Source organism: Dermacentor andersoni, chromosome 10, assembly GCF_023375885.2.
Source record: "Dermacentor andersoni chromosome 10, qqDerAnde1_hic_scaffold, whole genome shotgun sequence".
In the NCBI taxonomy this organism is placed as follows: domain Eukaryota; kingdom Metazoa; phylum Arthropoda; class Arachnida; order Ixodida; family Ixodidae; genus Dermacentor; species Dermacentor andersoni.
In genome coordinates, this window is record NC_092823.1 from 96,059,078 (window position 1) to 96,130,459 (window position 71,382).

The 71,382-nt window shown below is 44.0% G+C and overlaps 1 protein-coding gene across 1 annotated transcript; it reads left to right on the forward strand.

Annotated features, from left to right (window-relative positions):
• Positions 1-5,428: 5,428 nt before the first annotated feature.
• LOC140213559 (uncharacterized) lies at positions 5,429-47,595 on the forward strand. The gene is made up of 7 exons (XM_072284789.1): positions 5,429-5,507; positions 21,303-21,439; positions 27,786-27,848; positions 34,381-34,433; positions 36,778-36,883; positions 44,132-44,194; positions 47,375-47,595. The coding sequence occupies exons 1-5, from the start codon at positions 5,438-5,440 to the stop codon at positions 36,848-36,850; spliced, it is 396 nt and encodes a 131-aa protein (XP_072140890.1). The 5' UTR covers positions 5,429-5,437; the 3' UTR covers positions 36,851-36,883; positions 44,132-44,194; positions 47,375-47,595.
• Positions 47,596-71,382: the final 23,787 nt, after the last annotated feature.

The window sequence follows — 71,382 nt, forward strand, 5'->3', positions numbered from 1 at the left end:
GTGCCTTGAGCACAGCATCAAGTTTGCGTGGAGCCGGGGCTAGGCCAGCCTAAGAAATGAAATGTCCCAAGTACTCAACACTGGCGGCCAGGAAAATGCACTTTTCCAGCTTGCGCTTAAGACCGGCGTCCTGCAGTTGCGCCGCGACGTTGTGCAGGTTCTGCAGGTGGTCCCCGTTGTCACTTGCAGTAAACACGGTGTCGACGAAGTACACCGTCACGTGCCTCATGTCCCTGAAGAGGTTGTCCATCTCCCTCTGAAATATGGCTGGGGCAGAGGCCACGCCAAAGGTAAGCGTGTGTACTGGAAGAGTCCCAAAGTTATCGATATTTTGACATACTTCCGTGAGGCATCCTGGAGCACCAGCTGCTGGTAAGTATCTCTGAGGTCGACCTTGGTGAACTTCGGTCGAACGGACATCGCAGACTAGAGATCTTCAATACGGGGCAACGGGTGCTTCTCGACAGTAGCAACGGGGTTGATGATAACCTCGAAATCCCCGCAGATCCATATACTGCCATCTGGCTTCAGGACTGGTACGATGAGAGCAGCCCATTCATACGTCTTGACGGGCACCAGGATGCCCTCTCGCTGTGACCGTTGCAGCTCCTGGGTGACCCTGTCCTTCACGGCAAACAGCAGTGGGCGAGGCTTGAAAAAACGTGGCCGGGCTCCCTCAGGTACATAGATGCCAGCCGTCGTGCCGGCGAATGCACCCACCCCTGGCTGGAACAGGGACTTGAACTTGGTCATGAGGCTAGGGACGTCTTTCGCTACATGCAGGCTGGCTTCTTGGCCTAGAAGCGTACGGTGAGGGGCTAGTTGGTATGACATTATGGGAACAACGAAAAACTGCGCAAAAAAGAACAAGACAGAGAAAGAACCACACGACACTGCGCCTGTGTCGTGTGGCTCTTTCTCTGTCTTGTTCTTTTTTGCGCAGTTTTTCATTGTTCACATAATGGCTTCTTGGTACTCTGGCAGACGAACGCCCCGTGCATGAATCCAGTTTCGGCCCGGCAGCTTAGGCGACTACCCCTTGGTTAAGTAAAGGGGAAGGGTTGCCTCCCTGTCGCCAGAGGAAACGCTGACCTGTGCCTGTCCCTGGACCTGGAAGAGCTGTCTGGAGTAGCTGTGCAGCATTACGCCCAAAGCCTCGACGCACACGCCGGGGAAAGTACGCCTGAAGAGTTTCCCGGCCATGACCCACACGCTGGCCCATGTGTCCAACTCCATGGAAATGGGGTGCACGCAGCTTTGACGGTCAGTATGTACGGCGGCACAGGCGACGGTACAAAGCTTGTGTGCCACAAGTCGAAAATCGGCGGGTCCTTTGCCACGACGTGGAGCCTGGCCGCGGAAATACTTGAGTCTGCTGCCGTACGCCCCCGCCACACACCCTTGCGACAGCTACCTCGGCCGCGGGCCTCTGTGGTACCTGGGCTTGAACCAGACTGCTGCTGCTATCCGTTGTTCGTACTCCCACTTCGGCATACCCATGCGAGGTGCCCAGTTTTTCCTCACGTGAAGCATTGTGCTTGGGTGAACTGACACTGAAGGGGATTCCGCACCACCACAGTGACCGCAGCTACTGCCCTTTGCCGCCAACTTGTTGACCGCCGCTTCCGCCGACGGTGAGCCAGTCGGACGGGCAATCTCGCTAGCGTCCTTGGCGGCAGCTTCCATTGCCAGCGCTTCCGTCACGGCGTCGTCCAGCGAGGGGTCGGGAAGCTCCAGGAGTCGCGTCTCCATGGCGGTGTTGTTCATGCTACCGACAAAACGGTCCCAGAGCAGCAAGTCCAGCAGGTGCCCGAAGGCGCAGGCACTCGCTAACCCTCGTAGCGCAGCAACTAAATGCCCGAGGGTCTCTCCTTCTCGGCGGCTCCGGTTGTTGAAGCCGAAATACTCCATTAGTGTGGACGGTACCGGGTTGAAATGCGAACACAGTATGGCGAGCAGCTCAGTCAGGGTCTTAACATGCGGCGTGGCTGGCTTGAGAGGGTCGAGCAGGAAGGCTGAATACGCGGGTCCCGCAGCTGGCAAGCAAGATATCCCGCTGTTTGGCCTCAGGTGTGTTGTTTGCCCTGAAGAACATGTGGACTTGTTCCTCGTAAATTGGCCAAGTGGACCCATCTCCCTCGAACGGCCATGACAGGTCTTCGCCAACCCGGGGTTGCCGGACGATATCGTGTCCGACAATAGTCCTGCTTTCGGCAACACTGGCTGACGAAGAACGGAATCCGCCAGATGATGGTTCCGGCGTGCCACCCTGCATCAAATGTGCAGCCGAGCGGGTGGTGCAAACCATCAAGGGCAAGCTCAAGAAGAGCCAGACTGGTGATTTCCGGACGCAGATTGCCTGGATACTGTTTCAGTACCGGACCACGCCCTACGATGTCACTGGCCGCGCCGCCTGTGAGCTCCTGCTGGGTCGGATAGTCAAGACACCCTTGGACGTCTTGCATCCGGACCTCCGATCTACAGTGGTTCAGAAACAGCTGAAGCAGAAGCTGGCTGCTTACCAAGGGTGCCGTCCCGGGCCTTGGTCGGAGTCGGGAGCTCTAGTTTTTGCTAGGAACTTCAGTACTGGCCCGCCCTGGTCCGCCGGACATGTGTTTTCCCCAGCTAGCACATCATCCCTGCTCATCCGCATGCGAGACGGGGCCATGTGGCACAGACACGCCTACCATGTCAGGCCTCACCTCGGCACCTGGCCAGCACCCTCGACTGCCACTTCCGAGTTCCAGCCTGCAGGAGGACTAACGGCAACACCAGTCGCTTCCAGCGGAGCACCGCCCACCTCAGAGTCGGCAAGCGTTGCCAGTGGTGCAGTGTCCATTGGGCCGGCGTCATGTCGGTCACCACTCACAAGGCCGACCACTGTTGACCCTCCAGATGGAGCGAGGCTGTCTCAGGCAGAACCCGGCGTTGCCACACTCAACCCGTTAACACCGGTGCCCAGGCGGAGTACTCGACGGCGTAGGCCACCGGACCCTTAATCGCCTGCGTAGCAGTCACAATCTACTTGTCTAGGACAGAGGCAGAGCCTTGTACTTTGACCTTGGACGTTTGTTTATTTTAGTTAACACACAAACTGTGGGTAAAGGGGTGTAGCAAGCATGTGACGCCCCTTCGGCCATAATCTTCGTTGGCCCGCCATGCTCGGGAGGAAACATTGGGCACCGCACCCAGCGAACACCGACGAGCACAGCTGCTCGGCGGTAAGTCATCGTTGAGCACCACCACGCTACGGAGCCTCCGTCTAACGGAGGGTGCCTCGAACACTCCCTTGTTCACGAACCGGGGCGGATCGTGACGAATACTATGTAGCCGAATTGCCCATGATGAGGCATTGCATTAACCACCATTGTTTCCTTCATAGCTGTAAGCAAAAGGCAAGCGGAAGTGACATACATGAGGGTTAACAGTAGAGTTCGGTATTTTCTTCTGCAGGGGTAACAGGAGAGGGGCAGATAGAGGGACGTAAATTGTGCAGAAATGTTTTGGTTTCCCACGTCTTCGAAATGGGCTATCATGCGAGAATAAAATTAATACCTTGAAAAGCGAACTACAGTAAAGTACGACCTTCTTTAGGTAGTAAAAGAAATGTTTCTTGGACTGTACCTCGAAGCGCCCGTCCTTGGTGCTGTAATAGCGTTGTTAGTGCTGCAGTTTTTCGTCTTACCCAGGTGACGTTATCTGATAGCAATCCATCTGATAGCAACTCACAGGAAAGTATTCACGCTGCATTGAACGCATGCTTTATTAGGGGTTATCTTGACTGACTTCATTATTAAACCTGTAGCAAAGTCGTAGGAGTGATGAATTATACCGCTAGGTGGAAATCGCATTGAGAAAACCTCATTAGGCTTAGCCCCATTACGACTTTTCTTTCGCTAACTATAAGAAACCTCCAAAAACTTGGTTTACCAAGTCTTAGCCCTGCATCTGTCTATTCTCCCTCCAGCCCGGGTGAAAGCGCTTGAGCCACCACGGGGTGTGATTTTAATGCTGATAGCTACAGATGGCTGCTCGGAAGAAGATACCACGCAGATAAAATTTGCAGTCTATTCGCCCTCTTGCATTGGCCGTTATAATTGTTTCAAATAAATTATATAACATTACATTTTTTTCTAATAATTACAATATGATTGAAGTCACACGTTTTAGGAGCGTTCAAAGTAGTGTAGATTTCTTAGAGATGGTGTCAGCATACAAAAACGGTACAAAGATATTGTGGTAGAAGAATCGATAGAACATGAAAACTAATTTGAAAGGATGGTCGGCATCAACAGAGGTTGAACATAAAAATGCTGCCTTGCGTTCTCTATTTCATCAACTACTTACCGTTTCGTTTACTGACCTACACTATTTGCATAAGGTGACAAAGTTTTCTTTATTTTATTCATTATTTCTTGGATGAGAAAAAAAACTTCAGACGTTATAATCCTCTCCAGTTCATGACAATTGCTTCTAACACGAAAGTTAAGAAGCACTAAAATATTCTGTCTGTATAAAAATTACGTAAATTTAAACTAAGGACTGCTCGTTTAAAAGAACTTCAGACATTATTGCACTTCCAGTTTTGTTTTTTCCTGTCCGGCAATGTTCCTCAAAAAACTTTGCTAAGGTATTCTTTGTTAGTGAACAAAACACCAATGTCAGCACACACCAACGCATTTGCCTCTAGTACTTGTGCTCAGAATTAAGATAGTCATACAATTCCCTGCTTACGGTATCAAAGAAGTATTCTTTGGGATACGGTCCCACCAGTTTTCTTTATTATCAAAATAGGGTCGTACTTTCCTGTAGTCTGATTTTAAAAGTCCTAATTTTATGTCCACAGAAGGATAGTTACGGAGATGTGTGAGAGAAGTACTTTTAGGCACAGTTTACTTTCTTCTATGTGACCCAGCCATCTTGTCCGTGCGGAACAGAAAACCATATCCTACTTTTAATAACCTTCTAGTCCGTGACTTTCGCTTGCCGCTTGCCTCGAGCGCTTAAGACGGGTATCGGAGACGAATATACAGCGAATAGCCGTTGTCTTTATGGTATGCCTCGGATGCTTTAGAACCAAGATTGGCCCAAGGGATGACCGTGAAATTATAGATCTCGCACTACCACTTGAACATACGCCAGAAATCTCCTTGTGAATGTCAAATGTAGGGGGCGATCATATTAATGAGGTGAGAGTGTCTTGGAGTGACATTTGTCGAGAATTACTCTTTGTCGCATGGTTTAGCAAAATGTCGTACTTCATTTTTTCTGACTCTAGAAAGTGCCGTGTGCAAATGTTTCAGTAGAAAATTCCGTGAGTTCATTGCTACCGACATTTTTATGAGCAATTCAATTTACCCGACATTTGCGGAGATACACTCAGAAGGCCCAATATATACCCCTGCTTCATCAAGCGCGATGCATAGAGTTGTGGACCATGCATGAGATTTCTCGCACTGCTTTATTGGCCTTTCTGCAGTGTGTGGTGGCACACATTGCAAGAGGGGGTAAGTTTTATATTTGTCTTTCTACTTCGGAATAAAATAGTGAGAGTGTCTCATCATATTGGTCCGTTGCTGCCGGAGTTACATGCATGAACTAAACTCGACCAGACAAGGGCACTTAGGTTTTCCTACGCGGATGAATGTGAAAGCATTGCGACCTCTTCCTGACGAAGACTCGCCTTAGGAAACGTAATGTCATTGCTTTCACATTGACTTGTATCGTTTCTCGCAACCTGCCCCTCGGCCTCGTTCGCGTACTTGCATTGACGTCTTAAGGAACCGAGCACTGCTACTGATAGAGACGTCGAAATCGAAAGTTTGTCCACCGGAGCGCACGGGAGAACTCTCAGAAATCATCGCACCGACCGGCAGTGGGCGCGTGCTTTCAGCGCCTTCGCAGAGGAAGAGGCCGTATAGGTATGCCGGCATGAGGAGAGGCATCAGAGCCAGGTGTGGAAGACGATGACGACAAGCGCGCCAGCACTTGCACGGTTTCGTCTCTGTGACCACGTGACATTTTGTACCACCCTCCGTGACTTTTTGTACATTTCGCACATAACGAGCCGTATTATGCTTTCCAAATAATGATCAAATGAATTTCACAATCGCGGTAATTTGGGCCTGATAGCGTTCCATACCACAGCGAAGATATTAAATAACGCGAAATCTTGGGAAGAAGAGAAACGCCAGAGCGCTGCGTCTTCCCCCCCCCCCATTATCCTCACTGTATTGCGCTATTCAAAACATTGAATAATCAAAATGTATGACATTTTCATCAACGTGCTCGCTTGAGATTCTGTGTACAGGTACATGTCGCAACTAAGAAACTGAGGCCTTCGACGTATACTCGCTTTGTATTTTCCCGAATATACTTGTCAAAACATTGCTTGACTCTTTCCAAATCCCATTTTCATCATAGAACCAGCTATTCAAGCCGAGCAACTAAAGGTTTCTTCCCAAATAAAATATTTTACATCGCAATCGAGACATTATTCTAAAGTACAAATTCGCTTGTACATAAAAGCAATCCTTCTTTGTTGTTTGTGTGTTGTTTAGAGTTTCCTGGTTTTTCTCTAAATCACTTTACGTACTGCTTTTATATTATACTGTTTGTGCATTTTTATGCAAACAGTTTTTTATGTATCATAACTGATACGGTGTCTCTACTATATCACGGTATCCAAAAATAAAACAAATATTTTCTTAGAATAATTCAAGCTTATAAAGAATACTTCATGCGTAGATCCCCGAAATCTGCGTATGCTATTAAATGCTAGGGGAATAGATTTGGTAGATTAAGGGGTAAATAAAGTTTTGGTCGCTCTTCGGCGGGGTGGAATAGGGAATGAAATGGATGAGGAATGAAATGGAAAGGAAAAGAGCCTAAGTAGCGGGAAGAAACTGGTTGGAAGCTGTAATGCAACACTGTGTCATCACAGATTCTATCACTCTGTCAGAAACGTGAGCACAGCCTGCGACTATGTTGCTAACATTCAGAGCTCGAAAGCTCGTAAGCCATGTCACAGCATGGCGAAATTACGAGCGACTCTGCAGTTGTAATGAGCCAGTATAAACGTACATGCACCTGTACATCCCTGCAAGGCTGTACATCCCAGCGACGGTGACCACCATGCCAACCATCATCAGTCCTGACAACCTTGACGCCGAAAATTGGCTCCTAGTGTACAAAGGCATCAATAAAAATAACAGGTGGGGAAACCCGCCGCGGTTGCTTAGTGGCTATGGTGTTGCGTTGTTAAGCACGAGGTCGCAGAATCGAATCCCGGTCACGCTGGCGGTATTTCGGTGGGGGTAAAATGCAATAACACACGTGTACTTAGACTTAGGTGCATCATAATGAAAACTAAGTGGTCCAAATTTCCGGAGTCTCCCACTAGGCGTGCCTCATAATCAGATTGTGGTTTTGGCACTTAAAACCCCAAAGTTTTCAACAGGTGGGATGAGAGCTTTATGCAGGTCGCCGTGATCTTGTATTGAAAGACACGGTAAGAGTCTGGTTTCGCACAGATGAAGAGAAGCTAGCAAGTTGGGAGCAATGCCACAAAAAGCTATATGACCTTTTTCGGAGTACAGGTAGACAAAAGGAGCCGCGAAGAACGTTCTTGGGATTCGCGCGAGACGTCAACCGAGTTATTCTATGAGGTACACTTAGAAGGTTCTTGCCCATTGCCGCAAGGTCGACGAACTAATGCCGAAAGAAAAGGTATACCATGTACTTAAGTGCATAGTAGATGGCGTCTTTAGCCGTCTTGTGTACAAGAACTTCCCCAAGTTCGACGACATCGTAAGTGTATGCCTGGGTTTGGAAGCCGAATGCGATCGCATTATGCATCAGTATACCTGTCTTCCAAATGCAGCTACTACATACTCGTGTGAAGACCTATCAGCGCCTAAGTTGACCAAGTCGAAGAGTCTTGTGCGCATCATTCACCAAAAGGATGAGACCGCATCGCTGGTTAGCTCCCAAACATACGTCACTAATGATTTCAGACCTAGGTGTCCCTTATCCAATTCATCGTTCGCGAAGAGCTGGTGAACCTTGGTGTTCTCTATGTTTGTTCCGTCAACTGATCCGGCGTCATTACTATTGTCCCTGCTCTGCGGAACCAGTACTGCTCAGACCAGTTTGGTAATCCAATGGAATAGCGAACGCCAGATGACAGGCTTATTTGCTTCAACTGCAGATGTGTTAGCCATTTCCTCGTCACTGCCACAACACGATTCGAAATGTATTATCGCAAATAATTTATTCTGTTGACCAATGTCTTGCGCGAGTTGATTTGAAGTTGTGCCTGCAAATTTCTTAGCATCTTTTAAACACCCAACTTTCTCCCGTCCCCTACTGTGGTTTTCTTCCTTTGGTACCTGTTCAGTAAATTTAACATCGGTTACCTATCTTTCGCTTTACATGCCATATCCAGTTCTGTTATTGCGTCCTGAGGTCAACTAGAATATGGGCTATCCCCATTTCTTCCACACTACACTTTTACAGTGCGTGAGCGGTATCCCAAACATATTTTGTTCCATCGCATGTTGCATGATCCTAGTTCGGTGGGCATTCCAGGGGGCACTCACAAATAACCGGAATTGTTTTTAAAAATGATAGATTTATTTATTGCTTACAAAGCAGCCTTATGCCCTTCAAATTACTGTCTCTTAGACTTAATGCATTTGTCCAAAGTGCGATTCCATTCTTCGAATCATTATTCAAACTCGTATGTTTATATGGCCTAAGAGATTCTCTCTCGTTTATCCCCCAACTCTTCTACGTCGGGAAATTGCACTCCTTTCATGTTCTTCATATGAGGAAAAAAAAGTCGCGTGAAGTGATGTCAAAGGCTGACGCCCCTTACTAACTTGACCTGGCTCCATGCGACCTTTCTTTGTTTCCTGGAATGATGAAGAATATGAACCCCGCAGGGGCGTCTGCGTAAGCAGGCGTTTGGTGTGTTGCGACACCACGTACCCGAGCACACGAGGGTTGGACCCTCCCGCGTGTAGCCGTGCGTGGCTTAGCCGTGTCTGGGGAAAAGGGGATCCTGGGGGTTGAGCCGATGCTGGGTGTCTGGACCTTTAAGGCCCCCCGGCGGAGGCAACACACCTCTTCGGCCTCGGCTTCACATAGACGGCACCTCCAGACTGACCCACCTGGAGGAAATCGGCAGTCGCCTTTTCCTGTTTCTCTCTTCCCACAACCTTCGTCTTTCCCTTACATTCCACCTTTCCTGTCTTCTTCTATTTTCTATTTACTTCCTTCTTGGCGGCAAGGGTTAAGCCTGTGTGGCTATCCAACCTTGGGTACACCATATTTGGTTATAGTAGCGGCGTACGACTGGCGTCGTGCAGACTTGTATGCAAGCTCTGCAGCGTCCCCTCGTTGGGCTCCGTGGTGGGTGGTCGGCGCTGTTGCCGAATTTTTGTATATTCTCATGGAAACTCCTTTCCCTAAACTTCCTGATCGCCCTCAGAAACGAGGGCGCACCGAAGATGTCTTTAAGTTTTTTGGCAACAGACTAGAAAGCTTTCCCCGATTCCACGTCATCCATTCCGACAAACCTGAAAAGACGATGAGAATGATTTCACCTTTCCTTGTGTCAAAATGTCTTACCGAAGCACTTGGTGCAGGTTACAAGGCATCAAAGATGGCTAGTGGAGATCTCCTTCTGGAACTCCGCGATGCGAAGCAACATGAAAGCCTTCCTAATCTAGTTAAATTTGGAGAAATTCCAGTCACTATATCCCCGCACCGAACTATGAATACGAGCCGCGGTGTTGTCTCTGATGATGATCTAATGGAGCTGACAGAAGCCGAATTGATGGAAGGCTGGACCGAACAGAATGTTATCAATGTCAAGCGAATTATGCTAAGGCGTGACGGTAAGGAAATCAAGACAAAGTATCTTATACTCACTTTTGGCTCAAGCATCCTGCCCGAGACAATCGAGGCAGGCTATGTAAAGCTACGTGTCAGACCCTATGTCCCAAATCCTCTTCGACGCTTTAAATGCCAGCGTTTCGGACACAGTTCCTAGAACTGCCGAGGCCGGCAGACATGTGCTAAATGTAGTGGCGGAGACCATACTTCTGAAAATTGCGAAAGCGCTCTACACTGTGTCAACTGTGATGGCGAGCACGCCGCATACTCACGCTCGTGCCCGTCATGGAAAAAAGAAAAAGAAATCGTGACGATAAAAGTTAAAGAGAATATTTCATTTAAAGAAGCGCGCAGGCGGGTTTCCTACCTGCCCAAGAGCAGCTTTGCCGATGTGGCGCGTCAGGGGGCAGCGCCACAACGGCCTCCGGCGACTGTCCGACCCACACCCAGTGAGGCGGCAGTGACGCCTCCCGCCCCCCCGGCGGCTGCAGCTAGCGCTGCTACGCCAACCCAGCAGAAGGGGCCATCTACCTTCGAGCAGGTGGCCTCAAAGGTCTCTTCCACAGGGGCGAGGCCTTCTCGAACGCAACGCTCGCAAGAGCGCCTGTCCAGCACCTCTCCGAGGTGATGGACACAACCAGCCAGACGGCGCCGCCAGTGCCTAAGGAGCGGCGAGATTCTCGCAATAGCTCCCAAAAAGAAAAGCACCGTATCTTGGCGCCCTCAAAGGGCTCCGTGAGGTAACTCGTCTTTCTTAAACACACAGCACATAAACCACATTCAATATGGATACGCAAATAATACACTGGAATGTCAGAGGTCTGCTGCACAATCTTGATGATATCAAAGAACTCCTATACAAGTATACTCCAAAAGTGCTGTGTGTTCAGGAAACACACCTCAAACATACGCAAACAAATTTCCTTCGACAATATGCTATATTTCGTAAAGACCGCGATGACACCCTCGTCTCATCCGGCGGTGTTGCAATCATTGTAGACAGAGGTGTTGCTTGCCGGGAAGTAGAACTTCGTACGCCCCTAGAGGCAGTTGCTATCCGAGGGGTGTTGTTTGATAAGCTGGTCACTATCAGCTCCGTATACATTCCTCCAAATTATCAACTTAATAAAAGCGAATTTCAAAACTACATAGATGAACTTCCCGAGCCGTACATAGTTGTCGGAGATTTAAACGCAGACAACAGTTTGTGGGGAGACTCTCGTTGCGATGCGAGAGGTCGTCTAATTGAAAACTTTGTTTTTTCCTCAGGAGCATGTATACTTAATAAAAAGGAGCCGACGTACCACAGTGTGGCACATAATACATACTCCTCGATAGATTTAAGCATAGTGTCGAGTACACTAATGCCGTACCTTGAGTGGTCCGTTTTGAAGAACCCCTTTGGAAGCGACCACTTTCCAGTTATATTAAACTTGACCAAACAAGATGAATCCTTGCCACATGCTCCCCGGTGGAAGATCGAGTCGGCTAACTGGGAACTTTTCCGCGAACTAACATATACAATCCGGGATGAAATCGATTCTTTCAATATAGACGATGCTGTGGTGTATATCACATGCCTTATAATTGAGGCTGCGAGAAAATGCATTCGCGAAACTAATGGAATGTCGAATAAGCGTCGTATTCCATGGTGGAACGAAGAATGTAAAAAAGCACGGAAAAACCAGAACAAAGCTTGGGGACGACTTCGCGACTTTCGAACCGCCGAAAACTTGATTAATTTTAAACAAATAAAGGCTCAGGGTAGAAGAACACGTCGACGTGCTAAAAGGGAGAGCTGGGAGAAATACATCTCTGGCATAAATTCCTACACGGACGAGGCGAAAGTCTGGACAAGAGTGAATAAATTAATAGGCCGGCAGGCGCATCCTCTACCCTTGGTTAGCACCCACGGTGATAGCCTGGAGGCTCAGGCGGATTGTCTAGGTGAACACTTTGAATATGTTTCAAGTGCATCGCACTACACAGAATCTTTCCTGAGGCTAAAAGAATGTGCAGAGAGACAGCCTCTTAATCACAAAGACTCCTCGAATGAAGCTTACAATCGTCCATTTAACTTAGCGGAACTAAAGGCGTCTCTCGCTTGTTGCAAAAACTCGGCGCCAGGCGGCGACCGCATTATGTATGAAATGATTAAATACCTCCACCCAGAAGCACTGAAAACACTCCTATCTCTTTTCAATGCCATGTGGGCGGCTGGGTGTATTCCGTCCTCATGGAAAGAAGCCATAGTCATCCCGATCCTTAAACAAGGCAAAGACCCGTCCTTAGCCAGCAGCTACAGGCCAATAGCGCTAACAAGCTGTCTGTGCAAGCTGTATGAAAAAATGATTAATCGGCGCTTAATCTCTTTCCTAGAAAATAACAAGACACTAGACCCCTTCCAGTGTGGGTTCCGAGAAGGTAGATCGACAACAGACCACCTCGTCCGCATCGAGGCGAACATCAGAGATGCGTTTATACATAAGCAGTTCTTACTCTCGGTATTCTTAGACTTAGAGAAAGCGTACGATACGACATGGCGCTTCGGTATATTGCGAGTTCTTTCCGCGATGGGGGTCCGAGGAAATATGTTAAACACAGTCAAAAGCTACTTATCCAACCGCACGTTTCGTGTGAGAGTGGGCAACGCTTTATCTAGAACATTCACTCAGGAGACTGGGGTGCCGCAAGGGGGTGTGCTTAGTTGCACACTGTTTATTGTAAAGATGAACTCCCTGTATACAGTCATACCACGCACAATGTTTTATTCTGTATATGTCGATGACATACAGATAGGTTTTAAATCATGTAACATTGCGATCTGCGAGCGACAGATACAGCTCACATTAAACAAATTATCTAAATGGGCGGATGCAAATGGCTTTAAAATAAATTGCCGCAAAAGTACGTGTATACTCTTTTCAAGCAGAAGAGGCATAACACTAGTGCCAAAACTCACCATCAATCAAGAGCAACTATCTGTTAGCACTGAACACAAATTCCTGGGAGTAATTCTAGATTCCAAGCTTACTTTCATTCCCCATCTCAAATATTTGAAGGCAAGATGTTTGAAAACGATGAATATTTTAAAAATTCTGTCTCGCACAACCTGGGGAAGTGATCGAAAATGTCTCCTAAACTTGTACAGGAGCTTTGTCCGTTCTCGTCTTGACTATGGTGCTATAATCTATCATTCTGCAACACCGAGCGCCCTAAAAATCCTAGACCCTGTGCACCACCTAGGTATCCGCCTAGCGACCGGTGCTTTCAGGACAAGCCCTGTAGAAAGTCTCTATGTAGAATCAAACGAGTGGTCACTTCGTCTACAGAGGTCATATTCCAGCTTTACGTATTTTCTCAAAGTAAACTCGAATCCTGAACACCCTTGTTACACAATTGTAAATGATGTTTCCTGTGCCACACTTTTTAATAATCGGCGTACAGTCAGGCAGCCCTTCTCGCTCCGTATAAGGAATCTTAGTGAAGAAATGTCTGTCCCACTTGTAGAACACCATCTAATGCATCCAGCGAAGCTGTCACCGCCGTGGCAGTGGCAGCTCCCGGAATGTGACATGTCATTTATTGAAGTCAGTAAGCATGCTTCTGAGATGCACATTCGAATGCACTTCCGTGAACTTCGGTCGAAGTATTGCTGCCCGGAGTATTACAGCGATGCATCTAAGTCACAAGCCGGCGTTTCTTATGCAGCAGTTGGTCCGTCCTTCTCCGACTCTGGCATCTTGCATGCGCAGACAAGTATCTTTACGGCGGAGGCCTATGCATTATTATCAGCTGTAAAACACATAAAACAACTAAAACTAGGAAAGTCAATTATATATACCGACTCTCTGAGCGTTGTTAAGGCGTTAGTATCGCTTAAAAAGCACAAGAACCCTGTAATTAATGACCTTTATACGCTCTTGTGTGCTGTATATGGGTGTAATCAACGTCTCATTATATGCTGGGTGCCAGGGCACAGAGGTATTGAGGGTAATGTGCTCGCTGACGAAATCGCCACATCCACAGCAAGAAAAGGTTTTAACTGTTCAATAGGTGTCCCCGCCATAGACTTAAGACCTTTTATTCGCAAAAAATTAAGAGATTATTGGCAACACTTGTGGGACTCGCAAACCTCGAATAAACTTCATTTAATCAGGCCACATTTAGGCACCGCCCCATATATATAGCAAAATTACGAGAGACTGATGTCGCGTTCTGTCGACTAAGAATAGGGCACACATACAGTACACACAACTTCTTGCTGACTGGTGAGGAACCTCCTACATGTGGTAGATGTGGTAAGAGACTAACGGTCATCCACGTCCTCGTGGAATGTAGGGAAACAAAATGCGAGAGAAAAAAGCACTTTCCCTTGCCGTATCAACACCATATCCCATTACATCCTGCACAATTTCTCGGCTCGAACCCGTTATTCAACACCACATCAGTTTTAAATTATTTAAATGACATTCAAACATTGCACATTATCAGACCAAGTGTTACGTAGTACGGCCTCTTAGCAGAGGCTCCTGCTGCGTTTGTTACATTAGCCTAGCACGTGTCTCCAAGCCCTTGCATTCAAGGGCCCTGGTGAGACATCAGTGCTGCGTTCACTACATGTTTTGTTTCATCATCCGCGTGTAACATGACAGTTCCATAGTTCACATCTCTGGTCATCGTCATTGTTTCAACACTTATTTATTTTACGCAATCCAGAGCGACTGATTTTAGGCCTATTTACAGCCATGCCACATCCAGCATTCGAAGTACATTTCTTCACTTCACGAACAATCCATGGAAAACCCATCACAATGTGTATGGCGCTCTTTGGTCATATCTGGCCCTTGTGCCAAAAAACCCCATACATCAATCAAGAATATGAAAGGAGTGCGATTTCGCGACGTTGAACAGTTAAGGCAAAAAAGGAGAGAGCAGTTATGATGCCATTAAAACAGACAAGTTTCAAAAATGTTTCGAAGGATGAAATCACCGAGTAGGCAAGTGTATGAAGTGTAATGGAGAGTACTTTGCAGGCGATACGGTTGCTTTGTAAAAAATAAATAAGTGGATAGCCTTTAAAAAAAATGTCGGTTTCTTAGCTGGACCCCGACGAATTTGTTAACCTCCATGTTTCGATCCCATGTGTGAGTACCGGTGGAATGCAAAATGACTATACATATTTCTTTTCATAGATGGTAGTAAAGTGGGGGCCCATCGAGATTTTGCAATCTCTGCCGAACGCTCTAAATTAGTGACCAAATCAGTAGATTGGTGGAATAATGGGGAGGGAGAACATTGCATTTCACAAATCGAGCTACTAAGTTAGAATGCTTTTCTAGGCAACTACATTTCCAGGCTTCAGATGGAACCTGAAATTCACAAGAAAAGTTACAGGGAACCGGCGACGCTACATTAGTGCAAGTTCAACCAAATTAAGAAGGCCCACATACCTCCAGCGAGACATTTCCTCAGCAGAACATGAATAGGCTTCACAGGTGCAGTATTTAGCCATTACCTCCGTCATGGCTCTTCGCAAAAAGAATATGTTGGGCAGTATAGAAGAACCACTGAAGAAAGCCTTCTATTTCACCTGTTAGATCTAGTGGAGAAATTCTGGCTTCGAACTGCAGCTTGTCTTCTCGTGCCAGTATTCTCGTGTCTCGTGTCTTCTCGTGCTGCCGGTGTCTTAGAAAGGTTTACTAGTGTATGGGAAGATAGTTTACACACGTACCCTACAGCAATAAGTTGTCCACCACCCTTGGAACACTGCAATGATACCACACTTTATCGGCTAGATTCATCATGGCACGCGCGACCGGATGTAAGGATGTTAAACGAGCGACAACCATGTTAGGCATAGGTCTTCCAGAGGTCTACAGGTTCTTAACCTAAGCATTTCCCTGGGCGCTTCGGCACTACCGTTGAGTGCTGCGAAAAGTGTACAAGCAGGCCAATCTGTCCCGAACCAAGCATTTACTGTGGCTTGTGCTGAGTTGCAGTGGATGCTCCACCACTTGGAAAGAGCGGCCACCAGCATTTGGTCTTCTCACTGAACCTTGCCTTGGGAATGCTGTTCATTTCTGTTACGAGTGCACAGGTGTTTTGTAGTAAACACTTAATCAGGCGTTTGGTTTCATGGCTTTGCCATCACTTCATGGGATTACTGCTCACAGTGGTACTCATCATGTTGGTTCAGACGCAGCACGTAGGCCTATGATTCTGTGTGGGAACATTTCGCCTCGAAACCGCCCATGTTCTCTGTGTTCCCTCCGGCAGTCGCCAAACGTAGTGGCTACCGCATTGACCTCGCTTCTCGAGCAGAGACCTTCATCTTGCATCTCATTGCATCTTGTTCTTCCTTTAGGCTTTTTATAGCGAAGCTTTCTTCATGAACCCCGCCTTCCCTACCGCGCGCTCCTCTTGCTGACAGTGGCTGCTTGCTGCTGCTGCTTCTCGTGCGTTGTCGTCTCATCATCATCATCATCATCATCATCATTGCCCGGGTTACGCCCACTGTAGGGCAAAGGCGTCTCCCATACTTCTCCAACTACCCCGGTCATGTACTAACTGTGGCCATGTTGTCCCTGCAAACTTCTTAATCTCATCCGCCCACCTAACTTTCTGCAATCCACTCCTACGCTTTTCTTCCCTTGGAATCCAGTTCGTAACCCTGAATGACCATCTGTTATCTTCCCTCCTTGTTATATGTCCTGCCCATGCCCATTTCGTTTTCTTGATTTCAACTAATGTCATTACTCGCGCTTGTTCCCTCACCCAATCTGCTTTTTTCTTATCCCTTAACGCTACACCCATCAATCTTCTTTTCATAGCTCGTTGCGTAGTCTTCAATTTACGAAGAACCCTTTTCGTAAGCCTCCAGGTTTCTGCCCCGTACGTGAGTACTGGTAAGACACAGCTGTTATACACTTTTCTCTTGAGGGATAATGGCAACCTGCTGACGTTGTCGTCTAATTGCTGCTAAAGCCCCTTAAACTTCGTAAAGTAGCGACACTCTCCTCCTCCGCCTTCACTCCTCCTCGTTTCTCCTCTCTTTCATGCTCCCTCTTCGACATTACGGCGCCAACACCGCTCGAGCGAAAATGGCGCTGAAGCACGACTGCAAACGAACGAAGCCGGCACGAGGGCCCACGTGAGGCTGTCAGGCGAATAGCGACGCGGCGTCGGCCTCGGTCACTGCGCACGAGGAGGAGGCGGCGTCCTTCAGGGTGTGTCGGTACTTTACAAAATTTAAGAGGTTTTGATTGATGCGGTGCGGTGGCGCAATCTAGGAGCGATAGCTCATGTTACTTCGTCCGTGACAGTGGGAGGTAGATGGTGGAGCCGGCGTGCGCAGGCAGGTCGTTGGCCGCTGGTGGAGAGGACGAGAAGGCCGCGATGCGTAGAGCCGCGATGAGACGGGATTGAGGACAATGTGTAGAGTAGCATCTGCGTCGGCAAGGAAGAGGTGGGTTGCCCCGAAGTAATGGCGCAGGAAGCAGACTCACCTCATTCACCCTGAATGCCGTTCCTTGTATTTAGAAGCGGATCGCATTCACCGCTGTTGTGAATAAAGCATTCCGTTTCACTCTGCACTCAGATTGGAATAACACAACCATGCGTTTGAGCGCTCCTTAAGAATATCGGAAGGCTTCGCTGCAGAAAGATTCCAACAGGGCACGTCGGCTCAGCTGCATTTTTTACTGTTTATGCTATTGATATGTAGGGCGGTAAAGTATACAGAGAAAAAGCTTGTTGCAAAACCGTTAGGAGCTCGTTGCTAAAGCTTTTATGTCTGTGGAACGCGGCGAAAGCACAACTTTGACGGTGTTACACTTGGGTGCTCTATCTTGCGCTCTCCACAATTTTCGTCCTAGAAAACTATTTCTAACTGTCTTTGTTTCAATAACGTTCATTTAACTTGATAAAAGGAACTCAAATATTTAAGGTTTAACACATTTCAAGTTAACTTGATTATACTTGAATTTATCGTGCTCGCTTGCTTTTCCTGGCCATATATAGAAGTGTGACTGAAAATCTGACTGTTGCGTTGTGTTTCTTGTATTTACTTCTCTATAGTGTTAGGCCTCAATGAACGAGCTGTACTTATGCTTCTACGACTACTCAGCACCAAATGAATTTCGAAAAGAAGGACAGGTAGAAATACAGCTTCTTTATTATCCCTAGAAAATGTTTGAGGGACTTGTAATAAGCCCCGATATATAAATGAGGAAATTAATATACTCAAGGAGAAAATTCTGAAGATAAGACTAGTACATAATATGTCTTGCTTGCAAGATACTTGAAGATAAAGATTACAAGAAAATAGAGTAAAACCTTGTGTAATAAAATCTCGATGTAATGAAACCCCTCAGTGGCTGAAATGTATTGGCTAAAAATATAAAAGGAGGGAAGCATTAGGCTGAAAATAGGGTGATAGTTGTTGCGTACATTTGAATTTACTATAAAAATTCAATACCTAGCCATATATACATGCACTATTATATACGTTCTCATTCATTTCTGAGGATACAGTTCGATATGGGTGATTGAACTCAAACCTACACTCTGACATCTACAAACAGCCGTCATTTCTATGAAAAGAATTGAAAAGAAAAACGAAACCAATTTTTTTATTGCATCGCTGTTGCCGTGAACTTTCCGTAATATACATATTACCATAGTGCATTGACAGCGTTTATCATTATTGCCAACGCAACAGAAAATAACCGCACAGGTATAAACAACAGATTGCGTCATCCATATATATGTATGACAAACAACAACACTAGAACAGTGCGGCTTGGCCAAACATATTCGCAAAGAATAAGCAGCAGGCTTGTTCAATCTTGAAGAATCCACCCAATTTCCAGCGAAGCTGTATCTTTACAGTAGTTGCAGCAATAAATTTGGTTGCCTCTAATTTATTCGCTCACTTGAAAGCGTTGCCCGTACATGAGTGTAAACTGCTGAATGCAAAAACACTCATGTCGCGTTCACGTTCCCCAATCTGTGTTTATCTTGAGATTGGTGCAATTATTTTTATACCGAGGGGTCGTGCTAAATTTTGCATAGCCCGAAAAACCGAATCATATATGCTCGGGAAAGCTGGAGTGCACAATCTATTGAGGAGGCCATAAATAATCCAAAATATTTCGAATTTCTCTGACCACAATGTATAACTTGTCCAATATTTTCACCAAATGTTAACCTTCTATACCTTAGGGTTCCATCAGGACACTGTAAAACATACCTTTACTGACCAGATATCGCTTCGAGCACTTGCTCTATTTTTTAAGGGGTTTCTTTGATCCCCATGAATTTGGGGTACATACAAGTCTTCTGTACTGTTTCTCCATATTTGCTGAATTCACTCTCGGTGACAAGCGTAGTTATCCCAGGGCAGGGGACTAATTTTTCGTCACCTGTAAAGTATACTCTTGACGCTATGGAATACTTGCGTAATTAATTTACTGCGAAGGCTATAACAACTCTGATTCATCAAAGTAGGGAAGTAAAAAGATTCAGTAAATATTTAGAAGCTTCTGCTAAAGACAAGAACATGATTGTTTCGACATATATTAAGCATGGCATTTCCACAATTTTCGCTGAATTTGAATTTACAGTTGGTTTAGTGCCTTGGCAAATAATGCGAAGAAATCAGTATAGTACATGAGAATTTTCAGCAAGTACATTCCTACAAAAGCTGTAATTAGCCTATACTTCAGGTTTATCGTTCGGCGCTCCTACAATGCTTCCAACTTAGGCGATATATAACCCTTGTTTCTCGCATAGCTCACCACGGAGACTAGGGAAATAGTACATGCTCCGTAAGTTGTGCAAAAACTGAAACGAGACGAGTGAGTATCCAGTAACTATTTTAAAGGACACCATTAAGAGACATACTTCAAATTTTTAACATGAGTCCCATGTGAAGTTTCTCCCAGTTCCTGTAAATGTGCATAATCTCCCATTGTTTGTTCACCGGTGAAAGTAGCAAAAGTTATTATAGTTACATACAATGCCTTCACCCACGCCGACAACAAAGCTTTAACGATATTAGTTAACCCCTAAACAACGCACACACACACTACAATTCTTGATTTCATATCACCTCAAACATTCCCCACATTTATGTAAATTGTAAACTTTGGGGGTGGCCTAGTATTTTTAGAAAATGATGAAAACTGACATGGTATTTTTGAGCTCCTGTAGTAGCCTCAATTAATGTGCTGTAAAATTATAATTGAGTAGCTCCCCAAAATTTTTTATGGCAGCCATCATCAATACAATTTTACTGATTTATGTGGACTTTATGCAACAATAAATCAGACGTGCATATAACATGCACTCTAAACTCGATCCATGAGAAGTTTAAGAACATGAAATAGAATATATTGGATAGCACACAGAATGTTTTTCCAGGTTGCACAAAGTAAAACCTAATGTGCCCGAAGATTGCTGATTCTGCAGACAGCAGTAAGCAACGTTTAAAGCTGACTGGTAAAACAGGGCCAGTAATAGAAGACGAAAGGAACTAGGGAAATATTCATGATAGGAAGGAACAATATACATGTATAGTACGAAGGATGGCAAATCCACTACGATCATGAGTAAGATGTCGCGTCCTCAATGAATAAATAAGAACTGTAGCGATGAACAACTAGTTTAAAGCATATCTTGCTGTACTCCTGAGCAACACGATAACAAGCTAAAAGCGGGAGCCAACGTTTCGACAGGTGGACTCCTCTTTTTCGTGGCAACGTATGCTTTCCTCGTGGTAGTATAAGTAGGTAGAATACTTCTAAAGTGGAGAAGGAGTAAGGCGGTTGGGCGAGGCAACTTCCGAGGGTGTGTTAGCGGTGAGGGTGTAGAATTGAAAAGAAAGGGGTGCAATTCAGCGTTAGTGATTGAATTTGCCGTGGTGCCATGTGTCAGCCAATCATGTGTTTTTTCGTGGTATGAGCCTGGACGGACAGGGAGGGGGGGGAGTAGATTATCTGCTCAGCTGGAGGCGAGTGAACTATCGTGTCCTTGAAAAAAAGAATGAAAGAAGTGGCTGAAAATGGTGCTCGTGAAAAAAAATACTAATATGCATGTAACATATAAGGAAAATATAAAATATTCGTGATGCCATTGTTTTCCTCTTAGGGGCTCTTTCTTGCTAGGTGGAGAGCCACGATTCTTCAAATCATGAAATGGCTTTCATACGTATCAAACGGCTGAGCAATTTAATCATAATTACAATATCTATGAAGTTCCAAAAATACCTACGTGATTGGTTTTTTCAACAATGACGTGTTTTTGCAGGCTGACGAAGTTAATTTAAAATCGTTTCTTTAGAACAGGTTGCGTAATAAGATTTAAACATTGTTGCTAACACTAAAATGGTTCTTTTTCAGATGATCAACCGGCGAAAATCGGAGAAGGGATTACAGTAAACGCCTCTATCTTCTACGACAGTCGGTACCTTAAGAAATTTGAGGAAAGAGTCAAGGGTACGAACATAACGGAGTACTTAACCAAGTTAGCCCATCAGGTACGATTACGACACTTTCCTTTTACAGCGTAAGCTGTTATGGGCTCATACCAACAGCCGCTTCGGTCTGCGATGGTGTCATCATCATCATTATCATCGCATCGTGCCACTTACGATGTGAGATGCGCGCCGCGTAGCATCTATACGTTAGCCCTTTGCATTGCAGTTGCATACAATTACACATAGCAATAGTCATTACATAGCAGTGTAGCAGTGCCATTGGAAGAATTATATTGCAGTAAATGGTATATAATAGGGCTCATTGAAGTTAGGAGGACAAAAGAAGCATATACAGTGCTAAAATACGGGCACGTCCTGTGCTACCGGGGCTTCGCGGAGAGACATGAACTAGGAGTCGGACTCCTGTTTAATAAGGACATAGCTGGTAACATTCATGAATCCTATAGCATTAACGAGAGGGTGGCAGGTCTTCTTGTGAAACTTCTTAAGAGGTACAAATTGTAGGTCGCACAGCTCTACGCCCCTACATCCAGTCATGATGACCAGGAAGTCGAAAGCTTCTATGAAGACGTGGAATCGGCGATGGGTAAAGTCAAAACAAAATACACTATACTGATACGCGACTTGAATGCCAGGGTAGGCAGGAAGCAGGCTGGAGATATGTGAGTGGGGGTATATGGCATAGGCTCTAGGAATAGCAGGGGAGAGTTATTAGTAGAGTTTGCCGAACAGAATAACAGGCGAATAGTGAGTACCTTCTTCCGGAAGCGGGATAGCCGAAAGTGGACGTGGAAGAGCCCGAATTGCGAGACTAGAAATGAAATAGACCATATACTCTGCGCTAACCCTGGCATCATACAAGATGTGGACATGCTCGGCAAGGTGCACTGCAGGGACCATAGGATGGTAAGAACTCGAATTAGCCTAGACCTAAGGAGGGAACGGAAGAAACTGGTACATAAGAAGCCGATCAATGAGTTAGCGGTAAGAGGAAAAATATAGGAATTCCGGATCAAGCTACAGAACAGGTATTCGGCTGTAACTCAGGAAGAGGACATTAGTATTGAAGATATGAACTACAATCTTATGGGCATCATTAAGGAGTGTGCAATAGAAGTCGATGGTAACTCCCTTAGACAGGATGCTAATAAGCTATCGTAGGAGACGAAAGATCTGATCAAGAAACGCAAATGTGTCAAAGCCTGTAACTCTACAGCTAGAATTGAACTGGCAGAACTGTCCAAGTTAATCACCAAGCGTAAGACAGCTGACACAAGAAAGTATAATATGGATTGAATTGAAGATGCTCTCAGGAACGGAGGAAGTTTAAAAGCAGTGAAGAAGAAACTAGGAATAAGTAAGAAGCAAATGTATGCGTTAAGAGGCAAACCCGGCAATATCGTTACTAATATGTATGAGATATAGTTCAAGTAGCTGAGGAGTTCTATAGAGATTTGTATGGTACCAGTGGCAGTCACAACGATAATGCAAGAGAGAATATTCTAGAAGAATTTGATGTCCCACAAGTAACGCCCGAAGAAGTAAAGAAAGCCGTGGGAGCTGTGTAAAGGGGAAGGCAGCTGGGGAGGATGAGGTAACAGCAGATTTGTTGAAGGATGGCGGGCAGATTGTTCTAGACAGTCCGGCCACCCTCTATACGCAATGGCTCATGACTTCGAGCGTTCCGGAATATTGGAAGAACGTTAACATAATCCTAATCCATAAGAAAGGTGACGCCAAAGACTTGAAAAGTTATGGACGGACCAGCTTACTGTCCATTGCCTACAAAGTATTTACTAAGGTAATCGGAAATAGAATCAGGAACACCTTAGATTTCTGTCAACCAAAGGACCAGGCAGGATTCCGTAAAGGCTACTCAATAATAAACCATATTCACACTATCAAACAGGTGATAGAGAAATGTGCGGAATATAACCAACCTATATATAAAGCTTTCATAGATTACGAGAAAGCGTTTGATTCAGTCGAAACCTCAGCAGTAATGGAGGCGTTACGGAATCAGGGTGTAGACGAGCCGTATGTAAAAATAATGCAAGATATCTATGGTGGCTCCACAGCCGCCGTTGTCCTCCACGAAGAGAGCAACAAAATCCCAATAAAGAAAGGCGTCAGGCAAGGAGATAAGTTCTCTCCAATGCTATTTACAGCGTGTTTACAGAAGGTATTCAGAGATTTGGATTGGGAAGAATTGGGGATAAAAGTTAATGGAGAATACCTTAGTAACTTGCCATTCGCTGATGATTTTACCTTGCATAGCAGAAGAGTGGGTTAAAATTAATCTGCAGAAAACTGAAGTAGTGCTTAACAGTCTCGGAAAAAAAAACAGCAGTTTACGATAGATAGCGAGGCACTGGAAATTGTAAGGGAACACATCTACGTAGGACAGGCAGTGACCGCAGATCCGTGTCATAAGACTGAAATAATCAGAAGAATAATAATGGGGTGGGGGGCGTTTAGCTGGAATTCTCAGATCATGAACAGCATGTTGCCATTATCCCTCAAGAGAAAAGTGTATAAGAGCTGTATAACCAGTACTCACGTACGGGGCAGGAACCTGGAGGCTTACGAAAAGGATTCTACTTAAATTGAGGACAACGCAATGAGATATGGAAAGAAGAATGGTAGGTGTAACGTTAAGGGATAATTAAAGAACAGATTGGGGAGGGAACAAACGCGAGGTAATGGCATCTTAGTTGATACCAAGAAAAAGAAATGGGCATGGGCCGGACATGTAATGAGGAGGGAAGAGAACCGATCGTCATGAAGGGTTATGAACTGGACTCCAAGGGAAGGGAAGCGTAAACACGGGACGGGAGAAAGTTAGGTGGGCGGATGAGACTAAGAAGTTTGCAGGGACAACATGGCCACAATTAGTACATGACCGGCGTAGTTGGAGGGAGAAGTATGGGAGAGGCCTTTACCCTGCAGTGGGCGTAACCAGGCTGAATATGATGATGATGATGATGATTACACCAGGAGGAACCTCATGTAGTATTTGCATACGTAGTGGTACAAGCCCGACAGGAATTTTTTGAGGAAGAAAAAGGCGATTATGGCGATTTATAAATATTGATGTAATTAAAAACATGTATGGTATACTAGATTAATTGAGGTAGGGTTGGTGACGGTTTTCCACCATCACGATCCAGAGGCAATATCATTAGATCATCATCATTAGTACCGTATCGTGCCGTTTCCCGGACGATGTGACGTGCGCGCCACGTAGCGTAGAAACGCACAAATTTTCCGCGAACCTACTGCACCAGGTTTCCCGACGTATAGCAATGTAATGCTGGGCGGAGCTGGACCTGATTAACTCAAGCAGGCTAAGAAGCTATCTGTCACCACCCCATTTCGAAGGGGATGCCAACACATCATTATTACCACCATCATTAACAGCAACGTACCATCGCACAGGTCAAGGGACATTGTGTTATGTGTGCCACTTAGTCAGCATACCTGTGTTTACTCTTTGCTGAATCTTATAGCGCCTCCTCACAAGGTACGAACCGCTGCTGAAGAAGCGAATCGCCGAGCTGCGCGAGCTTCTGCAACTAGAGAACATCGAGCCCAGCAGACCGCTGTGCAGAGAGCAGGACAAGCCGCCGCTTTGCGTCGACGCTGGGCGGACAGTTCAGATCCTTCTCGTGAATACGTCGTGAAGAGACTTCACCGCGAATACACATCACCGCGAAGACCGTGTAGCGCATGGTGCCGAAAATGGAGCTCCTACGGAGCTGCTCCTCCAGCCTACGCTGAGACTCTGCTGCGTGTAACGTGTAGCCCTCTGACTTTTTTTTCTTTCATTGCTGGCCGTTTTAAGAGACGCAGCCATTTGAGACTTGATGGCACAGCAGTGGAGTATGTGCCAGTGCCAGTGCCTATGTTAAGACGGCTGTCTACGATAATGTGTTTGGAAATAAATCGATATAGTGAGGCCATGCATTGACACTGTCGAAACGCGTTGTGTCTGGGGCATGTACGTCAGCCGGACTCCTTGTTCGCGTTTTCCTAAGCGCGCTGGGCGCCATCTAGCGGCACTGCCGCAAACCTCCTCACGGCCTTCTATATGCACGCCGCACCAGTTCGCGAAAGCGCTGAGAAACGCGTCATGCGGCAGCGGAACCCGTCTTTCACGCTTTTTTTCTCGACACGCTGCGCCATCCAGTGGCACTGCCCAAAAGTCAGCGCACGGCCTTAGAGACAACAAACGTGGTGTGCCGGTGCCTATGAACACTCAGAATTGTTCCCTCGCTTGCCAAACACCCAGGGGCGCATAAGTCATGCCCATAGTGTTTGAGAGGGACTTAAAGAGTGGCACATGATTAGTGCATTCATTGCACAGTTCACTAAAGCGTTGGCGGAAAGGGGTTCACTGCAAAGGAGCACTTACCCGCGCATTCGTGGCGCAACCTGTGAATGTGTTAAGTTGCTCGCCTAGAGAAACCCTTATGGCGTGTGTTCGATTCGGCTCAGCATCAGAGAAACTTAAGCGATGTTTTTCATCCCTGCAGAGAGGAAAATTTCCAGCCCTCCAAACAGTTACCTGCTTTGACGTCAAAGACGTTCAGCGAAGAGCCCCGCAGACGTACTGGGAACTACACAGTGACCCAACTTGGCATCAAATAGCTTCATTAAAGACGAGCACAGACCGAGTGGCACATGTATTGAGCTCCAAGTGAGCGTGAAAGAGTTCCTTAGAACAACGGTACTTGCCCGCTCCCGTGTCTAGAGTGACCCATGTCGGTGTGAAGGAGATTTGCTGAAGAGCCGCACGTATGTGCACATTGCCACATATACAGTGACTCAAGTCTGTTCTACGATTGTTGCCCAACTCTGTTGCTTCAGGAAAGCAGTCAATACCCGACCCATTCGTCCGCAAACTTCCCAGCGACTCAAGTAGGTGGCAAATGGCTAGACACACAAGCACAGCGCCAGGAATGTGTGTGAATGGCGCTTAGTATGCTAATGCAATAATAAGTGCTTTCCGCATGGTAGCCTTTGTATTAAAGGTGCTGGGTCATTGAGGTCGCTAATTTGAAACGGTGAACACCTTACGTCAAGTAAAATACTATAACAAATGCGGCAAACTGCAGAAATCACTGGAATCAGTACGGGCAATATAACTCCAACAATAAGGGGCTGGCTTCAAGCACCAACCAGCGCTGCACATCATCAGTGTTTGGCAATCAACAACGATTCCAGTGCCATTCGCTGATATTATGCCGAATATGCAGCCGTCCGACTAACCCGCAGCAAGTGCCGTTGTTCTCAGTGTTAATGAGCATTTCGTAAATGCACTGGTTTCTGGCTGGGAGGCCCTGCGATACGCTTGTATTTTTTTTTTGCAAAAAGGACACAATATAGACTGATATTGACAATTACGGCTTATTTGTTGCGAAAGCTGTAACACATAAAAACGCACATAAGAAACAGACATATCAATAATAATAGCAAGCCCTTTTGAGGAGCTGCTTATCTACTAAAATTTTTCTTCTGTGAAAGTTATGTATAGGAATGTATTTGAGTACGTGATATTTCGGTCATCTTGTCAACACGAAAGAGAATAGCTAACATACAAAAACAAATACGTATTGCACTGTTTATTGGTGTTTAGGTAAAGGTGCACCAAAACAGCAATATTGACTAGCATGGCTATTTTCTCCGTACTTCCTGAGAATATACAAAATATTTTTGCTATTGGATGCTCTAGAAGCTGCCACTTATTATGCAACATGCAAACCCTAAAACTTCGGTTTCATCACCCACAAGATAACCGCTCAGCCTTGTATGGTGGATGGCCTAATGTCATCAAAAAAGCTTGTCTAGAAACATACTTCCTCAGCATTGCATTTACTATGGCAACCGCACGGCACTAGACAAGGGCATTTGGACTTTTTAAATGGTATATAGTGAACTAATTAATTTGCGTGACAATGCTTTGAATGGCTCTCAAGAAATCAGTGGTCATTCGGGAACCTTCCCTTTCACAAGTGGAAGCGTAACTGTATGGTTAACTAATGTAATATGGAGCACCAGTAGAGCTTGATTTATTTCGAAGAAGTTCAATTGAAAGGCACTTAAAGTTGTTCTTGTGACACTTCTATAACAGCTTTTTGCACTTCTGAAGAAGTATTCAGTCGAACACCACATGGAAAGTTTTCAATATGTTTAGGTGCAGCATCGACAGTCAGCCATAGAGAGCAACACTCTACGACAATAAGATGAATTGAAGACACGCGGACGCGTTTTTGTTGCTGGTTTAATATGTAAACGATGTTATAATATAACAATTGCGAAAATGATAAAATACAACTTTAGGCGCAGTTATTCTTTGTTCGAAATGTATTTTCTTGTTTTTCAGGCTGAACAACATTTTCATAACGAGTCAGTAATGATAAAAATCAGCGTGAGCAGTATAATGAAGGTAAGACTGTTTTAAAGCAACTGAATCGCGTATTTTAGTATAGTAGGCAATATATCGTCTTCACCTTTAGGACACCATAACCTCCTCTTTGTGCTTAGGAGGAATAATACTGCTGTTCAATTGTGAAATGCTTTTCAACATCCCTGACCGAGAATTGTGGCAACGAACGCGTGGTCAACTGTGTAATTGCATTCTGTAGAAAAACAAAGGTTCGAGCACTATATCATTGTCATGCTATAGTAATATAAGGAAAACAACAATAAAGATATCAGATTATCCATCTCCTTATTTAACAATAAGCTCGAGCATCCGCTCGTATTACGTAAAAAATTAATGACTTTATTAATTTACATAATTGAATTATATCAATAAATGAGTGTCCCTTGCAGGTAGCGTAATTCTAGTTCACAGCGTGGATATTTAAAGAGGCGCACATTACTTGCACGACCGATCAAAGCACGTATTAAGCTAAATAAAGAAATGATAATTAGCTTCTCAAATAAATACTTTATGGCACATGGGATAAAGTATGGATTGTAGCCTGTATGCTGGCAAGGCATGTCTGCTTGAAAGGAATTACCAGAATGACGCCAGTTTGGTGATATGCGCCATTGAATCTGATATAAAAATAGATTGTTGTTTCACCTATAAATTTAACAAAACATTGTTTAATGCATTGAAGGCCGAAAGTAACAGCAACGCCCATGTATATCGTCCTACACTTTGATAATTGATACCTCAAAACTGGTGCCATCCTGTAGATTCATCTCAAGTGTACGCTTTAGGCAAACTCACCTGCAACGATTCGGAAATTGCTGTATGTGCCACAAAGAAATCAATAAAGAAGATAAATATTACAGCTTTCGTAATTATATGAAGGCGCGTTTGGTTTTCTGACACCAGTAATCTCCGCCCTTTCGAATAGGATATCGTGCAAGGATACCGTGCTCAAGCACAAGAATTACAGTATCTGCAGACTGCATGAAAATTCTAGAAAACTCAAAAATGTTTACCCTGTATATATCGTGAAAGGAACAACTACGACGGCACCTTTACCACGAGAACATACCAATTAACTAAATATGATCACGTCCAATGTCATAGATCTCATCAAATGATGTCACGTGTAATGTAATTCATGTCATACTTGTCATGCATATCACATCATGTCATGGTATTCATGACATGATGCACGTCATGTCCTGCATACCTTAATAAATATCCCCTTAAGGAATAACCACCACAATATCACAATAACGAGGACGTACGTAGCCCAAATCTCACGTTATGCATACATGCATGTCATGTGCTGAATAAACCAATATATCCGATTTAAAGAGCGATCATACCGGTATCATGGGTGATGAGCACATAACAAGTGACCCGCCGTGGTTGCTCAGTGGCTATGGTGTTAGGCTGCTGAGCACAAGGTCGCGGGATCGAATCCCGGCCACGGCGGCCGCATTTCGATGGGGGCGAAATGCGAAAACACCTGTGTACTTAGATTTAGGTGCACGTTAAAGAACCCCAGGTGGTCGAAATTTCCGGAGTCCCCCACTACGGCGTGCCTCATAATCAGAAAGGTGTTTTGGCACGTAAAACCCCATAATATAATTACTTTAATTTAACATAACAAGTGGACCAAGTTGATAGACAACTTAGGCCACTTGTTGGGCACAAGAGCACGGACAGACAGACAGACACAGACAGAGACAGACAGACAGACTCAAGGCACCGAAAGTGCGATAACAACGCTTTGGCTATAAGGCCTTTTAGCAGGACCTTCCAATTTTCTAAAGCCTTCAATTGCAATTTTATCTTCACTATTTTCAGAAGGAGGATTGGCTGGTATTTTATGACAATAAATCCATTAATGGGCCCGAAACATTAAAGAATATGACGAAATACGCACAATCATTAGACGTGTCGAATACCACTATTTTATATCATGCTTCAGGGTGAGTACTGTAAAACTTTCAGACGTATTTTTCACTCAGCTAGTGAGAAATAAATAAAAATTAACACCAGTTAGCTTGTGCTTACTTCTACGCCCCAAAAAACCTCTCTGTCCTTTTGCTTCTAATATACTGCCCAAATAACGACAGTGTGTATGTTTTCAGCATTTGCACTTCAGTACAATCAAAATACTCAAAAAAGACGCTTCGTCGTACTGAAACTTTGCGTTAGCACTTGTTCTTTTTCAGAAAGAAATCAGAGCAAGCAAAACACAGGTACTCTCAAATAAATTGGCAAACAAATAAGAATGAGTGAATAATATGTGATTGTTTTAATATGTGAGCAGCTCAACTATGACGCCAATACTATAAATTAGGAAGGAAAAAATACTTTAGGTTGTCAACGTACAAGATTTCAGGCATAGTAAAGTAGATTATCTAGTCCTGTCGAATAATCCTGCAGTGCTAGCTACCACTCTGCTCATAAAATTAAGGAAAATGAATGGGATGCGCTAACAAAAATGTAATTTTGAACTTTGAAGTGGTTTTCATCCACTTTATCAGCTTGTGTTAAGTAGTGACACATATCACTCCAGCAATTTTGAGTAGCGCGGTTGTACGGAGTGCGACCAAATTTGCAGCGGATGCGATAGTCATACCGTAGAAGTGGACTAACTAAATTGAAACAACATGCATCAACTGCATATAAGACAATTATAGAGTAATAATGATACCAAAATATTACCGACGTGCTTCTAGTGCTACAGAAACACTAGCAGTAAACAAACAAATTTGCTGTTTCGCCCGACAAGCGAAGCATCGAGTGCGATAGCAAATCAATAAACAGCTGTATGAAGTGAAGTTAGTAATTTTATATGCTGTATAAACTGCAGTAATCATTCGCATACGAAATAACGAGCATGGTGCCACTCGTGCGCTGAAAGCGTTAACAGATCTGAATGAATGGCTACAGACACTCGCTATTAAATGGCTGGTACGATGAAGATCAACGGCAGCGGTCGAGGGTTGCTTCGTGCTGCCTTTAGGTTAACGAAGCTTCAAAGCTTCAGACTACGTCGCCTCAGACACAGTGCACACGAAACCCCAAGTCATGTTGGCTGCTGTAGACTTTGTACACGGCGCAGATTAGCTCCAACATTGAAAGCGCTCACATCCCTTCCTTTTAATGCCCAAGATAGGCGAGCGGGAAGACAGCTCCAGTAAAGCAACCATTCTTCTGGGCTGACCCTACCACACTTTCTCACGCGTTCACAGCAAACAGCGTCGCAGGGTGAGGCGTGATTTTATCACACAAGGACTTTGTACGAAACTTCACGGCAAGGACGGAAATTCGAATGAAGTGTCTTGATAATTGCTGGAGCAATGATAATCGTTTACAAAGTACAACTGTTATGAGAGTGGTACATGCGAATAACCGAAACTGCAACCTCTGACGAAACAGAATTCATCATCTGACGACTCATGAAAAATACCACCATGCGTAGGCGCTTGCCCTCGAGGCATTAAGGCAGCTGGCACAAGTGGCAAGGCACTGACCAAAATAGAAACATGCGGGAGGTACCAAATATTATGAAGGCATAAATAAGATACCACCTTATTTTTATAATTTTCGAAATTAGTTGTTTGCATAAAAAGTTTATGCCTGGTTCAAATATAGTCATTTCTATAATGTCCGAATTTCTCGGAGAACAAATGTGGGCCGGTCCCAAAAGCAGTGTAGGCTAACACAGTGTCTGAAAGAAATCAATATCTGCTAAGGGAAAAGAACGCGAAATCTGGCATGTTGCGCCCGTGCCAGTCGTTCAAAGGAGCTTCGGTACCAAAAAAGCACGTATGCGATAATGTGTATCAGACGAATGAATACATCATTGCGGGCCTCCTTCCCTCATGCCAAAGCCGCTTTTAAACGTCTTGAGCAAGGAACCTGTAGCGTTGTAGGGCTACAAAGAGCGAAGAGCCTAAGACTACATAAGTGCTAGTATATTTAAACGACAAAGCTATCATCATCTCATGATAGATTGGAAAATTGTCGTTGCTTGCCTTAAAAAATTTTTTTCTCATCATAGCCATTCTTGTGAGAGGATTGTTTTTGAGCCCTTGCAGAGTGTATTTAAATTATGGCTGTGTTTATACTGTACATGACCAAAATGGCTGTCAATGTGTGCATAATCTATTATTAAGGAAGAGCCAGGTTCCCATAGTATCAATGACTACTACTACAGTTACCCTCAATGAGGGAATATTATTTGTCTGTTTACGTAACTAGTCGCTTTTTTTCACCGCAATTTTTCGCATACTTTGTGTCTTCAATCTCGCGTGGACCTGTTACAGATTTCAATATCGAAAATAAACAGAGTAATAAGAATGTTCTCGTTCTGTACAGGTTGATGTGTACCAATTATACTTTAAGTTAAAGTTTACACCCTTGCTACTCACATTACACTGTTTTTATTTAAATTGGAATCACTATAGGCGAATATTTGAAGCGGGGGTGTCTTCGAAATTAATGAAAAAATAAAACGAAATAAAACTGGAAGAACAAGACCAAAATGGAACGTCAGTGTCAGCAACAGTCACACGAAACGTGTCAGAGAAAGCAAAAAGTCACAATATAACAAGGCATGGGGGCTAGGTTAACACTTATGTATCGTGACTACGTTTGAAACAAAGTTGGCTGTAGTAAGGTGGCACGCGACTCACTAATTGCGGCAACAGCCGTAATGGGCAAGTTGTCCCACTTGCATATTGTGTGAAGGAAAAAGGACTACAAGAATGTGATACGACACCTAATTTCTCTAATTTTCTTTAACAGTATTCCTTCTTTGAGAATAGTTTGTGGGAGGCTTCAAGTACTTTTGGCAATCAATGTGCGGGCTCTTACGGGCTCGTTTGTTCAGAAAGGAAAGTGAGAAAAAGCGGTGACGTGTTTCAAGTGTATACCGTGTAAACATTTTTGAGGGTGGTAACACCAACCTTACGGCAAAATGAATTAGTTGCAAAATGTGCGCGGCGTCTTTGAACCGCTATTAACTTTTGAGTTGTAACGTTAGTATAAGGACCCCACATAATGAGAGCGTATTCTAGAATGGGCCATAGGTTGGTTTTATGCGACACTGTTTTTACTTCCTGGGGCGACTCCTGGAAGATGAATTTTATGGTTATTGTTGCAATATGCTTATTCCAGGTGAGCTATAATAAGAAGGCTACAAATATATGTTAAAAATTTTCACAATAGAAATGCTTTCATTATTTAGGTAGCACATACATATTAGGGCGTTGCGTTTCAGTCTGACGAGGATGTAGTTACATTTGGAGGGGCTTAATTTATTATTCCAGTTTTCACGCCATCATAGCATATAGGTGAGCTAATTTTGTAAGTTGGTGGCAATGTCAGCACAAATAATTTGTTCGCATAACACACAGTCATATAGTCACCTGCACGAAGCCTGACTGCTGACGAGACCCTTACAGCGACGTCGTTGATGTAACTCAAGGATAGCGAGGGCCCCAGTAGACACCCATGAGGGCCACCTGATGTTACAGTGACAAATTCAGATTTCGAGCCGGTGATTACAGCATTATGGAAACAGTCATTGAGATAAATATGTAGCCAGCTAGTGATGCTTTACGTTGCACCCAGTTGCAAGAGCTGAAGAAGCAGTAAGCAGTGCTGTACTGCTTCGAAAACTTTTCTAAAGTTTGGTGTGATACAGTCAATTTGTTTAGGTCTATCATATACTAATATGACATCACCCGAAAATTCTACTAACTATGTGGGCAAGAAAGGCCTCTTCGGAAGGGACACGAACTTATATTCTGCAGAGTGATGACATACTCATGAATAAAAAATGTGTTCAGTTATTTTGAGCATATCCTGCTTACAGACAAATGTCCTGCACTTAGAAAAATGACATTCACGGCCACGTTTACGCATGGCAACTATGCCGGCTATGTTTCATTGTAATCGTAACAGAGATGACGATAAGGAGCCTTTAATCGTTACCACCAAATACCTGGAAAGAGCAGTCGCACATGCTTTTAAAACATTACACTGAACTAGGTCAGAACCAATTGCTTAGGGGGGTATAACCCTGAAAGCAGTATTAATACGCAGTGAAGCCATATGCAAATATCTGGTATATACAAAAGATGACCGTGACCATTAAAAGTGAGGAGGGCTAGAACACAAAATTAATCATTGGGACGAAAGAAAAACTCTCACAAGTTATCTGGCACACCAATACTAGGAATTTTTTTCTATCTTCAGAACAAAAAAATATCGGGTTTCACGTCCCGAAACCACTTTCTGATTATGAGGCACGCCGTAGTGGAGGACTCCAGAAATTTCGGCCACCTGGGGTTCTTTAACGTGCACCTCAAGCTAAGTACACGGGTGTTTTCGCCCCAATCGAAATGGGGCCACTGTGGCCGGGATTCGATCCCGCGACCTTCTGCTCAGCAGCCTAATATCATAGCCGCTGAGCAACCACGGCGGGTCTATCTTGAAAACAGAATAGACATCAGCAGAATGCAAAACTGCTTTACATATGTTTCAGATACTCTATATATTCAGTGGATATTGGGCAGAAGAATCGCTATCCCTTGTCAGGTAAGAAAATTTACTAATATAAAGCCTTTTGTCTGCACACCACTACTTCATTCCACGAAGCTTGCACGTTGGTAGCATGAAGACTTTATACCCACTCTACTAATATCTCTGTCCTGCGAGCATTGCTTTTTCGTCATGTTGCATCGCAAGCTCCAGTAGCAACGTTTAAACATGGCAACGCGACATCAGTTGCGTAGCGTAAATAATAAAAAACAGCAGGGAAATGATGAAGAAGGTTCAATCATTGACTACAAATTTCGGAAAGCTGGACATTTGCTGTACTTTAGCAGTACCTACGCAAGCATCTATCATACTTCAGTGTTGCGGAATTTGAATTTCCTGAATGTTTAAAATACCTGTTGCAAATATGTAGACGTTCGTTTTCACAGATAGCCTCACGCAACACCTCACTGTCAAGCACAGCAGCAAGGCTTCGCTTTCGCCGGCTCTGACAATGCCTCAGGCGTTGGCTCTTCAGCGTCGAGGAGCGCTTGTGCCCAGAAAGAGAGCGAGGGTGACGTGGTGCGTGGCATCAAGGTGTTGCCCTCACCCCTCACACAATACCTGGTGCACCTATGCTTCAGAAAGTGGACCCTTTCACCTACTCTGCTTGTTCAAGGCGCGTTCGTGGCCTGGCACCCCAGCTAATGGCAATAAAAGTTTAGGTTGTCATTTCGCCGCTACAGTTGACAGAGGTCGGTTATTTTTTTCACTGAATAGTATATTTGATGATTTCTTATCAAAACATATCGAATATACTCGAAGTGTCCCAAATTACAGAGACGGGATATATATGACTAGGAGAGAATTGTTGGACACTTCAGTGCAATCGAATTTTAATGCGTTAAAATTCGTAATATTTCCGTCCAATTAACAAAACAGAAAAATATCTTAGAATAATGCACGGAGAGAGAGAAATTTCGTCCATGTGCTTAACTTTCGCGAGAAAATGGCAAAGATTGTGTCAACGGCGCGCTCTTGATGTCCAAGCTAGCAGGCGCCAGCAGACCCCAGCCCTCGCGAGACCACGTCCAGGAGGGCCAGCTTTTCTTACCATGTCGTCTAGCATATAGCATGTCATACCGAAACATGCCAAGCGTCGTCACGCGCTTGATTACTCGCGAGAAACGGAGTTATGTGCCGCTTGTCGATGCTTGCGTCCGTTGCGTAATGTGACCTCTAATTGACCATAGAAAAGAAAAGCGAAGTCTTCTGCATATGCCAGCACCTTTACCTCTGTTCCAGAAACAGCGAAGCCATGAATATTACTAGAGGGAATTAAGTTTAAACCCAGAGCTTCTAAGTAAAGGGCAAAAGTAATGGCGACGTGGGAAACCTTTGTTCAACAGGCTTCTACAGGTGACAATTACCAATCAAACGAGTTTAACAATAGTTGTAGCACAGTTTCACATCTTCAAATATAACAGAGCCGACGTTAGCATGCTCGAGAAAAGAAAATAGAAAATATTGACGGACCCTATCCATCGCCTTAGCTTAGTCTACTTGGAGCATTGGTGATTGGTGACGAGAACTGGCACAGTGTTCCACTACTCTAGGGGCGATGTGTATGTTTGTTTGTAGTGAGTGGCCTTTCAGACCACACGTCTTGTGAGAACCAATAAGTATGGACATTGCAAATTGTAGTCTGATTGACAACAGCTTTGGAAGCTGTTTTTCACAACTGAAAGACTTCTATGATCACAGAGACTTCTAAGGAGACGACTTTCCATTGTTGATGCAGTGTAGCCTTTTGCCTTCCTTGCAGAGAACAGTTCTCTGTAATAACTGTAGTGTGATGTATCTCAGTTGTGCTCGTAGACGCGGCTATGACTGTTTGGCTCTTATGTAGATACCTTACGCAAGTACGTTTTATATTCGTAATAAATACCTTGACAGAAAATAAAAGGCGTCCGTGGTGTAGTGGTTTGAATATTAGCCTTGTATGCTAGAAATCCTGTGTTGTAATCGTTCCCTCGTAAACTTTTATTAATGTTTATTTAATTATTTGAAACATCGTACTGTGCAAAAACTGAGATTGCAAAGACGCAGCGCTGCTTGAATTTAACCAGGGAAAAACCGGTGTATTAACCGCCAATCGCATGTTGGTTCAATAACCATTCTTGCACCTTCGTACGTCCTAGCCCCGGTTCTCTCTATTAATTGTTGTATGAAACCCTACGCGTGAAACGGCAATCTCGTAAACTACTTTTTCGCTGTAGTGCTGCTAGTTGGCGCCATCCCGTTAAAACTGTTTGGCGTTAGAGGCGAGATGCGCACAAAAACTGTTTGTAACTCGGCAAAAAAGCTTCGCTTCAATAATCTTACAATGCCTGGCAAATTGCAGACGTCTCCACAAACGGGACATTTTGCAAAGGGCCAAGCGCGGTGATATTTGTGGAGTTTCAAGGACAGTATAATCCACGCAGCATGGTGAAAGGAACAGCGGGCACGTGAGTCATGAATCTCTCCTGATCTACGTTTAACTGCATAATGTAATGTGCTACACACGTTAGGAAAGAAGGTAAACAAACGACGTCTGCTTTTAGCGTAGCATCACGCCAATTCCACAAGGAACGACAGTGTTTATTGAGCGAATTCGTTTCTACAAATTCCCATCTTGTATCACTGATCGTGGATTTGTTGTTTTAGTAAGCTCTTATTAAAAATCAGGGTAATGAATGGAATGTTAACAGCACCTGAGGAATCTTCTATAGCTTCAACATATAGCATTGTTTGCATTGGCAGTTCTAATATGTAATGCCCACAATACACAGAAAAATATTGGTTAAATAAAGAGGTATATTCAATAGCCTGGCAATGAGCTAGTACAAATAGTACAAAATCATAACATCTTATTTTTCAATTTTTTAGTTCAAGTATATTTCACAAACCATACATAGTCATGATAATGATGATGAATTAGATCAGTTTTATGAAGATGTGGAATTAGCCGTGAGAAAAGTGCAAACTTAGTACACTGTATTAATGGGTGACTTCAATGAAAAAGTAGGGAAAAAGGAGGCGGGTGGAGAAGCAATTGGCAACTACAGCGTCGATTGTAGAAATACTAGAGGGTAGATGGAGGTAGAATTCGTGGAAAGGAATAAACTGCGAAGAATGATCACCTTTATCAGACAGCGTCACAACAAAATTGGGCCTCGAAACGCCCTAATGGTGATGCAAGGAATGACGCTGATTTCATACTTTCTGCCAATCCCAGCAGAGTACAGGATGTAGAAGTGTCGGGTAGTGTATAGTGCAGCGATCAAAGGTGGGTGATGCCTAGGATTCATCTCAATCTGAAAAGACAAAGAGTAAAAGTGGTCATGAAGAAACAGGCCAACCTAGACGCAGTAGTGGTAAAAGCAGGCCAATTCAGGCTTTGTACTTGCAGACCAATATGCAGCCTTAGAATAGCGAGACAGCGAGATGAGGATGACATAGAGGTAATGAATGAAGCCGTAACCAGGCTGGCTTCATAAGATATAACTGAAGTGGGAGCTAACACACCAAGGCAACCAGTAGGGAAGCTCTCCCAATCTACGAATGGCCTAAAAAGGAACGAGAAGGAATAAAACTGTCCAACTCAAGATATCAGATAGAATTCGCGGAACAGACAGAACTGATCAACAAGTAGAAAATAAAGCATATTCGAAATTATGAAGTAAGATAGACTGAGGAACAGTACAAAATGAAAGCTGCATGAAGTCATTGAGAAGAACACTTCGCATAGGACAAGCCAAAATGTAGGGACTGAAAGTGAGCAGCATAATATTATCAACAATTTCGAAGATATTTTAAAAGCAGCGGAACAATTTTATACTGACCTGTGCAATGCCCTGATCACCCAGGATACGCCATCTGAAGTAGTATTGAACAGGTTATAGATACTCCTTCTATAAGCCGCGATGAATATAGAAAGGCCTAAAAGACATGAAAGGAGGAAAAGCAGCAGAAGAAGAAGTAATCACTGTCGATTTAATCAAAGATGGAGGAAACCATATGCTTGAAAAGCTTGTGGTCTTCTATACAAAATGTCTAAGGACTTCATTGGTCACAAAGAACTGGAAGAATGTCAACATTATTCTAATCCAGAAATAGGGAGACATTAAAGAATTGAAATATTATAGGCTCATTAGCTTACTTTGAGTATTGTAGAAAATATTCACTAAGATACCTTCCAAAACAGTAAGGGCAACACTTGACTTCTGTCAACCAAGAAAAAAAGTTTGGCTTAAGGAAGGGATACTGTAAAACGGATCACATCAATGTAATCAATCAGGTAATTGAGACATCTGCGGACCACAACTAGTCTATCTGTATGGCTTTCGTCACAGAGGCATTACGTAATCAAGAAGTACAAGAGGCTTACGTAAATATCTTGGAAAATATCTACAAAGATTCCGCAGCTACCTTAATTCTTCAGAAGAAAAGTAGGAATTTACCTGTAAAGGGGTCAGGCAAGGAGACTCAATCTCGCAAGTGTTATTCACTGCATGCTTGGGAGAATTATTCAAGGTAATAAATTGGGACAGCTTAGGAGTAAGGATCAATGGCGTATATCTCAGTAGTCTTCGTTTTCCAGACGACATTGTAGTGCTCAGCAACAATCGCCTAAATCGATATACGGAACAGTGGTAAGTCCCGCGCCGTCGGACTAACTATGGCCTTCAAGCACTCTCCTACTGTCTTCCCTCTACACTTAACAAATATAGTCTAAATGATGTAAACATACGCCATATATCGAAGAGCACATTACTGCAAAAATTTCTGTGAATAATTAACTTTTTGGTTTGTCAGTTGAAAAGTGTTTCTTTGCTAATTCTAAGTTGTCATTCCTGGTTTTCTTGCATACATGTATGCGTATATGCATGTGTGTATGTATATAAATATATGTATAAATGTGTGTATATGTATGCGTCTGTGAATATGTATATATTGACCCTGCCACAAGTATATGCTACGAATATCTTGCCATGTTGCTGCATGTTGTTCATGGGGAGGTGGGACTTGTCAAGCTGCTGTTATGCAGCTTTTATCCTGCCATCCCTACCGCTTTGTATATATCAGTGTACTTATGTGGTGAAATAAACTTCTTCTTCTTCTTCAATGGGGAGGAGTTACAGCAAATCATTGAGTACCTTAGCCTAGATAGTGTAAGAGTGGGGTTCAATATCAATATGCAAGAAACCAAGATAATGATCAATAGCATAGCAAGGGAACGAGAGATCAGATGCCAGTCAGCCTCAATAGTGTGCGAAGGAATAACTAGTTGAAAAAATTACAAGGGACCCTGATCATGAGAAGTTAATCTCCAGAATAAAAATGAGTGAGAGCGCTTACGGCAAACAATATCAGATCCTGACTTGAAGCTTAACATTATCAATAAAAAGCAAGGCGTACAACCATTGCATCCTACCGATGCTTACATATGGGGCAGAAACTAGGAGACTGACAGAGAAGCTCCAAAACAAGTTAAGGAACGCATAAAGAGCGATTGAACGAAGCATGATAGGCGTAACGTTAATAGACAGGAAGAGAGCGGGGTGGATCAGGGAGCAAACCGGGATAGCTAATATTCTAATTGACATTAAGAGAAAGAAATGGAGCTGGGCAGGTCATGGAATAAGTAGGTTAGGTAACCGGTGCACCATTAGGGTTTTAGAATAGGCACCAAGTGAAGAGAAACGCAGTCGAGGACGGCCGAAGACTAGGTGGGGTGATGAAATTAAGAAATTTGCAGGTACAAGTTCGAGCCAGTTGGCGCAGGATAGGGGTAATTGAAAATTGCAGGGAGAGGCCTTTGTCCTGCAGTGGATTTAAAATAAGCTGATGATGGTGGTGACAGTGACAATGTACAAAAATAAACAATTTTGTTTACCCCCAGAGTGTTTTCTTTAATTTGGTCATCTCAGCGTAACTAAAGTAAAGCTTGAGCTTTCATTTCAGCTGCTAAGTAATCATCGCGACGTAGTTCTCTTGTCATTATTTGATAAGTAGGCCCACCGCACTAACAAACGCTCCCTACACCTTGAAACGTCATTGCACACGTCGCACAGATTACACGATCACATTAACTTCACGTGTATCTATGGTAAGGTGGAAGCATTTAACTCGTCTGGAATTCCACGTGCTATTCGTCTCTGGAATAGCCTCTCCGATAACATAGCGGCGGAAACTGACTCTGAAAATTTCAGGCACACAGTCACCTCGCTTAACCCTTGTTAACCATTGCTGTCATAGTGATTGTTTCGTTGTATTTTTCCTACTTTTTCCTTGCACTGTAATACGCTTGCTTTAAACTTATCGAGTGTCTTTTTATTGTATTCAAACACAGCTGTATGTAATTAATATGTTTCTCTATCTTTAAGTTTGTGCAGTGGCTGGTGTTTTGTCACGAGATTGCATGTGCTTACTTGATCATATGACCCCTTACTCAATGCCCCATATAGGGGCTTCGTAAGGCATTTCACAAATAACTAAATAAACAAATAGGCCTAGGTTGAATTAAAAAAATTCGTTTTCTTTAGTGGTTGCAAGTAAAACATCATTTCTATTTACACTACAACTATGGAGCTTCGGCGCACAGCCACCGATAGTTTACTCTTCCAGGAGCCCTTCGCGTTCTCTGTCTTAAAGTTGCACATTGCACACTTGCTTTCTAAAGGGCTCCAAAACTCCCGCTCAGCCTTGGTGACAAAATTGCAATCCGCAGACAGCACGCTCTGCTGCGAACATCTCAGCCAAACTTACCAGTCTTGCACAGCACGTGGAGCTCGCAAAAGGAGCACAAAGTCGCCACTTTCCCAAAACGCTATTTTCAACAGAACCATATTTCTCACTTTTTATCAGGCGTTATATATCGCTATATAGGATATTCCAATACGTGGCTGCTATTGGCCAATAGCTGACATCAATCAAGAAGGGAGTTTGAATAACTAACGATTCGTGCTATTGTTAGTCCGTACATTTGCTGACATAGTTGAGCAGGCTGAAGTAAGCAAAAATCTGTTTTTGAATTTGGATAAAAATTACATGGTTCCCAAAGACGCGAGCTGTCGCCTGCTTACGCTCGGCAGGAGCCGCCCACGTAGGGACTAACCTTTGGCCAGACTGCTTATTGTTGTCCTAGCCATCGAGTCTCGTTAATGTAGATTACTCTTTTTTCACGATGAACTAACCTGGAACCACGTAAAACTTCAGGTCAGACCACACGCATGCTCACCTGCGCATGCTCACTCCTGGTCCCTCCTGACTTGACGCCTTAACAGGATTCGCTTCCTATTGAGATATTGAAAGCGCTTCAAAAATGCGCGAGCTGGTTGTGGCCACTATCTGTCGGTCAAGCTTGTGCAGTACGAAGCCAGCCGATACCACGTTGCACGGCCAGAGTGGAGCGTGTGAGTGCGATCGCACACTCAATCCCTGTTGTGCACGAAGAAAAACGCTATGCATACGCGCTACAGTTGCATGTAGCTACGGTCTGCTACGCTGTGTAGATAACGCCGCTGACCTGGGGCGCCGCAACCGGTGCGCTGGCTGAGCGAACTGCGGCTTTCTGAGGGTAAGCGAGTTTTTGGCGTCGTAGGTGCCACGACTGGAAATAGTGGCGTCTACATGAATATCCAAAATCAAATTTAAATCGCATGCCACGGTGACCTTCAGTAGGCAGATCGTCTTTCGCATGCCATGTTCCGCCATTGTCTTCGCCCTGCAAGGTATTGAAGACTTGTACTGCGTCTTTTTATTGTCCATAACTGCACTTCTGCTGAACGCATTGAAGCACTTTTCACGGCAATGTATTTCTGCAATAGCTTTTTTCAACTTCAAGTGCGTTCCTCAACTTCGCAAAAAAGTGGTTCAAAACCCTTTGAAGTGTTTAGTACGTCCAAGCAATGGCAGTTTTCATGCACACCTTACATCAGATTGCAATATATATTAAACTGTATTATTAAAAATCTCGGTACCAACCTAAATCGAGTGGAATTGAAAGTATTATTTTGCGGCTGGTACAGAATTTCTTGGCTGTAGTTCATGAACACAGGAATAGAGCACCCACAATATGTGCGAAATTTAATCAGAGTGCCCCACATGCCTCCTCAATTTTATAACACCGTCCCTCAACACTTCAACGTTACTTTGTCATTGCGCATGTTACTGAGGGATTCGCCGACATGCATCAGATCGGATCTCATTTGGAATCTTGCCATTTCGATGAAGGCATTCGCGTGTTTAACTGCATAGGATCATTCTGCGCATCCTCTTGGGTGGCATGTTGTCAAAGCACACGACAACAGCACAATGGTAACTATTACCTGCAGAAACCGGTTACAGCATTCTGTAGCGTAAAGAAATACGGTACAAACATTTGTCTAACCTAAAGAGTGGCAGTATCTCGTAGATGATCTGTCCCCTCCGCCTTTTCAGCGGCAGATAAAAAGGGCACAGCGACTTTTTCTCTCTAATATATGAGAATAAGATCATTGCGGTTTTAACTTTGTGTGAACGTTTGTCATGTTCTTCTTTATGTGGAGAAAAATGCCTGGGATAGCATTTTAGCCTACGAAAGCGATGGCTTTTAAATGGTGCACAGCAGAGTTTTGAAATCTAAGCGCAAATCTAACAGTCTCCGCCATTCGATTTGCATGCGCTTCAAGGTTTTGCACTTGTAAATTTCACGATATTTGCTTCTTTCGGATATCGGAACCACGAGAGAGAGTCCCGATGCAAGTAAACACCATTTCGAAGGATACAGCTGCATAGCGGGATTAGAGCTATTGTTGCTGTTCGCCATCATTTGACATCTGCCAAATAATTTAAATAAGAATGACTAACTCTTAGGCAGCATATATATAAATTTCTTGCTTCAATATATTTTTTTACCAGTTTCACCTAACAACAATATGCGCTTGTGTAACTTCACATTTCTTTGCTTTAAGGAACACACCGTTGATTGAACGTGCATCTGGTGACGGGCTGTTCACTTGTTTTATTGATAAATCAAATGCGCTGTTACTAACGTACTAGCTCCCGAATCATCTGTGCGCCCAGAACTACATTATACATTTATTCATAATGCCAAACAAACGTAGACATGCCTATTTTTTTCACCCAGTGAACTCAGTGCAATATTTATATTTGAGTTGTGTTTTTAATGATAAACGTTCGTCACTCGGATGACCTTGCCTCTTGAATTTTCATATGTGGCACGATTCTTAAATTTCGCTATTATTAAACTCCTCATTCTGTACAATGTCTCCAGTCGGAAAAGAGAACCTATATATATATATATATATATATATATATATATATAGTTTTAGAAACGAAGGTGCACACTTACGAAAATTGCATCTTTAATGTTCTTACCGTTTCGGCCGTGGCACGGCCTTCGTCAGAATATTTATGCTGACGAAGGCCGTGCCACGGCCGAAACGTTAAAAACATTAAAGATGCAATTTTCGTAAGTGTGCACCTTCGTTTCTAAAACTACCTATGCACCGGACCCACAGAACTTCTCATTGAACTATACATATATATATATATATATATATATATATATATATATATATATATATATATATATATATATATACATATGTGCGTGTGTGTGTGTGTGTGTGTGTGGTACCGTACTTATGTCGCGAGTACTATAGTACTTGGTTTATTATTTGAAACTAACTTTTTCTTATTTGCTGCAGGTTTGGTGTGGAGAAGGTCTATTTTAATGATGAAGACTTAAAAACTATGAACGCTACATTTGCGTACGTATTTCTTTCTCTGTTATCAAGCAAGCAGAAATGAGCGGCGTGCTACATTTGTCTTTCAAAGCCGTTTTTCTGGTAGGAGGGAGCAAATGAACCGTTCTTTTAGTGCAGTTTGTTTTACTGAGTGTTTCAGGTAACTCGTGCCAAGAGACAAAAGAAAATGCGTGTGTGCTACGAGAATGCGACAAACTTAGGAATCTGTACTGCCGTCTTGAGCAACTCCCTATTATCTTACTATGAGCTTAAATAACATGTTACGAAAATTATAACCTTGTCGTGCATTAACCATTAAATTTAAAATCTTTATTGGAGAGGTTGTCGAGATCCGCAGAAATATCTGAATCATTTACTTCCGTAATGATGGTTGCTTAATTTTAATTTTTCTTAGACTGGAATAAGGAACCTGCGATAGTTGAGAGTTTATCACGTGACTAAGTCCTGGTACGTAACGACATTACTGCCCGCAAACGTGCTGCCAGTAAAATCTTTCCTGTCGAGTAAACGAAATGAAACTGACGTTCTTGGGAGATGTCCTGTTGCATATTTTACGTAGTGCGTCATATCCTCACAAGTAATGGGGAAATCGATAGCCAACGCTGTTCACAACTAGCGGACAGTCCTCGCCCGATGATGACGCATGTATTTTCATTTCGATAATATTGACCCTGCTGTAACGTCCGATATAAACCATTGTTTTTGTTAACGCTTATATGTGAGTGTTAGTACTTTGCTAGATATGCCACTTTGTACAACGTCGCCCTGATGCTGTCACACCCTTCTGTCATGATACAAGTGCTTTCAGCAAGAGCAGCAAGGTTTACGACTTAGTGGAAGCACATCTCTTCCAAATTTTACCAGGAAAAAGCCATATATTTATTTATTTATTTTATAAATACTGCCAGCCTTCAGAGAAGGCCGTGGGCAGGAGTGGACAGTCCATATAAAGAAATTATCAAAAATAAGATAACAAGAACACAAGGCTCGCACCACGCACTGAAAAGCAGCGATAGACCGATAGTTTGCACGTCGCTTGTATACAAACCCGTGCTACAGTATGTGGATATGTAAATAGTGGTATGTAAATAGTGGATAAACAAGATTGTTACAGAATTATTCTGGATTTTAAACTCTTTACCTAGTTAAGCGATGGTCGTCACTGTGGGAAAACAAGCCAAACCTGAGTGAGGCTTGAACTAGGCACCTGCCGTGTCTGGTCAGTGGCTATGGTGCTAGGCTGTTAAGCACGACGCCGCGGCATCGACACCCGACCACGGCAGCCGCATTTCGATGGGGTAGAACTGCTAAAACACATTTGTACTTAGATTTAGGTGCACGTTACAGAACCCCAGACGGTTGAAATTTCGGGAGTCTCCACTACGGCATGTCTCTTAATCAGAGAGTGGTTTTGGCAAGTAAAACTCCATAATAATTTTCCTTGGCATTAGGTAGTGCGCAGGATCAGCAACCACGACAGCTGCGTAGGAAGTAGATACAAGGAATAAAACTAATCTGTCGTTCAAAAAGCTGAAGCTTACGTTGGGTCCTTGTTAAAACTGCTGCTCAAAAGAGAGGCAGCTGTCAAGACGGCCACCTGTACATAGTCTTCAAGTTTATGAAACGCAGGTACCACAGCATTTCGGGAAAGTTGGCGAGTTTTCTCACACGTATCTTTGTAGCGGGCAGCTGTGCTGCACTCACATGAGATGCAGTATAAACGTTCGAGTTATGTGCAGGCCGAAAAGGTGCTCAACGACGGTGACATAAGGAATAACGCAGCCACAGAAAAGTCAGCGGACGCTTTTATTGCGCCCATATTTGTTGTGACTGCTGCTCACAAGTGTTTCAAAAGAAAACGTTTCGGCAAAACCTTATCGAAAAATATAAGTTACCCTTAAATATGGCTTAAAGGGACACAAAAGCGAAACAAAAGATCAGTTTGGACTAATGAAGCATTGTTTGAGAATCCTGCAGGCCGTAATATAAGAAATGGTTTGATTATTAGGTGAGAAAATGAAGGTCCAAGTATCAGTATTTGAATTTCGCGCCGAAACCCCAGCGCCGGTACGTCAGCGTGACGCCAGGGATACCAAAGTAGGTTTTCGCATTTGGGCCGTGTTGGCTGAATAAAGGTTCCCGAAACTTGACATGTTTAATATTTGGTGCCTTTAGAACACAATGTAGTCTATCTGTACCACTGTATATAATTAGGATGCCCTAGAAGATGCCATCAAAATCCACGACGTCACAGCCACCATGTGCGGGAACTTAAGTAAGCGTCGCGAGCCGTATTTTGTTCTTGCGCTTTTTCTGGCTTACCAACCGTCTTATTGTTGTAAGAGTGGTGTTTTTGATGTTGTAGAACGGTAATATACTGATGGAGAAGAAATAATTTTTCACTTTAGTGTACCTTTAAATTTAGGGGTCGAAGTTAGTGCCTTTTGAAACGAAAAGGGCCAGCATGAAGAAATGTCCAACGCGTTTTGGCATTTGGCAGCACAGTCAAGGCAGATGACATTGAAAGGATTCATCACAAAAATTGACACGCCGTGCAATGTTTTAGCTCGCACTGCGTCTTTGGGTGGTTCATATACACGAGCAGTTGTCCTGCATTACTTGTAAATAATAAAAGGAAGAATACAGGAAATATTACTATCGCTATATTGTGCTGCTAATAAACGCAACTATTTCAAAATTCCTCTAGCATTTTATACCATTCTTGCCTCCTCTTTTGCATTTTCTGCCTTTAGTTATCTACTCGAAATTGAATTGTTAGCGCCCTCATTCACACCGGCCACTCTTCTTCGCAGGGCAAGCACCACCAAAATTCAGGACAAACACAGAAACATGCTCGATGCAGTCACATACCACGAATATTTGTCATCTCCAAATGAGTAAAATAAAGCGGCACATAAGAATAAAATAACACTTTCAGAAACCCAGAGTACATAAAATACGTGAAGGTACGCAGTTCTCGTAAAGACAATTTACGTATCTACGCAGAGCTACGCATAGAGCAGAATGTACCGTATAACAAGATCGTGTATCTGTTACACAAATCCGGGCATAGGAGTGTAATAGTGGCCCTTCCGTGAGCTGAGCGATTCGGCCAGACCAAGGGTAGCTTAAGCTGAACTCTCTTGGCTTCTGTAAATAAATTGTTGGCTCTCTCCATTACAGGAATTGCAAACTTGAAAAGAAGCGAAGACGAAAAGGAAAAGGACAGAAAGGAAAAGGAACAAAAGGACGAGGAAGGAAAGGGAAGGGCAAAAAGAAAAGCAACCAACAATAGAAAAGGCCGGGCCAAAATAAAAGAATGATGCTATAAATAAATGCATATCTTTATGCCAATTCCTATTCTATTGCACATTGAGAATTTTTTTGCAAAGATTTTTTTACATTAAGAATAGAATCAACCCTTACGTAAAAATGAAAAAAATACGAGTGTCATATATGGTTATGCGTAAAAAATCAAGTGTTGTGTGCGTTATCGACAAATACCAATATTAATATTACATATCGCTGCAGTGAGAAGGTGCTGTAGTAAGGCAAATCAAAGATGCCACAACCAGCCCACTATCTATTAACACCAAGCTGTGTCCCAAATCAAAATATTTATTATGTGACTCTTGGCAGCACTGCCCTCCCGCCTGCTGATCGCACTTCATAACATGAAAAATTAAAAAAAATTCGGTATCTTTGCGGTCATGCAATTGAACGTCCTAAAATTGCAGTATGTCTTTTTTCCACAGAAGCCTTGCGACACCAAAATCCTGGCTGACTTAAAGGAGTACTGACATTGTAATCTTGACTTATCTTTTTTTTGCGGTAAATAAGGTTCCATGCCTTCAAACAATAGAAGAATAGTGGCAAGCCGGAGAGCGCTCAATATGTATTGCTATACGCGTGTTTTTACCAGGAGTATTGCTTTCTTTTTCCGCGTGTTGTATGTGTTGCGTAGACACAAGATGGTCACCTGAGAGCGAGAAACCACGCTGCTCTGGCAGTGGTTGAAGGTGCCCTGGTTATCTCTAGTGCTGGTACATTGGGCACACAACCATTAGCAGCCCATCAGATGACACAGGAGGTTGACCGGAGGTAGCAGTTGACCGGGGTTGTTGGAGAAGTGTGGGAGAGGCCTTTGCCCTGCAGTGGGCGTAACCAGGCTGCTGCTGCTGATGATGAGATGACACAGTGCCGGAATGTAAACACGTTCCACCATATTCGTGTCCCCCTACAAAGGGTCGACGATCTGCATCATGGTGTCACAATCAATATATCTTCTAGGAAACAATGCCGTAATACTCTAAACGAAAGATTAGGTAGTAAAATATTGAGAGTGCTTTCAGGCTTGCCAGTATTTCGTTTTTTTAATGTTTTTGAAGTTTCGAGTGCTTCAATAAGCGGACAAACTGCGATGTAAACCGATTTTTCATCATCATCATCATCACCATCATCATCAGCCTGGTTACGACGACTGCAGGGCAAAGGCCTCTCCCATACTTCTCCAGCTACCTCGGTCATGTGCTAATTGTGGCCATGTCGTCCCTGCAAACTGCTTAATCTCATACGCCCACCTAACTTTCTGCCAACCCTTGCTACGCTTCCATTCCCTTGGAATCCAGTCCGTAACCCTTAATGACCATCGGTTATCTTCCTTCCTAATTACAGGTCCTCCCCATGCCCATTTCTTTTTCTTGATTTCAACTAAGATGTCATTAACACGCGTTTGTTCGCTCACCCACTCTGCTCTTTTGTTATCCCTTAACGTTACACCCATCATTCTTCTTTTACTTTTCATAGCTTGTTGTGTAGTCCTCAATTTAAGTAAAGCCCTTTTCGTAAGCATCCATGTTTCTGCCCCGTACGTGAGTACTGGTAAGACACAGCTGTTATAGAATTTTCGTTTGAGGGATAATGGTAACCTGCTGTTCATGATCTCAGAATGCCTGCCGAACGCACCTATTTTTATTCTTCTGAATACTCCAGTCGCATGATCCGGATCCGCGGTCATTACCTGACCTAAGAGATGTATCCCCTTACCATTTCCAGCGCCTCGCTACCTATCGTAAACTGCTGTTTTCTTCTGAGACAGTTAAACATTACTTTAGTTTTCTACTGATTAATTTTTAGACCCACCCTTCTGCTTTGCCTCTCCAAGTCAGTGAGCAAGCATTGCAATTGGCCCCCTTAGTTACTAAGCAAGGCAATATGATCAGCGAATCGCAAGTTACTAAGGTATTCTCCCGTAACTCTTAATCCCAATTCTTTCCAATCCAGGTCTCTGAATACCTCCTGTAAACTTGCTGTGAACAGCATAGGAGCGATTATATCTCCCGGCCTGACGCCTTTCTTTATTGGGATTTTGTTGCTTTTTATGGAGGACTACAGTGGCTGTGGAGCCGCTGTAGATGTCTTTCAGTATTGTTACATAGAGCTCGCCTACACCCTGATTCTGTAATGCCTCCATGAATGCTGAGGTTTCCACTGAATCAAACGCTTTCTCGTAATCAATGAAAGCTATATACAAGGGTTGGTTATGTTCCGCACGTTTCTCTATCACCTGATTCATAGTGTGAATATGGTCTATTTTTGAGTAGCCTTTACGGAATCCTGCCTGGTCTTTTGATTGAAAGAAGTCTAAGCTGTCCCTGATTCTATTTTCATTACATTAGTAAATACTTTGGAGGCAACTCAGAGGAAGCTGATCGGTCTATAATTTTTCAAGTCATTGGCGTCCGCATTCTTATGGAAACCTATTTTTAGTAATCCTCCAATGCTTAATAAGTTCTGTATTATTGTTAGATTATTTAACGTTATTACTTTCATTCAGTAATATTATACCAAGTCATACCTGGTGCTTATGCAAAACCACAGGAAGGAAAATTGAAACTTGCGTGAAAATAGGCTGATAAACTTAAAAGCAACCAAATTTTGGATATAATATCCCTACTGAAAAAAAAACTATACAATTTGGTGTGGGAGCCGTACAATTTGATACAGGACCGATATGCTTTAATACACGACCGATATGAATTCACAAAGGATTAATATAGGAGCTGTATATGACCAACAATGATGATATATAGGACCGATATGCCTGAGCAAGAACCCTTATAGGACTCGCATACCCGAATATAGGACGCCTATGCTTAGTATATAGAACCGATATGCCCGACCAAAGGACCTATATGGAATCTAACTGGCTGACTATAGGTGTAATATAGGACTCGCATGGGAGCTCTGGGACCGATATATACGTTTTTTTTTTCGATCATGCAGAATTAAAAATTGCTTATTGCTGACATCGTAATTGTATTACTGCAGTTGAATTAATCGAAGCGACGGACGTTACTTGCACAAGAAGTCAAAATGCACAATTGACTAATTACCTAAAATTCTTTAATTACCTTTTTGATTTAGTAACTTTCCAGCTCATATTACAATTTAGATATTGTAGCTGAGGAGTTCTCACGGTGTATCCCCGTGGATCGACTGCTACGGATCGACTGATAACCAGACACAAAACGAGATTAGACAAACCAAAGGTCGTCGGAAGCGCATTGTGATTTTTATCGCGGATCTGCAGGTAATTACCTTCATGTACACCAAGAAACACTAAACAAAACTGCGCCTAAGCCGTCTCGTTCATTTGCTGCAATGCAGTGACTGCAGCACTTGGTCTGCAAACGTATTGAACACAGCCGCCCTTTTCTGGCACGTACCAAATTGATGCGACAGATGCACGCTTCAAAGATAGGTGGTTCTTTTTCAAGGAATATTCGCGGGTCACACGATACATACCGAAGGCACAGATGCACATGAGCGGAATCCGCGCACGATAAACACACTGACACGAAAGCAAGATACAGACGACATGGCTAGGTGTTACCTGCGCGGCACACGAGCAAAATAAAGAGCCATGGGAGATATATTGCTTTGCGACACACACAATTAGGCGCACGGAGTAAACTGCAAACATTCCCCATGTTTACCTCCGAGATCGTGTCAACAATTTATGGACTACGTCTAATGTTGTCGACTGCAGGAAGTTACCTAAAATGAAGCCACGGCGCAGGTAGCGGAGGTCACGGCTGCGGAAAACGTCATTTAGGGCTTTAAAGGCAGGTGACCGAAGTTCAAATTGTTCAAATGACGCCCCACCGTCGGTTTACTCCGATAACTTACCCAGGTGTTGAAGGCCATGTTTTTGCAGTCAGCATGCTGAATGAACGATTCGAAATCAAGAATACGTCATGGAATTTCTTTTTGTGCTAAACTATAGCGCACAATATAGACTGGTCGCTGGTTCTTTTTGTCTCGCAACATGTATACATAGCTGGGCATAAAATGCCACAAAACGTGCTGTAGTGTTTATTATTGTAGGAATCACGGAGCTCACAACAGCCTTCCAAGTATATAGACGGCGCTGGCGGCTCTGGTCCCACTCGAATGGTAAAATACGGTCTATTGCTATCCTTCCGTCTTCAATGCGCCCGGTGGTAGCCTCGGTAGTACGAGCTGCGTCGATATGTTTATTTGATCGTGGCTTTTTAGATTTCCTGTAACGAAATGTGACATAGTTCGCTTGCGCGAAAGTCCCACAAGATAGCTTGCGTCTCGCTGCAAACTCGCTGTATGCGTGGCGCGCTAGGCAAACACGGACCATTGATTTTCATTCCTTGGAGTGCGTTGCCTTTGTCTATGTTTGTCGTGGAAAGTTTGATGGACATCGCAAAGAAATAATGCGTTATTATTAGCGTGCCTCAACCCGCCCACTACGCTACGGCATATATGCTGGGAGTAATATTGTCGACGCAGCACTCGCCACTTGAAGAGCGCCTTGAGACTTCGTCCGACTAGTAAAAAGGTTAGTAATCGTGCTTGCTAACTACACGCATGGTGTACGTGCTTCTCGTGTGTGCATAGACTGCCGCATAGAGAGCATTGCGAACGCAGAAAATAGAACACCCCCGATAACAGTGAAACCTTTCCTGATGCTTGATGCTGGCGGGTTGGTGTTAAGTTACGGAGATTTATCGCCTCAATGCGGAATTGATTCCAGATTACGTTCGTAAATGTTCGTGTTTGTCTTTGAAGCTGCGCTTGAGATCGCGCTTTTCTGCTGAAGTCGAATAGTAACGACCTATCTGCCTTTTCCCCGATTCTTTCTTCAAGAATGCTTGTTCGCTTATGAATGCTTCGACATTGTGGATAATCTGGGATTACGAGGTTTTCGGTTTACGAGCAGTTCAAAGAGAAAATATCTCAAACAATCACAGCTTGTTCTTACTACAGCTTTCTTTTCAAGACGAGGTCTGTTGACATAACTTTGATGTAACTAAACATGACTAGGTATTGTTGCTTAACCTATGTAAGGAAAATAACATTACATTGTAAATTGCTGTGTCCAAAATATTACCTTGGTGAAGCGGTCCCTGTTACCGTATTCAAGGACATTGTCCTTTTGCTCTCTTGCCAATCTCAACGATAGAGCAGACATTGTTTTCATGACTATATTTAGGTACTCCTTCCATTAGTTCACAATATCAGAGCTTTATTGTGCCACTGCTATCAGCGAACACAGAAATCATTTTATCGTGGTTAGGCTGCGTCCCACAACACTATCCCCAAAATGGAGGAGCCCCCAGAAATGCAGACACCGCGGCTATGGCTGCAGAAACACGGCATGTGATTGAGATGGTCATCTCAGGCATGCGTGAATTGTACGTGTTCGAAAAAGTAGAATCTTGGTCTCATTCATAGTTGAGTATATGCATGCATTGCTCAGCACTGCCTACTAATGAGCATAAATATTTATGCAGTTTTATTCAACGTTTTGCTGATTTGTGTGCAAAGACATTAAGCACATATTATTGTGTTTTGTATAAAACTGTACCTTACATCTCCTGATACTTAGTGTTTTTACTTACATAAACCGCTTGGCTCCAAGTTAAATTTTATTATTGCTTAGTACATAGAATATTTATCACTTTTTATTTTGAATTTATTGTGTTAAAGCTTTCGTATCCTGTAGTTTTCATTTCTGCATTTTCCCTTTGTGCTACAAGCTCGTGAACTTTTCTGTGCATGTATGAATTCAAAGTGTAGTCTGCCAATTATGTCACAGGCGTGTGATGTGCATGTAGTGTGCATATCATTGTTTATCATCGCTAATTTACAGTTATATTATTTTGCGAGCTTGAATTTTTTGAAACGAAATATGAAGGTCACTGTTCACTATGCTGCAGTTGCTTCAGTAATAAATAGGCACAGACTGATTTGGATCCCTTGTGATCTAGAAAGGATGCCTTTTTTCATGCATTAATGGGGCCTTGTAACGTAAAGCTATTCCAATATGCTTTTATTCCAATCTCCTGATGTCAAATTTGCGTGATTGCCGACGCAAGCATCGGGCGGTCAACCGCAGGGTTGTCTCAACAGACCAATCAAACGCTCTCCTCGTTCATAGGAGGTCACTTTTGTTTGCTAGAAAAACTAATAAAATTTCCTACACTGAGCGGCTTGTCTTATCTAATTGGCTGACAAGAGGCGAGGAGCACGCTCAAGTGGAGAGGGATTTGATGGAGCCGAGCCACTGCACTTAATATCGATAACCGAATGAAGGGGGTGGTGCCGGCGTTTCCGATTGATCCGCTTTCCCTTACTTATCTTGCGGTGGCTGCTAGAAAATCGCGGCGGCATGCAACGGAAGCCTAAGGATGACGCTAAAACGTATCTTCAGCAAAGAAGAGTTGGCAGAAAAAGGTCGTAAACGCGCCGAACGTGCTCGAAAACGTTGCATGGCGACGCGAAAAGCTTTATTACACACAAATAAACCCCTTGTCTCCGGTAGGTTCGAGTAGCCTGTGCCGGAGTGATAGGCGGCAGCCATCTTTTATTCCTTTCGGAACGGGGCAGCGTGCGGCTATTCAGAAGACAATTCCGTTCCGTTCGGCATAATAATGCATCTTTAACACGTGCACGTCACTTTGACGCGGTGAGTTATTGCAGTTTTGTGACGTCGTGTGACAGGCAGGTGAAGTGGTGGCAGCCCGAAAACTCTTCACCAATAGCCGAGGGATTATGGTGGAAAGGCATCGAATCAGAATTAACCATTTTTCTTCTGCGCGGTCAAATTATGCATAATCAGTGTGTACACGTCATATCAGATGGGGAGCTATCACGGTTTTCGTGACGTCGCGTGGCAGACAGGTGAAGTGGGGGTGGCCAAAAAACGTTTCTGTCCAATCGAGGAGGATTGCGGATTGCATATTTGGAATAGAAATGTTTGGAATAGTTTTATGTTAAGGGGACACTAAAGTGAAAAATGATTTTTTCTGCATCAGTAAATTACCGTTCTACAACACCAAACACACCACTCTTTCAATGATAAGGCGTTTGGTAAGCCAGGAAAAGCGCAAGAACGAAATACAGGTGGCGACGGCGACTTAAGTTCTCGCACCTGGGGGCTGTGACGTCTTGGATTTTGATGGCATCTTCTAGGGCCTACTAATTATGTATAGTGGTACAGATTGACTACATTGTGTTCAACATTGTGTTCCTTTTCGTCTTCGCTTCTTTTCAAGTTTGCAATTCCTGTAACGGAGAGCGCCAACAATTTATTTACAGAAGCCAAGAGAGTTCGGCTTTAGCTACACTTGCTCTGGCTGAATCGCTCAGCTCACTGAAGGGCCACTATTACACTCCTATGCCCGTATTTGTGTAACAGACACACGATCTTGTTCTAAGGTACTTTCTTCTCTATGCGCAGCTTTGCGTTGATACATAAGTTGTCTCTACGAGAATTGCGTACCTTCACGTATTTTATGTACTGTGGGTTTCTGCAAGTGTTATTTTATTCTTATGTGCCGCTTTATTTTACTCATTTGGAGATGACAAATGTTCGTGGTATGTGGCTGCATCGAGCATGTTTCTGTGTTTGTCGTGAATTTTGGTGGTGCTTGCCCTGCGAAGAAGAGTAGCCGGTGTGAATGAGGGCGCTAACGATTCCATTTCGTGTCGATAACTAAAGGCAGAAAAGGCAAAAGAGGAGGCAAGAATGGTATAAAACGCTAGAGGGATTTTGAAATAGTGGCGTTTATTAGCAGCACAATATAGCGATAGTAATATTTCCTGTATTCTTCTTTTTATTATTTACAAGTAATGCATGACAACTGCTCGTGTATATGAACCACCCAAAGACGCAGTGCGAGCTAAAACCTTGCACAGCGTGTAAATTTATGTGATGAATCCTTTCAATGTGATCCGCCTTGACTGTGTTGCCAAATGCCAAAACGCGTTGGATATTTCTTCATGCTGGTCCTTTTCCTTTCAAAAGGCACTAACTTCGACCCCTAAATTTAGAGGGACTATAAAGTGAAAAATTATTTCTTCTGCCCCCCCCCCCCCATCAATAAATTACCGTTCTACAACACGAAAACACCACTCTTACAAGAATCAGACATTTGGTAAGCCAGAAAAAGCGCAAGAACGAAATACGGCTGGCGACGCTTACTTGAGTTCCCGCACCTGGTGGCTGTGACGTCTTGGGTTTTGATTGCATCTTCTAGGGCATCCTAATTATATACAGCGGTACAGATAGACTACATTGTGTTCTAAGTAAACCGAATATTAAACATGTCAAGTTTCGGGAACCTTTATTCAGCCAACGTGGCCCAAATGCGAAAACATACTTTGGAATCCCTTACGTCACGCTGACGTACCAGCGCTGGGGTTTCGGCGCGAAATTCAATTACTGGTATTTGGACCTTCATTTTCTCATCTAGTAATCAAACTATTTTTTTGAAATGACTGCCTGCAGGGTTGTCAAACAATGCTTCATGAGTCCAAACTTATTTATTGTTTCGCTTTAGTGTCCCTTTAAAGCGTCCATGGTGAGGGCTCGCTCACACGTATCTTGGTATTTTGTGTGGTATGACTCGCTGATTTGATTGGTCAACTTTTGGTTGCGGATGAAAACAGATGAAAAGCCTAGTCCCAACACGACACCCCGTCTTGACAAAGCAGGGTCAAGTCAGACGAGTATACTGGTCTGTTGAGTGAAATATGGTGATCTCAATGGCAAATGTTGCGACAGCGGCGAGTATGCCTTACGTACGTTTGACCATATGGTAAAGGAATACACTGCGCTGCCTGTGACGCACACTGGAGAAAATTGGTGGTATCTCACCAAGCGAGGCTCCCATGATTGCTTGCCTTTTTCAAATCGCTCGTGGACGGCGGCACATTCCCTGCCTACTTTATTTTTCACTGGATATATATCTGCATAGCAGTCTACACGTGAATTGAGGAAGGCACCCTGGCAGGAAAGGGTTGCTTAATTAAGGATGCCACTACATTTGGTGAGTGTTCTAGGGGTAGAGTAGTCTATTCTTGTACCCGCCATAGTTGCTTATTGCCTTTGGCGTGGTGCTTCTAAGCATGAGGTTGCTGCATCAAATCCCAGCCACGGCGGCCTCATTTCGATGGGGCGAAATGCATAAATACCCATGTCCCTTGATTTAGGTGCACGTTAAAGATTCTTTGCTGGTCAAAGTTATGGCAGAGTCCGCCACTGCAGCGTGCCTCATAATGAAATCGTGGTTTAGTGCGTAAAACCCCGCAATTTATATTAGTACATTCCTGTGATCATGTCTATATTTGGTCAAAAGTATATAGCGAAGACTGGCTGGTGCCTCAACATGTGCCTAGGAGAGCAGCATACTGCACTCAGGAGACCAGTATAATGGCTCCACTTGACCATGCATTGGAGCGACTTGGACTGTCTACCGGATTTAGACTTTTCATCTGGATTGTTCACTTACGGCAACCAATCGATCAACAAAAGCAGTAAGACCTCTCTGTCCTTCCTGTCGATAAATTATATTCTAATACGAAACCTGGGCATCTCTATTCTGGAGGCCTTTATCTATTCAGGTTGAATATGCCTGCGCTCTATGACGTTGACTGCTCCTGAATTTGGTCGAATCTTCACGGTGATGGTTGAAATCGTGTGCCATGTCCGGAATTGCGTTTAGTGGCAGTAAATACTTTTGCCCACGAGAGATCTGCAACACATACACAAATAGCAAAACAAGAACGTTACCATGAGTAAACGAAAACCATTGCATGAGTAGTGGAAAAGAGTTAAATTAGGCTTGAACTAGTGGAAATTGGCAATATCAGACGCTGTGATGTCCGTTTTTCATTTCATTTCTACATTTCAGCTAAAGGCATATTTACCATTTCCCGTGCTTCGTCCTTCTATAGCGTAACTTCCTTTTTTTATTCTGTGGTTCTAAATGCGATGTATAATTGAGCATCCCTTAAACGAACTCCACGCTGTAAACGTTTTACACCGCTATGGTTGCAGGATTATGTGAAGGCTATTGCTCACTCTCAGGACTGCGAAAAATATTGTGCAAGATAGCGAGCTGAGGCAGCAGCAGTGATGAGAAAGGAAAGCGTAGCTGAAAGCTGCGGATTAGTTCAGACCAACTGTTGAGCACCGTCATATGGGGCAAGTCTGTCAGCAATGCCTCATGAAGCTTTCGCGTTGCCTGCCGCAGCTATCGTTAGGTGAGCTTGCCACACGAAGTCACTGAAAAAAGCTGCATTTGTTTCCATAAGAAGCACAGCCTTACTCTTGATGACTGAGGGTATCAGTCATGGAACAATACAGGGAGAAACTAGACACCCCTAAGAATATTAACAAATTGAGCGTTCAATACTTGGGTTTATTGTAACCATAATGAAATAATTCGCTTTTCCAGTACTCTTTCTTCACGCATACAGTGTGGATGATGGTGGTTCTCTTGCAAAAATATTCAGTGCTGCAAAGCAAATGAAAAAATGTAGGCAGTGCAAATTATTTTAAAGTAATTGGAAGATTTCTCTTTTTGTTGTACATCTCAACGAATTATGCACTGTATATTCTAGTTGTAAGCAACCTAATCTTCGAACCCTTAGTCAGTGAAACAGGAGGGAAGAAACCACTCAGCATATCCCGTGTCTCGTAGATAAAGAAATATTCTCCATGCAATGGTCCATGCATTCAAGATACGAATTAGTATTGCACTTTTCGCGTCCAATCCTAAATTCACCTGCTCACGCTTTATTCGACGCAGATCAACCTACATGTCGCGAACTATACTAGAAGACTTCCAAGGATGGTATCATAACGCTTTTTCGGGCAGGTTCTTCATGGCTGCGACGAAGTATCGTGGTGCGATACGTAGCAAACATTTAACGGTGTTGCGGAGGACATTTTTTTGATGTGCAATTCCCTTGCTTTTTTTACATTTTTCTGTTTGCACCATGGATTGATTTAGGTATGGTGTTTTGATATTTACATTAAGTGTTTCTGTGAGCAATATATCGTTGTAAAGTTTATATGTTTTATGAATGTATACGGACGTATCTTGCATATGCCTTGTACTAATTGTCTGCCCGTCCTGCAAGGACCACAATGTGGTCTGCAGTATGTACTAAATAAATAAATAAAATAAATTACGAAATATACACCTCCGCAAATTGAAAGCGTGAAATACACATAATTCTACTTCTAAACCTCAGCAAGTAATTATGAGCCGTAAAAGTATTTATCTTTACGCCCTAAGTGATCATTTCCATACCTAGAATTTTCAGAGCGTGAGAAATCCACGATAATCCATGCATGTCACATTTTCATCAGTAAGTAGACCTAACAGGCATTGTTTTAGAAACTGGTGAATGTGAACGTGTTCTGCACATGTTTGTCAGAATGGCTGCTAGACGCAAGGTAATTAAACGCAAGGTAAACAAACGCAAGGTAATTAAAATTTTTACATGATAGCAGTGTCTCAATATTCAAAACGTTCAATACGAATTGAATACCTCATGCTCTTTCACCCCTGCTTATCATGGGGGAAGCAGCCCAATATTAGTTTTTTAAATATACAAGGCCAAAAGTCTTGTTAGGGTCTCCAGAGAGACAAAGACATCCAGAGACATCCAAAGTTCTTTTGGATGTCACAACAGTTCTAAATGATTGTGCTACAGTAGAGCTGTGGTTGTTACAGAAGAGCATCAGTTCCTGAGTGAATGATCGGAGCAGTTATTTTATAAGAGAGGCCCGATTTTGGGATATGTCCAAGTGAATTTACTCCTGTTCACTTCTTGCTTTATCCCGTGCTTGCATTGCTTTAAGACAATATGTGATGCTGCAGCTTATACTTCCTCTTCAGGAAACACAATGAAAGTGGCAACCTGCCGTGTTTAGTTGTTCCGTTGCTGTCAGTGGCATTGTTCTCCTGACAATTGAAAGCAGTTGTTCATCATTTACAAGGTGCTCAGGTGTCTGAACGTGCTGTGAAAGGCATTACATGCACGTATCAATGTATGTAGGGTGTTTCTTTTCAGCTGCATCAAATTTTTAAAATTCGCCTAAGGCATTTAGCACAACTCTAACCTTTATTTAAGTACCCGATGAGTTGGCACTGTGAGCAAGCTGAGCTATAGTACTGTGCAAAACAAACTACTCATGCCAGGCCTCTGATTTTGGTATCCGAAGCTGCAGGAAATTCTCCTAGGCTGCTAGTAGTAAGATTTTTGTGATTGCGCCTTTCTTATTGAAGCGTTCGCCTGCACAACCAAACGTGACATAAAAAAACTAATCTTCGTTGCAAGCATTGAGTATGACGGATTCTGTAGTATTCTGACTATCATTATTGCTTGCAAATATAATTTTTCTTTCTGTCCCTCTTCTTGTTCAGACCTAGTTGCGCCATTCGGCATTACCATGGTTTCCCTGTCACCGTCTTCAGCGATACTCCGTTGGCAACCTCCGCGGAAAGTGTTTGGCATCCTCACCGGATATACCGTAGAAATATGCGACACCTTCGCACCGTGTGACGCTGATGAAAAGGCGGCCGGTTGCTTCGAACGTCACACTTCTGAAGCATGGCTCAAATTTGAGACCACTGCCGACACACCGTACTGCGCGTTAGTCATCGCCAACATCCAGTGCGGTATCTCCATTATCAGCAGTCGTGCAGACGCGCAGGATAGATAGATAGATAGATAGATAGATAGATAGATAGATAGATAGATAGATAGATAGATAGATAGATAGATAGATAGATAGATAGATAGAGAGATAGATAGATAGATAGATAGATAGATAGATAGATAGATAGATAGATAGATAGATAGATAGATAGATAGATAGATAGATAGATACTCCTAGAAAAGCGGAGAAGTACCTCAAGAATGCTAATTACAATAAAGTTAGAGCGAGTTGAGGTTCACCAGAAAACTTCTTGTTCCCATGTTGGTCTCTTGCGTAGCTGTATGGCACGCAAACGTGACGTAGTTTGTACGTCGTCCCACCTCTGATGCTGGACGTCTATGCACATTGACAGCATGTCTGTCATCGTTCTGTTAAGCCTTTCGGTCAACCCATTTGTTTGTGGAGGTTAAGCAGTCGTCTTTCAGTGCATGGTGTAACTCAGTTCAAAAACTTCTTGAAGCAGTCTTGCGGTAAACGGCGTGCTTCTATACGTGATAACACAGGTTAGGGCGCCATGACGTAGTATAATCTTCTGTATGAAAAACTATGGAACCTCAGAAGGTGTGCCTTTAGGAATAAGCTTTGTTTCAGCATAGCGGGTTAAAGAGTCTGTGGCTCGATAGGATGCAGCAATCCCCCAGGTTTCACATTGGCTGACTTCATGCGCTGGCATTCACGGCAAGCTTGGACGTATCTTTTACTACAGCTGGCGAGTTTCGGTCAGTGGTAGGATTTTCGTACTCTAGCAAGGGTTTGAGTGAAGCCCAAGCGGACAGACGCAGGCTCGTCGTGGCATGCCAACAGGATTTCGTCACGAAGCTCTGCTGGTACGACCAAAAGATAGGTTTTGTTGCTGGCAGCAGAATCCTTCTTGTATAGGATTCCTTGTCGCAAACAAAAGGAAGACAATCCGCGAGCAATTTTTCGTGGCAGACGTGCGTTGCGGTTTTCTAGATGTTCAGTGATAGGTCACAATTCACAATCTGCTCGCTGCTGTGTAGATAGGTCTGCCTCGTTTATGGCCCCGAAAAAAGTGCTGTTATCTTCGGTGTGTTGATCGGCAGGTTCAACAGGTGCGCACGACAATGTTTCGGCTTCGTCGGGTGTATGGCCTGACTTGTACGCGATGGTCATGTCGTACTCCTGCAGGAGCAGGCTCCACCGTGCCAGTCATCCAGAAGGGTCTCTTAGGTTTGCCAGCCAACATAAGGAGTGATGTTCGGGCATGACCAAGAATTGGCGGTCATAGAGATAAGGGAGGAACTTTGCAAATGACTGTACGACGGGAAGACATCCTTTCTCTGTGGCAGCGTAATTGGACTCTGGTCATGATAGGGTACGACTGGCGTAAGCTAAGACCCTTTCGCCGTTCTCCCAGCAGGTGCCTGCGTGTCAGCAGGCGTCTGGTGTGTTGCGACACCACGTACCCGAGCACACGAGGGTTGGACCCTCCCGCGCCTAACCCCACGTGGCTTAGCCATGTCCGGGGAAAAGGGGGTCCTGGGGGTTGAGCGAATGCTGAGTGTCAGGACCTTTAAGGCTCCTCGGCGCAGGCAACACACCCCTTTGGCCTCGGCTTCACGTAGACGGCACCCCGGACTGACCTACCCGGGGGAATCGGTAGTTACGTTTTCCTGACTCTTTCCCCCTCCAGCCTTCGTCTTTCTCTCAGCTTTCACTTTCCTGTCATCTGCTAGCTTCCGCTTACTTCCAACTCTTCCAGACAGCAAGGGTTAACCTTGTGTGAATAGGCAACCTCGGTTATTTCATATTTGCTTATAGTGATAACGTAGAGCTGGCGTTTCCAGGACCTGTTTTTAAAGTCTTGTAGTATCTCTTTGTAGGGTTTCATGGTGGGCGGCTGGCGTTATTCCCGAAAACCACAATTGTCTATGGCTAGTTCTTTCCCTCCCTTTTCTGATCGCCCTCAGAAAAGAGGGCGCACCGAAGATGTGCTCCAGTTCTTTGGACGTCAAAGGCCGAACTTCCAACGATATCATGTCATTCACTCAGAAAAATCAGATAAACAAGTACGAACAATGTCCCATTTTCAAGTTTCCAAGACTTTAACTGATGTCCTTGGTCTAGGCTACAAGGCATCAAGGATGGCAAGTGGTGATCTTCTCTTAGAGCTGCATGATCCGAAACAATACGAAAAGTTGCCCAGTCTAGTGTCATGTGGGGATTTTCAAGTGACAGTAACTCCACATCGCACTTTGAACAGCACCCGCGGCGTTGTGCCTGATGATGATTTGCTCCAGCTGACAGAGGCTGAGCTCTTGGAGGGCTTCAGTGCGCAGAATGTTGTTAATGTCAAGAGAATTAAGATGAGGCGGGATGGCAAAGAAATTAAAACCAAGGTCCTAATGCTCATCTTTGGTTCAGTTGTCCTGCCCACTCTATCGAGGCCGGGTACATTAAAGTCCGTGTTAGGCCATATGTGCCAAATCCCCTCAGATGTTAGAAATGCCAGCGTTTCGGCCACAGTTCGCAGAGCTGCCGAGGCCGCCAAACTTGTGCGAAATGTAGTGCCCGTGACAACACCTCTGAACCTGGTGAGAACTCTCTCCCCTGTGCAAACTGTAATGGGGAGCACGCCGCATACTCGCGGTCGTGCCCAACCCGTAAAAAAGAAAAGGAACTTGTAGAATTGAAAATAAAGGAAAATATAAGTTTCAAAGAAGCACGCAGACACGTATCCTGGCTGCCCAAGAACCCTTTTGCCGATGTAATGCGTCAGGGGCAGCGACACAAAGGCTTCCAATGGCTGTCCGAGCCACAAACAGTGAGTCGACAGCTACGACATCTGCTCCCGTGGCGGTCGCAGCTACCGCTGCTCCACCACCCCAACAGAAGGGGCCATCCACCTCCGGGCAGGTGGCCTCAAACGTAACATCCAACGTTCCGAGGCCTTCAAGTCCAACAAAGCGCTCAGAAGAGCGCGCGTCCAGCACCTCGCAAGAGGCGATGGACACAACCACCAGTAAGACAGCGCGTCGTCAGCGCCCAAGGGGCGGCGAGGCTCTCTCAATTGCTCCCAAAAGACAGAACTCGCGTCACGGCGCCTCCAAAGGGCCCATGAACTAATGTCTCAATCTCTTAATCACACAGCGCCCAACACATGTACCATAGTGGAGACACCAATACTACAATGGAATGTTAGAGGTCTTCTTCATAACCTTGACGACATTAGAGGATTCCTACACAAACAGAATCCAAGGTTGCTGTGCGTTCAAGAGACACATCTGAAACCCACATACACAAACTTTCTTCGTCAGTACATAATCTATCGTAAAGACCGCAACGAGGCTAACGCCTCCGGCGGTGTTGCAATAGCTGCGGACAAGTCTGTAGCTTAGAAGAGCAGGCAGACTCTCTTGGGAAGCACGTTGAGCGTGTGTCCAGCTCAATCCACTATTCTCAGTCCCTCCTTAAACACAATGAAATAGAAGAACGTAAGTCAATCATACCTAAATACAGACAGAATGAACCGTATAATCAGCCTTTCTGTACTACCAAGTTGGGAGATGCCTTGAACACATCCAAGAGCTCTGCACCGGCAACAGCCAGAGTCATGTTTGGCATGATCAGAAACTTACATACTGACACACAAGTTACACTACTCGCCCCTTTTCAACACTATTTGGGCTGCCGGATACTTTCCACAAAAATGGAAATAAGGGATTGTGGTCCCTGTTTTGAAGCAGTGACCCCAATTTCTTAGCGGCGAGTTATCGTCTGATAGCTGCTACAAATTGTTTAAGCTTTTTGAACAAAAACTAATCAATCATGGACTCATACATTTCTTTAAACTCTACAATACGCTCGATCCCTATCAGTGTGGTATCAGAGAAGGGCGGTCGACAACCGATCATCTTATGCGGATTGAAGGATATATCCACGATGCATTTGTACATAAACAGTTTTTCTTATCGATATTACTCGATATGGAGAAGGCGTATGACACAATATGTCGTTACCGTATCTTACGAGACTTGTCGGGAATGAGCATTTGTGGAAATATGCTGAAAATAATTTAAAGCTATTTGTCGAATCGTATCTTCCGCGTGAAAATCGGTAACGTATTATCGCGACCTTTTATACAAAAAACTGGTGTACACCAGGGAGGCGTACTGAGTTGCACACTCTTTATTCTCAAGTTGAACACACGTCGTGCTTCACTGCCGCCGGTCATTTTTATTGCGTCTACGTAGACGGTATACAAATAGGTTTGAAATCCTGTAACCTTACAATGTGTGAGAGACAGGTGCAACAGGGCTTAAACAAGGTGCCCAAGTGGGCAGACCAAAATGGATTCAAAATCAACCCGCAAAAAGTTCTTGTGTTCTCTTTACAAGAAAGAGAGTCCTAGTTCCAGATTCTTGTGTAGAACTGGGCGGACAACAAATTTCTGTGAACAAAGAGCACACGTTTCTAGGTGTTATACTTGACTCCACGCTTACTTTCATTTCATACGTAAAATGTCTTAAAGCAAAAAGTCTAAAAACAATGTAGTTACCTAAAATACTACCCACACAACATGGGGTAGCGACAGGAAGTGTTTACTGAATATTCACAGGAGCCTAGTTCGATCACAACTAGACTATCGTGCCGTAGTATATCATTCTGCTGCACCGAATGCGCTAAAGATGTTAGACCCCGTTCATCATCTGGGTATCCGCCTGTGCACTGGTGCATTTAGAAGAAGGCCTGTAGAAAGTCTATATGTAGTCAGATGAGTGGTCACACCATTTTCAGAGAACATACATCAGTTTTACCTATTTTCTCAAAGTGCACTCTAATAAGGAACATCCGTGTTTCAGAACCGTTAACAACTTGATGTGTGAAACACTTTTTCGTCATAGACCTCCTATGAGACTTAGTCACTGCGTTCAAGAGAACTTGGTGAGGAAATGGATGTTCCAGTTCTCGAACATCGCCTAATGCCTCCAGCTAAGCCTTTACCGCCCTAGGAGTGGCAGGTGATAGACTGTGACGTGTCCTTTGTAGAGGTCACAAAGCACGCACCTGACCTCGAAATCGCTGTGCATTTCCATGAACTTTAATCGAAGTACTCCTGCTCCGAATTCTATACAGACGCGTCAAAATCCCATGCTGGTGTATCTTATCCTGTGGTTGGTCCCTCTTCTTCTAACGTACTGAACCCGCAAACAAGTATCTTCACTGCAGAAGCCTATGCAGTACTGTCTGCAGCAAAACATATACATAAATTAAAGCTCGACAGAGCAATAGTATTCACAGACTCGTTAAGCCTTGTAAAAGCGTTAATTTCTTTACAAAAGCATACAAATCCGGTTTTCACTGAACTTTACTCAGTCTTATGGAATACTTATCTATCACATAGACATGTGATATGCTGGGTACCTGGCCATAGAGGCATTGAGGGTAATGTACTAGCGGACAAAAGGGCCACACCACTCACATTACTAGCTATTATTCCTACGGCTGCTGTCCCTGTCACAGATCTGAAGCCTTTCTTACGAAGCAGACAGACAGACAAAGAACTTTAATGACAAGGTCCTGAGAAGCTTTGCCCTAGGGCAGAGCTGCGGGCCGCTCCCACGCGGGGACTGGTAGGCCGAGCCTAACCTCCGCATCGCGGGCTCTCTGGACAGCCCAAGTTTGACGTGCATATTGTGAGCTCCGGATGGCAGAGCTCCATTCTTGTTCTGTGATGCGATTGGGTCCTGTAACGAGGGGCATCGCCAAAGCATGTGTGCGAGATTGCTAACAGCCCCACAGTCGGGGCAAGTAGAGCTGAAAGCCTCTGGAGTGATCGTGTGGAAAAGGGCCAGGTTTGGATAGCACATCTTACGAAAGAAACTGCGAAAACACTGGCAACGCACGTGGAACGCAGAAATAAATAATAAACTGCAGGCTATAAAGCCACAGTTAGGTTTTGGGCAATCCCCAACAAAATCACGGCGAACAGATATTCTATTCTGTCGTCTCAAAATGGGGCACACATTTGGTACCCACAATTTTCTGCTTACTGAAATGAGCCTCCAACCTGTGGTCGGTGTGATGAGGAGGTGACCGTCCTGCACGTCCTCTCGGAGTGTCGAAAAGCCGAATATGAGAGAAAACATTCTCCTCTTACATATAATTATTGCTTCGTCTCCACTCGGCTACGTTTCTTGGTGAAGAAAAGTTTTATAACACCAAAGCAGTCCTGAGTTGGTTATATGATGTCCTTCATGTTATAAGCCCATAAAGGTCGTAGCGAATCCTCTTTCGAGATGATGCCGCTGTGATAGTTGTTTTGTATAGAGCATGCCTCCAGGCCCTTGTGTCTTAAGGGGTCAAACGAGGTAGTGGTGCTGCAGTGAATTTTAGCATCCTAATTAATTTGTACAACGTGTCATTATTTCGCAGTGCCCCTTAATGCTCATAGTAAACGTCATCTGTCATCGCCATAGTCTTATTACACGTAGACTTTATACACATTAGAGCGAACATTTCTAAGGCCCCTTTACAGGTGCGTAACTTCAACTTCATAGAAGTCATAATTCCAGTGCAAACTCATCAACACTGGCTTGACGGTTTTTGGCCATACCTGGCCCATGCGCCACTAAACACCAAACATCCATTCATTTCGCCCTTCTTCTGCCGCTATACAAGCACCGCATCCAGACCGACGTTGCTGTCGTCGGTATGAATTTCCGCTTCAGCTTCCTCATCGAAATGCTTAGGAAGAGGTGGCGATGCCTGGCGGTGTCAGTGAAAGCAGAGCTATTCAGAGCTCCAGATGGACAGCGTGTCGTCTCTAGTGAGACGAGTAAGTGGTTAGGCAATTTTAGAAAATTGCATTAAAGCGCCGGAAGTATGCGCACAGTCCCAGGAAACGCCGACCGCTTTTCTTGTCGGTAGGAGTCAGGAAAGCAGCTACAGTGGAAGTTCTTTCGGGATCGGGACGGATGACTTCCGCGCTCATGACATGCCCAAGGAACTTCAGTGCTTCATAACCAAAGTGACATTTCTCAGGCTTAAAGTAAGGTTGGCCGATCGGATTGCTTCCAACGCTCTACTCTTTCAATTTGTAATTCGCCTCTGTTCTTTGTTTTCTTCAGCCTCTTAAATGCATTTAATCTAGATGATGCCACGGTTTATCCATGGGTTTTTTTTCAAGCCTAAACCTCTTTCTCGCAGGGATAAAATTCTCAATACAATGTTTCAGTTTCTCTAAACTGTACCCAAAACCCTTCAAGCTCGTTAGAGTCACTACTAAGACGAGTGCATGAATAATCAATTATAGCAACGTCACCGACATGCTTGAAATGCCCGATCAAATTTTCCTTCATTGTCTTAACAGGTTTACGAGCAGTCGTCATCCGCGAGAAGGATACTAGCCTGTGGTCGGAAATACCAGGCTCAACTGTGACTGTTCCTTTACTGAAGATTTGGCTAACAAAAAGAAGGTGCAGAATAGAGTTTATCATCTGCTCAAGGCCAAGAAAGAACACACAATCTAAAGGAATATCTGTGGAGGGACCATTACCGTAACAGATGTTATTCCAGTCCGTAATGGGCAAGTTGAACTCACCCACTGAAAGTATACGCTTTTCACGCAAGTTGAAAAGATGATCGTGCAGCGCTTCCATAAACAAATCATCTGAAGCTGGGGCACGATTCACACTGCAAAGAAAAAATTTTACACCCGAAAAAGAGATCCGCAAGAACAAAATTTTATGCTGACTTATCTGCTTGATAACAGCAACGTCAATAACAGACTTAGTAATGACGGCCACCCCATCACCGCGCGATACTCTATCTCGTCTGTAAAGCTGATAGCCAGGTGGCACAATTTCATATCTCTTATTGAATCTTTTAGCCAAGTCCGGTAATGACCCAGATGTGTGGATTGTGCAGCAGAAGGGCCAGAAATTTAGCGGTTTTGTTCATTACACTTCTCGCGTTTAAGGAAATCAAGCGCAACTGGCTGAATCCCTTTAGGTAGAGTTGCTGTGAATTGCCCTTTTTCGATACCAGCTTCCGTGAGTTGAAGATGTCGTCCCGTTTGAAGTACGTGTTATCTACTCGTAGCGTGTCGTGTATCAGCGACACTTTGCAACCACCGTTTCTGTCCTGGGCTGCACTGCGCCAGTGCAGCTTCCGTTTGCATAGTGTTCTGTGGAATAATGATTTCGCAAGGAAATGCGCGCTTTTTTAACTTGCAGGCGTTTCACAATTTCATAGTTTTAGGAATGCTTTTCTAGTGAATGAATTCTAACTACAGATGTGTAGGTGATTCCTAATTTATACTGAAACACTTCTTTCGGTACTTTATTACGCAATGCCGAATCGGATTCGGAAGAAGCTTCTGGAATGCCAGAAACCACAACATTGAACCTACGATTATGATCCTCTAAATCGACCAACTTAACCTGCTGCATTCTCAAGGGTTGTCCGATTTGCTTTACAGCTGCGTTACATTGCTCAGTTTCGCTAACCACTGCTTGAATGTTCACTACAGTGTTCTCAAGGCTGTTCAATCGTCCGCTCAAGTTACATATTATTTCTTTTGTTTCTTCTAGGCGTAATCTTAAATCTAGAATATTGGCACGAATAGCTTGCTGCCCATCAATGAGTGTCTCGAAAATATTATTCACTGTGGTATCTCGATTTTCCTCGCACATAAGCAGTTTGCATGAACAAAAACAGTAGTATGCAATGGCAAGACAGGTACGTTGGCATGGTGTTACTACAATGAATCTGTCATCAGTACGTAACGTGGAACTATAACCAACCTCAACGAAGCAGACAAAAAGCATCGTGAGCGATCTGTCACCAGTGCTCTTGCCGCGACCACTGACGATGATGCGGTGAGGCATCCTATGTATACTTGTGGTAGACGATGACGTCACGAAGTCCTTCCCGGGGGCAAGCAATAACCGCTCCTCGATTGCAGTGTGGCTTCTAATAAGGTCATTGCTGTCGCTTGGAAGTTGACCTGGTGCGAACGGCGTTTCCGAGGCTTACTTGACAGCTCCGTTGGATGACAGCAGGAGAACCTGAACGATGAAGACAAAATGCATCGTACCCGATCTGTCACCAGTGCGCTCGCCGTGCCCACTTCTGGGCACGGCGAGAGCACTTCTTGTACCTCGGGCGGCGCTGCCATCGTCCGCGCGAATGGCAATAAATGTGTGCCTAGCATTTGTAATGATGACCGCCGATGAAGATATTAATCTTTTTCGTACCTTTGTTTAAAATTCTGCCACCTCTGCGTCGTGTGCTAAACAGCTTTGTTGATTATTCGCATTTACAGAGTGGAGTGGTTAATGAATTCTGTGCGATTATATTTCCTTGAACTTAAACTAAAGTTTCATGCCCACCCACACCGCTCATTACGATGCCCTGGCTCAAGCTTCCATTCATCATGCCTTCGCTTCGGTACGGCCCCTCCCTCTGCAAAGCCTCTGACGGCAATAAGAGAGCCGCGCCAATAAAACTGAATTGCAGTTTTGAGCCCTGGTATTTGTTCATGCATGTAATATTCGAGTCTGAAAAGACATAAGATAAAAGGCATGCCTTGTCGGTGTTTTATTTCATGACATCTCTTTGAGGTATGCCAATCCCAAAATTCTCAGCAGAGCCGTCCTCATCCGGTTTCATGATGTCTCATTTGACAATATTTGACAGTCTCATTTGACAGTCTCATTTGACAATATATGAGCCAAGTGCAGTGCAGGTTTCGTTCTATACTGTGCTGCATGGTGGCCGTTTGATCTGTCTAAGAGTCAGCTCGCGAAGTCTTTTTCTTTGGCTTAGTAATAGCTGGATGGGTACGTCAGTAGGCCGTGCAATATGAGGCTTCTGTTTGCAAAGTGCGCCCGTTGTTATGGTGATAACTTCAGTGATCGAGGTTATTTTGCTTTTCTTAAAGCACCAGCGTTGCTTTGTTAAAGAAGAACATGAGAGACGGTGTAAGGCTTGAAAGCGTTTATTGCGAGCGTTCTTGCTATTGATGAAACCGGTATGCGCGCGAGCTCTGCGGCGCACCTGCTTTCTTTCCTGCTAGAAAATGCAACGAAGGCACGACAGTTTTCGAATAGTCCGAATATAGTGCTCTTACATTGAGAGGCCAAGGTTTGATTCCAGCATTAGGCAGAAGTCAAAAACAATTACTTGTCTGCGTGCTCCAAGATTAATGAAATGAAGAAAATAATACTTCGTAACAGAGTTATTTAGTTATGTGGTGCGTAACTTTTACTTGTGTAAGTCAGCATTTACATGATGCGAGCAAGTTTTAAAGTGCATGTGGGACGAACCTTATGAGCTGGTTTCACGGTGTTTATTAACATGCTGTTCTGACAGTAAGTTCTAGAAAACGGAGTGAAAGAGAGAAATCACTTCATTGTACAAAAAAACCCTCGATACCCTCTGAGCAGGGCGCTGCTTCGGCCATGGTTAAGCACTAGACCGATGACTTACGTCAGAAACCATTCATTGTGAAGGGTGGTAGCACTGGGCAGTCACTCGGTGAAAATGAATGGTGGGACTGTGGAGCATGAGGGTTTGGGTAATAAGTTTTGGGTTCGATAGGACAGTGGTTGGAGAGAGGGCCGCTTTCGGTGTGCTGGGTCATCTTCTCAACATGTCGAAATAGTGTGCGCTGATGCCTTGTACTGACTGGGTGCAGCTTAAGGTATACCGTGCTCTCGTCTCCTTATGGATGCAGTACTGGTAGTGACGCTGGTGAGACAAGTTGATCCCCTGAGAGGTTGTTAGGACCCTCGAGTAAAATGTCACAATCAGAATTGCTCGAAGATTCTCTAACATGTGCTCATGACCCCACATCCAGTATAGGCAGTCCTGTATCCTTCTTGGGATATCTTTAGGTAAATGGTCATGGATGATGCTTTCCTACAGGCTGACAATGCGTCAGTAAATATTGCCACCTGCAGTATTTAGCGCAGTGCAAAAGACAGGAAAGACAAGAAGGAAGAAGAGCGCGTCCTACCCAACCCGCTCGAAAGCCAGGTCCTACCGCCTTGTTTTTCGGCAGCCAGCAGCTTCATTATGCGTCGCGAGTCTTCTTTGAGGACACGTGACAGATTAGCGAAGGTGCGGGCTAGCACGGAGCGCTGCTTTCTTCTTGTCTTTCCTGCCTCTT

What these genes read in the sequence shown, in the direction of transcription:
- LOC140213559 (XM_072284789.1), top strand. Translation starts at nt 5,438, where the DNA reads ATGCATGAGATTTCTCGCACTGCTTTATTGGCCTTTCTGCAGTGTGTG. An exon ending in GGCACACATTGCAAGAGGGG is followed by an intron (nt 5,508 to 21,302) that starts GTAAGTTTTATA and finishes GTTCTTTTTCAG; the next exon opens with ATGATCAACCGGCGAAAATC. An exon ending in TAACCAAGTTAGCCCATCAG is followed by an intron (nt 21,440 to 27,785) that starts GTACGATTACGA and finishes CTTGTTTTTCAG; the next exon opens with GCTGAACAACATTTTCATAA.